Source organism: Pristiophorus japonicus, chromosome 19, assembly GCF_044704955.1.
Source record: "Pristiophorus japonicus isolate sPriJap1 chromosome 19, sPriJap1.hap1, whole genome shotgun sequence".
Lineage (NCBI taxonomy): Eukaryota > Metazoa > Chordata > Chondrichthyes > Pristiophoridae > Pristiophorus > Pristiophorus japonicus.
Window position 1 is genome coordinate 33,866,184 of NC_091995.1, and position 63,170 is coordinate 33,929,353.

Below are 63,170 nucleotides of genomic sequence, written 5' to 3' on the forward strand. Positions count from 1 at the left end.
GAGCGACCGGCTGAGTGTCTCCGGCCTTTCCCAGTTCAATTTTCATAAATATTAAAAAGCAGAGGCGGTTGTAAAAAATACTTCGATGTGCAGCACCAGGATTTACACATATTTTATATATATATATATATATTTATATATATATCTAAATATATATATATTTTTATATCCTTAAATACTCATTTTCTGTAAAAATTGTCAGCGCGATCTGATTCCAAGCCGTGCGGGTTTGAACTGTTGGCGGTCCCACCACTTCACGTCGGTAGCTCTGCGTACGTTTTGAAAGGCCAGCTCACCGCAGATCTCCCGACGACCACACGCGCTCCAGGTTACGCTCGTCGGCAACCCCCACCCCTGGCCTTCGGCACCTGCACCTTTTGCCTTCTTTGGCCGAAAGGCCGGCCCCGGTGGAAGCCTCGTAGCGGCAGGTCAGAGGTCGGCGGGCCCGCTGAGGTCGGACGGCACGTCGAGGTCGGCCAGGGGGAGGGGGAGGGGCACGACGGCGGCGGCGGCAGCGTGGTAGAGCTTGGCGCAGGCGTTGCGGTGCCGGGTGAAGCTGTCGCGCCACATGAACTTCTTGCCGCAGTAGTGGCACTCGTAGGGCTTGTGGCCCGTGTGGATCTTCATGTGGCCCATCAGGTGGTGCTTCATCTTGAACTTCTTGTTGCAGATGGGGCAGCCGAAGGGGCGGACGTTGAGGTGCATGCTCATGTGCCGGTCCCGCTGGCTCTTGTGGGCGAAGCTCTTGCCGCACTGGCAAGGGTAGAGCTTGTAGACCCCGCCGGGAAAGTCCGACGAGCCACCTCCACCTCCGCCGGCGCCCGCCAGGCCTGAGCTGGGGCCCGGCTCCCCCAGCACCCCGTAGGCCCCGTTCTCCTGGATCTCCCCCGGCAGGCCCCCGCCCCCACCCTGCAGGCAGGGCCCGTTGGGGCTGCCCCCGCTCCCTCCCCCGCCCCCCATCCGGTGGTCGAAGTGGAAGTCGTCAGACGAGCCGTAGTAGTCGACCGGCTCGTCGAAGCTGGGGTCCTCGTTGAACTCGTCGTACTCCTCGGCCAGCGAGTGGTCCGGGAAGCGGGAGCCGCCACCGCCGCCATGCTGGTGGGGCTCCGCCGCCCCCTCCTCGTCCTCTGGCTCCCTCTTGCCCGGCAGTTGCGGCCCCAGCAGGAAGCGCCGCCCTTCCTCGCTGCCCGGCGACCGCCTCCCGTCCCCCCCGTCCCCCCCGCCCTCCTCCTCTTCCTCCTTGCCATTCTTGACGAAGACCCAGCGCTTGTGCGGCACGATGCTGGGCTGGCTGTAGGCCGGCGCCGGGTAGGGGCAATCGGGGCTGTCGCCCGGCTCCGCCCCCTCGCCCCGCTCCCGAAACTTCTCCCGCTCGGCCGAGTTGCTGATGACGTTGTCCTGCTCCCTCTCCGGGGAGGCCGGGCCTTTGTGGCCTTCCTCGTCCGCCTCGTCGTCGTCGTCGTCGTCCTCCTCCTCCTCCTCCTCCTCGTCCTCCTCCTGGCGGTGGTGGCCCTCCATCTTGATGTCGTCCTCCTCGGGCTGCTCGAACTTGGCGGCCGCACCGGCCCCCGGCTCCGGCCCATGCCAGGGGCTGAGGTAGTTGCTGCTGCTGGGCGACTGGTTCTGGCTGGCCGAGCGCTGGCTGGGGGCGGGGGCCGGGGGAGACTGGCACTCCTGCAGCAGCTCGGTGCACTTGTCCACCACGTGCCACATCTGCAGGAAGCTGGCCACCGTCAGGTAGCTGACGATCTCCGGCGACAGGATGGTCAGCCGGCCCGTGTAGGAGGAGGCCAGCACGTTCTCGAAGGCCCGGGGGCTCATCACGCCGGGCAGCACGATGCGGCTGGCGTTCTTCAGCAGCACCTGGTCGTGGAAGTAGGGCGAGGAGGCCGCCAACACGGCCCGGTGGGCCCGGAACATCTGGCCCTGCAGGTGGATGGTAATGTCGCACAGCTTGCCCTCCATGCGCTGCTGGTTCAGCTTCCGTAGCAGGTTGTTGCCGAAGTTGGGGAACTCCACCTGGAACATCCCTGGCTCCATGTGGGGGCGCCTCTTCCAGAGTCCGAGCTGTACCTGGGTGGGGGGGGGGGGGAAGGCACAATCGAACACGGGCTAAGTTGAGGTTTGCAGCGAAAGAACACAATACTTTGCTGTAGACCACACTTGGGAACTTCCAGTTTTGGTCCCCTGACCTAAGGAAGGAGGTACCTACCTTTGAGGGAGCGCAACGAAGGTTCACCAGACTGATTCCTGGGATGGGGGGATTGCCCTATGAGGAGAGATTGAGTAGACTAGGCCTATATTCTCTCGAGTTTAGAAGAATGAGAGATGATCTCATTGAAACATACAGAATTCTTACAGGGCTTGACAGGGTGGATTGCAGGGAGGATGTTTCCTCTGGCTGGGGAGTCTAGAACCAGGGGTCACAGTCTCAGAATAAGGGGCCGGACATTTAGGACTGAGATGAGGAGAAATCTCTTCACTCAGAGGGTGGTGAATCTTTGGAATTCTCTACCCCAGAGGGCTATGGGTGATCAGTCATTGAGTACATTCAAGACTGAGATCGATAAATTTTTGGATATTAAGGGAATCAAGGGATATGGAGACAGTGCAGGAAAGTGGAGTTGAGGTACAAGATCAGCCATGATCTCACTGAATGGCAGAGCAGGCCTGAGGGGCCGAATGGCCTACTCCTGCTCCTAATTCTTATGGTCAACTTGTCCAAACATACTTCATGGGGCCTCACCTCCCCCAGTACCTCAGTTGGTAGAGTCTGGTGTCCCATCCCTGCCCAGTTGGACAATGTTGACCGAGATGGAATTCAGTCCCTGTTCCTTCTCCTGGGCACAAAGGAACAGGAGGCCATTCAGCCCCTCATTCTACTCCATTCAATTAGATCATGGCTCATATCTTAACTTCAGTTACCCGCCTTGGTTCCATATCCCTGGTTACCCTTACCCAACAAAAATCAATCTCACTCTTGAAATTTCCAATTGACCCCCAGCCTCAACAGGAGCGAGTTCCAGATTTCCACTACCCTTTGCATGAAAAAGGGCTGCCTGACATCACCTTTGAACGGTCTAGCTCTAATTTTAAGGTTATGCCCCCTTGTTCTGGACTCCCCCCCACCAGAGGAAAGAGTTTCTCTCTATCTATCCTATTAAATTCTTGAATAATCAATTAGATTAACCTCTAATATTCTATACTCAAATAGAAGCCGAGTCCATGCAACCTATCCTCATAACTTAACCCTTTTAGCATTATTATTGTTCTGGTGAATCTGCACCCCCCCCCTGCCCCGCCCCAAGGCCAATATATCCTCCTGAGGTGCGGTACACAGAACTGAATGCACGACTTAAAGACTTGCATTTCTATAGTGCCTTTCACGACCCCAGGACATCCCATAGCACTTTACGGCCATTTAAGTACTTTTGGAAGAGCTGTCACTGTTGGAACGCAAATTGCGCACAGCAAGCTCCCGCAAGCAGGAACGTGGGAAGACCAGGTGCCTTTTTAGTGGTGTTGGTTGAGGGATAGGTATTGGCCAGGACACCGGGTGGGAACCCCCTGCGAAATGGAGCCACGGGATCTTTTACATCCACCTGAGAAGGCAGACGGAGCCTTGGTTTAATGGCTCATCCGAAAGACGGCACCTCTGACAGTGCAGTGCTCCCTCAGCACTGCACTGGAGTGTCAGCCTGGATTTTTGTGCTCATCAAGCGAAAAGAAATCACTATCTTGCTATGTGTCCACCCGATGGTGTGCTGTGATTTATTTACCTATTAAAAAAACGGAGCTCCTGCTCGGAATTCTAGGCTGACGTGCAATGGGATAATTGTATCCAGGGGCTGTGGGTAGCACCTTGCATCATCATATGGGACGTGGGAGCTCACAAAACTCTCCTGCCGTAGAGGACTAACAACCTCATCGGCTGGTGTTAAGGCTGTCAGACTGTTAGTCAGCCAGCGAATCTTTCCACTACCTCGCACTGTTCTCCAAGATAAGAGTACGATGATATGAAATCAACCTCATCAAAACGCCTCAGAGTTCTGGATATGTCAGTCAGATGTTCTCCGAACCGTCTCTGCTCTCGTGAAAAGAGCCACTGTTTCTTTAGTCGCTCCTCAAAACTACTAAAACCTCTCCTCTCTAGTATCATCTGATTAAATCATAGAAACATAGAAAATAGGAGTAGTAGGCCATTTGGCCCTTCGAGCCTGCACCGCCATTCAATATGATCATGGCTGATCCTCTATCTCAGCACCATATTCTCGCTTTCACCCCATACCCCTTGATGCCTTGTGTCTAGAAATCTATCTATCTCCCTCTTAAATATATTCAGTGACTTGACCTCCACAGCCTTCTGTGGTAGAGAATTCCACAGGTTCACCACCCTCTGAGTGAAGAAATTTCTCCTCATCTCGGTCCTAAATTTCCTACCCCGCATCCTGTGACCCCTTGTTCTAGACTTCCCAGCCAGGGGAAACATCCTCCCTGCATCCAGTCTGTCCAATCCAGTCAGAATTTTATACGTTTCAATGAGATCTCCTCCCATTCTTCTAAACTACAGGCCTAATCGACCCAATCTCTCCTCATAAATCGTTGCTGTACTCTCCATGGCCCTGACATCTTTCCTAAGGTAGGATGTTGAAACCCAGATTCTAACTGCAGCCTAACCAATAGTTTGTCTACATTTAGCATTACCTCTATTTTCATACTGTATGCCTATAGTTAAAGAAACAAAGACTTGCATTTATACAGCGCCTTTCACGACCTCAGGATGTCCCAAAGCCTTTTACAGCCAATTAAGTACTTTTGAAGTGTGGTCACTGTTGTAATGTAGGAAACACGGCCAGCCAAAGTGCGCACAATAAGATCGCACAAACAGCAATTTGTTAAGGACTAGTCCATCTGTTTTAGTGATGTTGATTGAGGGATAAATATTGGCCAGGACACCTGGGATAGCTCCCCTGCTCTTCTTTGAAATAGTGCCGTGGGATCTTTTATGTCCACTTGAGAGACGGGGCCTTGGTTTGTCTCATCCAAAAGACGGCACCTCCGACAGTGCAGCACTCCCGCAGCCTAGATTTTTGTTTAACCCACACCCTTTTGACTCAGAGGCGAGGGTGCTACCCACTGAGCCACAGCTGACACTAGGATCTAGGATCTCATATGCTCTTTGCCAGCTTTTAAAAAATCCATTCTCAGGACGTGCGTGTCGCTGGCAAGGCCGGCATTTATTGCCCATCCCTAATTGCCCCTGAGAAGGTGGTGGTGAGCCCCTTCTTGAACCGCTGTAATCCGTGTAGTGAAGGTGCTCATACAGTGCTGTCAGGGAGGGAGTTCCAGGATGAAGGAACGATGATATATGTCCAAGATAGGATGGTGTGAGAGACGGGGAGGCAATGGTGTCCCCATAAAGCTATTACCCTTGTCTTTCTCAGTGGTGAAGGTGGTGTGTTTGGGAGGTACCGTTGAAGAGGCTTTGGTCACTGCAGATGGTACACACTGCAGCCACGGTCCTCCTTTGATGGAGGGGGTAATTGTTTAGGCTCGTGAATGAGGCATCAAAGAAGCGGACCGCTTTGTGTTGGAATAGTGCACAATTCTGGAGTGTTGTTGCAGCTGCCCCAGGCAAGTGGATTAACAGTTCTCCGTATCTGTTGCCAGCTGTGGCTCAGGGGTAGCACCCTCACCTCAATGTCAGAAGGTCGTGGGTTCAAGTCCCCACTCCAGAGACTTGAGCACAAAAAATCGAGGCTGACATTCCAGTGCAGTGCTGAGGGAGTGCTTTTTATAGCCCTGACCTGTGGAAATGTTCTCTCGCAGGTCGGGGTGGTCGGGGCTATAAAAAGAGCTGGAGCGCCGGGCCCTGGGACATTGTGGGCAACTGCGACCTGCGAGAGGACACCGCCGCAAGTTGGGGCTATAAAAAGAGCTGGAGCATGCCACTGCAGTTCCAGTGCAAGCTGACACAAAAGTGCAACAGCTTCGAGGTGGGCGACTGTAAGACGTCATCAGGACCAAGGTCACCATTTGGAGTGTGTGCAGGAGCATCGGTGGGACCCTGGTACAGCAGAGGAGTGGGAAGGTCGTGGCGGACTTGCGACAAATGATCGGGGCGGAGGAGTGATGAGGGAGTGTGGCTAAGATTTGATAGGTGATCGTGACGGAAGTTCAGCGAATGTTTGGTGCGGAGGTGCAACGAGAGATGGAGTACAAAAGCAGGGAGGTCCTGCTGCAAGTGTACAGGGTATTGGTGAGGTCGCACCTGGAGTACTGCGTGCAGTTTTGGTCACCTTACTTAAGGAAGGATATACTAGCTTTGAAGGGGGTACAGAGACGATTCACTAGGCTGATTCCGGAGATGAGGGGGTTACCTTATGATGATAGATTGAGTAGACTGGGTCTTTGCTCGTTGGAGGTCAGTAGGATGAGGGGGGATCTTATAGAAACATTTAAAATAATAAAAGGGATAGACAAGATTGAGGCAGAGAGGTTGTTTCCACTGGTCAGGGAGACTAGAACTAAGGGGCACAACCTCAAAATACGGAGGAGCCAATTTAAATCCGAGTTTAAGGAAGCAGTTGAGGCTAGCTCATTGAATGTATTCAAGTCACAGATAGATAGATTTTTAACCAATAAGGGAATTAAGGGTTACGGGGAGCGGGCGGGTAAGTGGAGCTGAGTCCACGGCCAGATCAGCCATGATCTTGTTGAATGGCGGAGCAGGCTCGAGGGGCTAGATGGCCTACTCCTGTTCCTAATTCTTATGTTCTTATGAGAGAGCGTGCCGAAGGTGCAGCGAGTATTTTTGTGACGGAGGAATGGTGAGGGATCGTGGCGGAGGTGCGGCGAATGTTTGTGGCGGAGGAGCGACAAGAGATTGTGGCGGAAGTGCGGTGAATGAATGAGGGCACAGGGCCCAGGGACAGCATGTACCCGCCCACACTGCAATATGTGTGAACACTAGGTCCGTGCAGCAGAGCAGGTCTCCAGTCATCCTGATTAACCTTTGCCACTGGATAAAGCCCGAGCTCTGTCAAGCCCGTGTGGTGGCTGGTGTACAACGGTCACTACATGTTAAAACAATCCACGCACAGGCATCTTCCACCCTTCAATTGGAGTTCAGGACTGCTCCTTCATTGAAACATCTGTGAACTAGTGGATGAAAGTCATCCTCGTTCGAGGGAGCGCCTATGATGATGATGATGATGATGATGATGATGATGGAGTGCTGCACTGTTGGAGGTGCCGTCTTTCGGATAAGACATTAAACCAAGGCCCCGTCTGCCCTCTCAGGTGGACGTAAAAGATCCCATGGCACTATTTTGAAGAGGAGCAGGGGCGTTATCCCCGGTGTCCTAGGGCCAATGTTTATCCCTCAATTGACATATGAAAAGCTGATCACCTGGTCATCAGCATATTACTGTTTGTGGGAGCTTGCTGTGCGCAAATTGGCTGCTGCGTTTCCCACATTACAACAGTGACTACACTCCAAAGGTACATCATTGGCTGTAAAGCGCTTTGAGACGTCCAGTGGTGTGAAAGGCGCTATATAAATGCAAGTCTGTCTTTATGTGCGCAGCAGATTGTTGTGGTCTTACCAACATTACAAAGAGTTTTATGATCGTGGGCTCAATGGAAGTCCCTGGATATATCCATCATATTTATATAATATAAATTTTAAATATAATTACTTTAATGTTTTAAATACAAGTACTTTACATTATAGACTGGGAGGCCTGGGGCTGAGAGGGGCTAACTGCCCCGTTTAACCTGGAGTTACAACCAGTGGGAAAGGTTTAAACACCAACAAACCCTCCCTCCCCTCCCCAACACACACTCTCCAAACCGGCCGTCCGGGGGCGCGCCATGCGCGGGCTCCGCAGCTACTCGAGCCCGAGGCTGTCCGGGGAGAGGCCGAGGCCTACCTGCCCGCAGCGCCCGGAGGGCCGAGAGGAAGAAGTAGGCGGACAATAACAGAGCAGCGGTCGCTGTATACCGAAGGGTGGCGGCTCGGTCCGGTTTTAAGGGCAGCTCGAGCCTCGCACTGGCTTCTTCATCGCGGCGGACATGGCGGCTCCCTCCCCCGGGCACTCGGTTCTTTCCGGCCCCTCCCCCCCGGGCACTCGGCTCTTTCCGGAAAAAGGCCCCGCCCCTCCCCCGGGCACTCGGCTCTTTCCGGAACTAGGCCCCGCCCCCTCCCCGGGCACGGCTCTTTCCGGAACTAGGCCCCGCCCCCTCCCCGGGCACTCGGCTCTTTCCGGAACTAGGCCCCGCCCCTTCCCCGGGCACTCAGTTATTTCCGGAACAAGGCCCCGCCCCCTCCCCCGGGCACTCGGCTCTTTCCGGAACGAGGCCCGGCCCCGCCCCTCCCCCGGGCACTCGGCTCTTTCCGGAACTAGGCCCCGCCCCTCCCCCGGGCACTCGGCTCTTTCCGGAACTAGGCCCCGCCCCTTCCCCCGGGCACTCGGCTCTTTCCGGCCCCTCCCCCCGGGCACTCGGCTCTTTCTGGCCCCTCCCCCCGGGCACTCGGCTCTTTCCGGCCCCTCGACCGGGCACTCGGCTCTTTCTGGCCCCTCCCCCCGGGCACTCGGCTCTTTCCGGCCCCTCGACCGGGCACTCGGCTCTTTCCGGCTGTGCTCCGACCCCGGACTGGCTCCACTCGGGAATGTCCGGGACTCGGCTCCACCATTAAAGGGACAAGCACCTCTTTTAGTCTCCGTCACATGAGTCCCGCTGAATTGAAGAAGAAAGATTTGCATTTATATAGCGCCTTTAACGGTCCCTGGACTTCCCAAAGCACTTTACAGCCAATGAAGCAGTTTTTGGCTTGTAGTCACTGTTGTAATGCGGGAAACGCGGCAGCCAGTTTGCGCACAGCAAGCTCCCACAAACAGCAATGTGATAATGACCAGATCATCTGTTTAAATGATGTTGATTGAGGGATAAATATTGGCCAGGAAGGGGTATCAGTGGGAGAGTATTTTAGTGTTAGTGACCATAATTCAGTAAGATTTAAGGTAGTTATGAAAAAGGACAAGGTTAGGCCAGGAATAAAAGTTCTCAATTGGGGAAAAGTCAATTTTGCTAAGCTGAGATTATATTTGGCCATAGTGGACTGGAAACAGTTACTTGTCGATAAATCAGTGTCAGAGCAGTGGGACGCATTCAAGTAGGAGATCCGGAGGGCTCAGGCCAAACATGTGCACTTAAAGATAAAGGGTGGGACTAACAAATCTGGATAGAAACATAGAAATTTACAGCGCAGAAGGAAGCCATTTCAGCCTATCGTGTCCGCGCCGGCCAACAAAGAGCCGCACGGCCCTCGGTCAGCAGCCCTGAAGGTTACATATAAACCTGTGAACAATTTACAATGGTGGACTGGGAAAGAGCACCCAGCCCAACCAGTCCGCCTTACACAACTGCGACACCCCTTACACTGAAACATTCTACACTCCACCCCAACCGGAGCCATGCAATCTCCTGAGAGGAAAAAAAACAGATAAAAACCCAGGCCAATTGGGGAAATAAAATCTGGGAAAACTATGACCCCTCGTAATTGACCCCTCCACCAAGGAAAATAGGCCCTTGCTATCCACTATGTCCAGGCCCCTCAACATTTTGTACACCTCAATGAGGTCTCCTCTCAGCCTCCTCTGTTCCAATGAGAACAAACCCAGCCTATCCAACCTGTCCTCATAACTAAGATTCTCCATTCCAGGCAACATCCTAGTAAATCTCCTCTGCACCCTCTCTCGTGCAATCATGTCCTTCCCATAATACAGCGACCAGAACTGCACGCAGTACTCCAGCTGTGACCTAACCAAAGTTTTATACAATTTAAGCATAACCTCCCTGCTCTTGAATTCTATGCCTCGGCCAATAAAGGCAAGCATTCCGTATGCCTTCTCAACCACCTTATCTATCTGGCCTGCTACTTTCAGGGATCAGAGATGTCTAGGAACATACAGGGTAGGATAAAGAAAAAAAGGGAGGCTTATGACAGATACCAAGGGCTAAATACTGCAGAATCTCTCGAGGAGTATAGAAAGTGCAGGGGTGAAATCAAAAGGGAATTAGGAAAGCAACGAGGGAGCATGAAAAATTCTTGGCAAGAAAAATCAAGGAAAACCCCAAGATGTTTTATAAATATATTAAGAGCAAGAGGATAACTAAAGAAAGGGTAGGGCCTATTAGAGACCATGAGGGTAATCTGTGTGTGGAGACGGAAGATGTGGGTAGGGTTCTTAATGAATACTTTGCGTCTGTTTTCACAAAAGAGAGGAGGCGATGCAGACACTACTTTCAAGGAGAAGAAGTGTGAAATATTAGATTAAATAAACATAGTGGAGAGGAGATATTAAAGGGCTTAACAGCTTTGAAAGTGGATAAATCCCCAGGCCTGGATGAACTATATCCCAGGCTGTTAAGTGAAGCAAAAGAGGAAATAGCAGAGACTTTGACGATCATTTTCCAATCCTCTCTGGCTTCAGGTGTGGTGCCAGAGGACTGGAGGACTGCTAAGAAGGGAGAAAGAGATAAACCGAGTAATTACAGGCCAGTCAGCCTAACCACAGTGGTGGGAAAATTATTGGAAAAATCCTGAAGGACAGGATAAACCTTCACTTAGAAAGACATGGATTATTCAAGGACAGTCAGCACGGATTTGTTAAGGGAAGGTCGTGTCTGACTAACTTGATTTAATTTTTCGAGGAGGTAACCAGGAGGGTCGATGAGGGCAGTGCGTATGATGTAGTTTATATGGATTTTAGCAACGCTTTGGATAAGGTCCCACATGGCAGAAAATAAAAGCCCATTGGATCCAGGGCAAAGTGTCAAGTTGGATCCAAAATTGGCTAAGAGGTAGGAAGCAAAGGGTAATGGTTGATGGGTGCTTTTGCAACTGGAAGGATGTTTCCAGTGGGGTTCCGCAGGGCTCAGTACTAGGTCCCTTGCTTTATGTGATATACATCAATGATCTAGACTTGAATGTCGGGGGTATATGATTAAGAAGTTTGCAGATGATACCAAAATCGGCTGTGTGGTTGATAATGAAGAAGAAAGCTGTGGACTGCAGGAAGATATCAGCCTAATCTCAGTGGCAGAACAGAGGCAAATGGAATTTAATCCAGAGAAGTATGAGGTAATGCATTTTTGGAGGGCTAACAAGTAAAGGGAATACACATTAAATGGTAGGACATTGAGAAGTGTAGAGGAACAAAGGGACCTTGGAGTGCAGGTCCACAGATCCCTGAAAGTAGCAGGCCAGGTAGATAAGGTGGTTAAGAAGGCATATGGAATGCTTGGCTTTATTAACCGAGGCATAGAATACAAGAGCAAGGGGGTTATGCTTGAACTGTGTAAAACACTGGTTAGGCTACAGCTGGAGTACTGCGTGCAGTTCTGATCACTGCATTACAGGAAGGACGTGATTGCACTGGAGAAGGTACAGAGGAGATTTACGAGGATGTTGCCGGGAGTGGAGAATCTAAGCTATGAGGACAGATTAGATAGGCTGGGGTTGTTTTCATTGGAACAGAGGAGGCTAAGGGGAGACCTCATTGAGGTGTATAAAATTATGAGATATAGTGGATAGAAAGGGCCTATTTCCCTTAGCAGAGGGGTCAACAACCAGGGGGCATAAATTTAAAATAATTGGTAGAAGATTTAGAGAGGATTTGAGGGGAAATTTCTTCATGCAGAAGGTTGTAGGGGTCCGGAACTCACTGCCTGAAATGGTGGTAGAGGCAGAAACCCTCACCACATTTAAAAAGTACTTGGATATGCACCTGAAATGCCATAAACTGCAGGGTTACGGACCTAGAGCTGGAAAGTGGGATTAGACTGGATAGCTCTTTGTCGGCCGGCACGGACACGATAGGGCGAAATGGCCTCCTTCCGTGCTGTAAACTTCTATGATTCTATGATTCTATGTTTCAATGACAGAGTTAATGTTTCAGGTCGATGACCAAGGGTCTTCAAACTGGAACGTTAACTCTGTTTCTCTCGCCACAGATGCTGCCTGACCTGCTGAGTGTTTCCAGCATTTTCAGTTTTCATGTTTTCTGTTTCCCACATTACAACAGTGACCACACTCCAAAAGTACATCATTGGCTGTAAAGCGCTTTGAGACGTCCGGTGGTCATGAACAGTGCTATATAAATGCAAGTCTTTCTTTCTTTTATACCGGGGAGAACTCACTGTTCTTCTTCGAAGTATTGCCATGGGATCTTTTATGTTTACCCGAGAGACGGGGCCTTGGTTTGACATCTTATCTAGAAGACAGCACCTCTGACAATGCAGCGCTCCCTCAGCACTGCACCTGAATGTTGCCTAGATTTATGTAGTCAAGCCCCTGGAGTGGGACTTGAACCCACGACCTTCTGACTCAGAGGCGTGAGTGCTGCCCACTCTCATTACCCATGGGAGCTCACTATCTTGTCCTCAGAATATGCCAAGATCAAGGAAAACTTAGATTAATGATTGAAAAGAGCCAGACTGATCTGATGAACCAAGCAATCCACCACTGAAATCAATAGCCAATAAATGTTAAGTTAGAAGTCCTCCTTGTGGGACTGCTCCTGGGCCTGGCCAAGGTGGCCATCAACAGGTCCAGGCAGCAGGCGGTCGAGGGAGCCATTCTGCCCGACTGCCTGCCTCTCTTCCGTGGCTAAGTTCACGCCAGGGTGTCCCTGAAGATGGAGCAAGCGGTATCCACTGGCATGCTAGAGGCCTTCTGCGACTGGTGGGCACCGGAGGGACTGGAGTGCATCGTCACCCCAGGGAATTGAATTCTAATTTAACTTGCCAGCTGTGGTAGCTCTCTCGTCTCGGTGACCTGGAGCTAATACTTATCCCTCAATCAACATAACAAAAACAAATTATCTAGTCATTGTTGTTATATATGTAGACTTGTATTTACTCTGCACAGCCACCAGAGGGCTCATTCCCTGGAGTTCCAAGGGATCCCATAATCCCTTGGGAGCACAGATATTTAAGGAGGCTTCACAGGTTGGAGAGGCACTCTGGAGACCTGCAATAAAAGACTAAGGTCACACTTTACTTTGAGCTCACAGTGTTCAGTCTGACTCTTTCTCCATACACAACAACTGGCGATGAGATGCAGATAGCGAACCCAAAGGTGCAGAGAACAGTGGGCATCCTGGAGAAATTTTCAGAGGGAGATGATGGGGAAACTTTTTGGAGCGACTCGACCAATACTTCGTGGCCAATGAGCTGGATGGGGAAGAGAGCGCTCAGAGTCCACCATCAAGTGTGATGAATGCAAGGCCATTAACACCTTGTTGGCGCTGCGGGGGTGATCATTGTTTCCATTCATGCCGATTCAAAAGATACGTTTGCAAGGGCTGTGGGACAATGGGACACTTCCAACGAGTGTGCAGGCGAGCTGCTAAGCCTGTTAAACCTGCAAACCACCATGTTGCAGAGGAGAACAGATCCACGGAAGATCACTACGAACCAGAGCCTCAGATAGAGGAGGCAGAGGTACATGGAGTGCACACATTCACCATGAATTGTCCCCCGATAATGCTGAATGTTGAACGAAATGGACTCCCGGTGTCAATGGAGCTGGACACGGGTGCGAGCCAGTCCATCATGGGCAAAAAGACTTTCGAAAGGTTATGGTACAACAAGGCCTCAAGGCCAGTCTTAACTCCAGTTCGCACGAGACTAAGAACTTACACTAAAGAACTGATTCCCATAATCGGCAGTGCTACTGTAATGGTCTCCTACGATGGAGCGGTGCACAAGCTACCACTCTGGGTAGTACCGGGCGATGGTCCCACGCTGCTCGGCAGGAGCTGGCTGGGAAAGCTACGCTGGAACTGGGACGACGTCCGAGCACTATCGCCTGCTGACGACACTTCGTGCGCCCAGGCCTTAAACAAATTTCCTTCGCTGTTTGAACCAGGCATCGGGAAATTCTAAAGAGCAAAAGTGCAGATCCACTTAATTCCAGGGGCGCAATCCATCCATCACAAGGCGAGAGCAGTACCGTACCTGATGAGAGAAAGGGTAGAGATCGAGCTAGACCAGCTGCAACGAGAGGGCATCATTTCACCGATCGAGTCCTGTTGTTCCAGTCCTCAAGGGAGACGGCACCATCAGAACCTGTGGCGATTACAAAGTAACTATCAATCGTTTCTCCCTGCAGGACCAATACCCACTACCAAAGGCCGACAACCTCTTTGCAACGCTGGTGGGAGGAAAGACGTTCACGAACCTGGATCTGACTTCAGCCTACATGATGCAGGAACTGGAGGAATCATCAAAGACCCTCACCTGCATCAACACACACAAAGGTCTTTTTGTTTACAACAGATGCCCATTTGGAATCCAATCAGTGGCGGCGACATTCCAGTGAAATATGACGTCAGTCCTTCACACCGTGGTCTTCCAGGATGACATCTTGGTCACAGGTCGGAACATAGTCGCGCACCTGCAGAACCTGGAGGAGGTTCTTAGTCGACTCAACCGCATGGGGCTCAGGTTAAAACGCTCAAAGTGCGTTTTCCTGGTGCCTGAAGTGGAGTTCCTAGGAAGAAGGATTGCGGCGGACGGCATCAGGCCCACTAACACGAAGATGGAGGCAATCGAGAATGCACAGAGGCCACAGAACGTGACGGAGTTGCGGTCATTTCTGGGACTCTTGAACTACTTTGGTAACTTCTTACCGGGTCTCAGCACCCTGCTCGAATCACTACATGTCTTACTACGAAATGGGGTCGAATGGGTTTGGGGCAAAAGCCAAGAAAATGCCTTTGTAAAAGTGAGAAAATTGTTATGCTCAAACAAATTGCTTGTGTTGTATGATCCATGTAAGCGTTTGATACCAGCATGTGATGCATCGTCATATGGTGTCGGGTGTGTATTGCAACAAGCTAATGATTTCGGGAAACTGCAACCGGTTGCTTTTGCATCCAGGAGTCTGTCTAAGGCTGAGAAAGCCTACAGCATAATTGAAAAAGAAGTGTTAGTGTGTGTCTATGGGGTAAAGAAAATGCATCAATATCTGTTTGGGCTAAAATTCGAATTGGAAACTGACCATAAGCCACTTATATCCCTGTTTTCCGAGAGTAAAGGGATAAATACCAACGCATCGGCCCGCATCCAGAGATGGGCGCTCATGTTGTCCGCATACAACTACGCGATCCACCACAGAAAACTGCGCCAATGTTCTCAGTAGGCTGCCATTGCCCACCACAGGGGTGGAAATGGCGCAGCCCGCAGATCTAGCCATGGTTATGGAAGCATTTGAGAGTGAGCAATCACCCGTCACTGCCCAGCAGATCAAAACCTGGACAAGCCATGACCCTTATTATCTCTAGTCAAAAGCTGTGTGCTTCACAGGAGCTGGTCCAGTGTCCCAGTGGAAATGCAGGAAGAGATAAAGCCGTTCCAGCGGCACAAAGATGAAATGTCTATACAGGCAGACTGCCTTCTGTGGGGAAATCGAGTAGTGGTCCCCAAGAAGGGCAGAGACACCTTCGTCAATGACCTCCACAGTACCCACCCAGGCATCGTAATGATGAAAGCAATAGTCAGATCCCACGTGTGGTGGCCTGGTATCGATGCGGACTTAGAGTCCTGCGTTCACAGATGTAATACATGCTCGCAGTTAAGCAATGTACCCAGGAAAGCGCCGCTAAGTTTATGGTCTTGGCCCTCCAAACCGTGGTCTAGAGTACACGCCGACAATGCAGGCCCGTTCTTGGGTAAAATGTTCCTTGTGGTTGTAGACGCGTACTCCAAGTGGATTGAATGTGAGATAATGTCGGCTAGCACGTCCGCTGCCACCACTGAAAGCCTGCGGACCATGTTTGCCACACAAGGGCTTACCCGATGTCCTGGTGAGCGACAACGGGCCATGTTTTACAAGTGCTGAGTTCAAAGAATTCATGACCTGTAACGGTATCAAACATGTCACATCTGTCCCGTTTAAACCAGCGTCCAATGGTCAGGCAGAGAGAGCAAGGCTTGAAGAGGGTAACTGAAGGCTCACTGCAGACTCGCCTATCCCGAGCCCTGCTTAGCTACCGCACGAGACCCCACTCACTCACTGGGATCCCATCTGCTGAATTGCTCATGAAAAGAGCACTTAAGACAAGGCTCTCGTTAGTTCACCCTGATCTACATGAGCATGTAGAGAGCAGACAGCTTCAACAAAGTGCATACCATGATAGCGCAAATGTGTCACGTGAGATTGAAATCAATGATCCTGTATTTGTTTTAAATTATGGACAAGGTCCCAAGTAGCTTCCCGGCACTGTCGTGGCCAAAGAGGGGAGCAAGGTGTTTCGGGTCAAACTTTCAAATAGACTCATTCACCGGAAACGGACTACCCTGAGCAACCCACCTTGGACCCTACCTTTTTTGACCCTCCAACATACACACCAGTGGCAACCGACATCACGGTTGACCACGAAGCAGAACCCATCATCCACAGCAGCCCTACAGGGCCCAACACACCAGGCAGCCCAGCAAGGCCAGCTGCACAGCAGCCCAGCGAGGGCCCAGCGAATGATTCAACAATTCCAGCGTTCACACCGAGACGATCAACCAGGGCAAGAAGGGCCCCAGATCGACTCACATTGTAAATAGTTACACTATTGACTTTGGGAGGGAATGTTGTTCTATATGTGGACTTGTATTTACTCTGTACAGCCACCAGAGGGCTCATTCCCCGGAGTCCCAAGGGATCCCATAATCCCTTGGGAGCACAGGTATTTAAGGAGGCTTCACAGGTTGGAGGGGCACTCTGGAGACCTGCAATAAAAGACTGAGGTCACACTTTACTTTGAGCTCACAGTGTTCTTCTGACTCTTTCTCCATACGCAACAATTATCACATTGCTGTTTGTGGGAGCTTGCTGTGCGCAAAGTGGCTGTCACACTTCCTACATGACAACAGTGACTGCACTTCAAAAAGTACTCAATTGGCTGTAAAACGCTTTGGGATGTCCGATGGCCATGAAAGGCGCTGTAGAAATGCAAGTCTTTTTTGCCGTTTAATTTTGGTTAAGTTACAGTCTTTATTGGTTGTGCCCCTTTAAGAAGGGGACAAATGCTTACCTCTACGTTGGTGATGGCAAGCCATCACCAGTGCAATTAGAAGAGTGAGCCAGTAAATGTTGAACTACCTAGCCAGGATGCATATTCGATTATTTGAGGGGGCTGCTCCTCTATTTCTGGCAGCGCCTCAGTCCTGGTATGGAGAAGAGCGGGCAGGTCGGAGCACATTGTCGTCGGTCTGCACCTGGGCCTGGCAAAGGCAGGCCATCAGCGGGTCCAGGTACAGCATAGTCATTGAGGGCATAGAACGAGTCGGCATGAGTTAGGGGCGATGTTGGGAAACACTTTTTCACACAAAGGCTACTGGAAATCTGGACCTCTCTCCCCCCACCCCCCCCCCCCAAAAAAAATCTGTGGATGCTGGTGGGGCGGGTCAATTGAAAATTTTTTAAAACTGCGACTGATAGATTTTTGTTAGGCGAAGCTATGAAGCGATATGGAACCAAGGAGGCTAGAGGAAGGTGAGATACAGATCAGTCATGATCTCTCGCTGAGTGGACCGAGGGGCCAAATGGCACTCCTCCTGTTCCTATATAGGGCTAGACTTTCCACTTGAGATCGCTGGGCTAGTGCCTATATATTGCCCAAAATGGAAGGCTATTGCCCATTTTGCCTCAAATGTGGAAAGTTGGGCCGGAACATCGCCGGAAAATTGCCGGCCCAACTTTCGGCTCACATCGCCAAGATGATCACTGAGGTGATCGCCCACACGTCGCCCAGCGCAACTTTCGGCACATCACCGGCCCGATCGTTCGCCGAGAACATCGCCAAGGCTGGAACATCGCCCGTTTTTTGAGCGATAGCCAGCAAAGTGGAAAGCCTAGCCCTATATTCCTTCTTATGTTCCATTGAACTGTCAGGAGAGCTCCAATTCAAATGTTATAGGGATTGTGCATTTTATTGAATGCACCCCACCCCACCAAACATCAACACTTACCTTGGTCTTTCTGTTACCCCTTGTAGCCATTGTGTATATTTTAGTACTGCTGTTTGGAGGCAGCCTGGGGGGCATACAGTTTGCAGGGAGCTCACCACGTTTGTGACTTCATGAGCCCTCCTCCTGTGACATCATGAAGGGGTAAAGTAGATGGAGAGCAATGTTCCCCATTCATGACACCATATATAATATAGAGCTCTACCTAGGGGACAACTGTGGTACTGCAGCCATTGCTGTTGACAGGAATAAAAAGGAATGGAACCTTCTTGTGGTCTGTGTGTTTGTGATGTCATAAGAACATAAGAACATAAGAAATAGGTGCAGGAGTAGGCCATACGGCCCCTCGAGCCTGCTCCGCCATTTAATACGATCATGGCTGATCTGATCATGAACTGAGGTCCACTTCCCTGCCCGCTACCCATAACCCCTTATCCCCTTATCGTTTAAGAAACTGTCTATTTCTGTCTTAAATATATTCAATGTCCCAGCTTCTACAGCTCTCTGAGGCAGTGAATTCCACAGATTTACAACCCTCTGAGAGAAGAAATTTCTCCTCATCTCTGTTTTAAATGGGCAGCCCCTTATTCTAAGATCGTGCCCTCTAGTTCTAGTCTCCCCCATCAGTGAAAACATCCTCTCTGCATCCACCTTGTCATAATCTTATACATTTCGATAAGATCACCTCTCATTCTTCTGAATTGCAATGAGTAGAGGCCCAACCTATCCAACCTTTCCTCATAAGTCAACTCCCTCATCTCCGGAATCAACCTAATGAACCTTCTCTGAACTGCCTCCAAAGCAAGTATATCCTTTCGTAAATATGGAAACCAAAACTGCACGCAGTATTCCAGGTGTGGCCTCACCAATACCTTATATAGCTGTAGTAAGACTTCCCTACTTTTATACTCCATCCCCTTTGCAATAAAAACAAGATACCATTGGCCTTCCTGATCACTTGCTGTACCTGCATACTATCCTTTTGTGTTTCATGCACAAGTACTCCCAGGTCCCGCTGTACTGCGGCACTTTGCAATCTTTCTCCATTTAAATAATAACTTGCTCTTTCATTTTTTTCTGCCAAAGTGCATGACCTCACACTTTCCAACATTATACTCCATCTGCCAAATTTTTGCTCACTCACTTAGCCTGTCTATATCCTTTTGCAGATTTTTTGTGTCCTCCTCATACATTGCTTTTCCTTCCCTCTTTTTATCATCAGCAAAGTTGGTTACGTTACACTCAGTCCCTTCTTCCAATTCGTTAATATAGATTGTAAATAGTTGGGGTCCCAGCACTGATCCCTGCGGCACCCTACGAGCCAACCAGAGAATGAATCATTTATCCCGACTCTCTGTTCTCTGTTAGTTAACCAATCCTCTATCCATGCTAATATATTACCCCCGACCCCGTGAACTTTTATCTTGTGCAGTAACCTTTTATGTGGCACCTTGTCAAATGCCTCCTGGATATACCACATCCACTGGTTCCCCTTTATCCACCCTGTTCATTACATCCTTGGAGAGAATATACCACAACATCATGTGGGGGGGGGGGGTCAAGACAGTGCTTCAGCGGGCTATTCAAGCGTGGGGGCAGTCACAGCCGAAGGCAACGTCATCCTCACCTGCAGTCCACACAGGTCTTTGTTCAAGCAAGGACTACTGACCAGTGATCAGGAGCTGGTTTCCATCAGTCCCCTCCAGGGCCAAATGCAGATTGGCTTCCGCTACCCCCTGGCTAAGATCAGCTAGCACAACGCAGACCAAGGGTGAAGTCTGGGCTCTTCCAATTACACAAAGGTCCAGAGAGATGAAAGCCAGTCGTATTCCTGGTCCCAGCACTATGCTGCAGTTCTCACTCTTCTGGCTGCATCGAATTGTACACTGTACTGGTCTTCAAGTCAGCCGTGGCTCAGTGGTTAAAGCACTCAGCTCAGTCAGAAGGTCATGGGTTCAAGTCCCACTCCAGAGACTTGAGCACATAATCTTGGCTGACATCCCTCGATGACTGCTGCACTCCGTTTGTACAGTGTATAGTTAACCATTCCATAAATGTGATTGGGGCCCGGGAGGCGTGAGTTGGGGGCCCAGAAGAGCCGAGGGCCCAGGGGCAGCACAGGCCAGCCCACACTGCGATATGTGTGAGCACTAGGTCCGTGCAGCAGAGCAGGTCTCCAGTCGTCTTGGTTAATCCTTGCCATTGGACCAAGACCTAGCTCTGTCAAGCCCATGTGGTGGCTGGTGTGCAACAGCCACCATACGTTAAAAAAATCCAAGTACAGGCATCTTCCACCCTTCAATATGTAGTTCGGGAATTGGAATATTAGGTCCTTCATTGAAACATCTGTGAACTCATCTCTTTTTGGCATGGAAGCAAGTCATCCTCGCTTCGAGGGACTGCCTATGATGATGATGACCACAACATAGAATTTACAACACAGAAACAGCCCCAGCCTTTCCTGATAGTTATAACCGCTCGGTTCTGGTATCATCCTTGTGAATCCTGTCTCTACCTTCTTCAGTGGGTTACCTACCTTGTAACATCTTCCTTTCCTCTTCGATGGTCCATTGTCCACAAAGCAGCGGGCACAGAACTGCCACCAGTTCATGTTCCTCGGAGGGTGACCCTCCACTTAAGGTTCATAATTACTACCATATTACAATGGGGAGCCTTAACATAACAACATAAGAAATAGGAGCAGGAGTAGGCCATACAGCCTCTCGAGCCTGCTCTGCCATTCAATAAGGTCATGGCTGATCTGATCATGGACTCAGCCCCACTCCCCTTATTCCCTTATCGGTTAAGAAATTGTCTATCTCTGTCTTAAATATATTCAATGACCCAGCCTCCACAGCTCTCTGAGGCAGCGAATTCCACAGATTTACAACCCTCTGAGAGAAGAAATTCCTCCTCATCTCAGATTTAAATGGGCGGCCCCTTATTCTAAGATTATGCCCTCTAGTTCTAGTCTCCCCCATCAGTGGAAACATCCTCTCTGCATCCACCTTGTCAAGCCCCCTCTTAGGGCCTAAGTTTCCACATGATTTGCGCCTGATTTTTAGGAGCAACTGGTGGAGAACGGACTATCTTAGAAATCGCAATTCTCCACATTTTTTTTTCTGCAGTTCTAGTCAGGTAGAACAGTTCTACTTTGGAACAGAATTTTTTCTTCAAAAGGGGGCGTGTCCGGCCACTGACGCCTGATTTGAAAGTTTCCACAGTGAAAATGTACTCCAAACTAAAGTAGAATGGAGCCAGTGAAGATTTTTGTAGAACTGAAAAAACCTGTTCTACACATTAAAAAATCAGGCGCAGGTTACAAATTAGGCGTCCAGAATGAGGTGGGGGGAGGGAAGGGAACTCATTAAATTCGACAATAAATCCTGATTTATACTTCTACAAATATTATACAAATAAATCCAACCTGAATAAACATTTATAAGCCAAGAAAAGATTAAATAAACCATCTTCCTACCTGTGTGAAAGTGCATCAGCCAGGGAGAATTCTGCAGCCGTTCGTGCCGCTGAGCGGGAGGGGGAGAGAGAGAGGGGGAGGGAGGGAGAGAGAGAGAGAGAGAGAGAGAGAGAGAGGGGGAGGGAGGGAGAGAGAGAGAGAGAGAGAGAGAGAGAGAGGGGGAGGGAGGGAGAGAGAGAGAGAGGGGGAGGGAGGGAGAGGGGGAGCGAGAGAGGGGAGGGGGGGGGGAGAGAGAAGTGGGGGGGAGGGAGGGGGAGGTCAGGTCAGATTGGATCCAGTCCTGGAGCGGGAGTCGGGTCCAGTGGGGGGGGGGGGGCGGGAGCGCGGGTCAGGTTGGGTCCAGTCGGGGGGGGGGGGGGGAGCGGGTGTCGGGTCTCGGGTCGGGGCGGGGGGGAGCGGGTGTCGGGTCTGGTCGGGGGCGGGAGGGGGGGAGCAGGAGCTGGCCGTGGGAGGAGCCTTATTCACACAGCCCCAGTGAGGCCATTCGGCCAGGGCTAGGGGCTGCGTGCCTCGGGCCCCTCCCACACAGTTCGGCGCCTGGAGCTACTGCACTTGCGTGCCGACTGTAGCGCACATGTGCAGAGGTCCCGGCACTGTTTTCAGCGCCGGGACCTGGCTCCGCACCCCCCACAGCTCGTGCTGACTGTGCCGAGGGCCAGAGGACCTGTAAGTAGGTGGAGAATACCGAAGATTTTTTTAGGCGCTGTTTTAGGCGCGAGAAACGGGCGCCCAGCTCGGAGGGGCACCCGTTTTCTTTCTTGTGGAAACTTGGGCCCATAATCTTATACGTTTCGATAAGATCACCTCTCATTCTTCTGAACTCCAATGAGTAGAGGCCCAACCTACTCAATCTTTCCTCATAAGTCAACCCACTCATCTCCGGTAAATATTGGCCAGTACACCGGGGATAACTCCCCTGCTCTTCTTTGAAATAGTGCCATGGGATCTTTTACGTCCACCTGAGAGGGTAGACGGGGCCTCAGTTTAACATCTCATCCAAAAGACGTCATCTCCGACAGTGTAGCACTCCTTCAGCACTGCACTGGAGGGTCAGCCTAGATTTATGTGCTCAAGTCCCTGGAGTGGGACTTGAACCCACAACCTTCTGACTCAGAGGCGAGTGTGCTCCCCACTGAGCCAGCCTTCTATAGCTCCTTACGTACTCGGGCTCTCAATTCCTCCCCAAGTGCCAGTTCATCTCGTGGAAAATAAAATAACGAAAGGTGATTCTGTAGTGATTTGGGAGACAGGATTTGACTTGATAGTAACTTGAGAGCATACAGAAATCAAGCGCAGGCAGCAGAAAGAGCGTGCGGCAAACCTGTCCCACCCTCCCCTTCCCTCAACAACTATCTGCTCCACCTGTGACAGGGACTGTGGCTCTCATGTTGGACTGTTCAGCCACCAAAGAACTCACTAAGAGTGGAAGCAAGTCTTCCTCGATTCCGATGCACTGCCTATGATGATGATATAAGAACATAAGAACATAAGAATTAGAACAGGAGTAGGCCATCTAGCCCCGCGAGCCTGCTCCGCCATTCAATAAGATCATGGCTGATCTGGTCGTGGACTCAGCTCCACTTACCCGCCCTCTCCCCGTAACCCTTAATTCCCTTATTGGTTAAAAATCTATCTATCTGTGATTTGAATACATTCAATGAGCTAGCCTCAACTGCTTCCTTGGGCAGAGAATTCCACAGATTCACAACCCTCCGGGAGAAGAAATTCCTTCTCAACTCGGTTTTAAATTGGCTCCCCCGTATTTTGAGGCTGTGCCCCCTAGTTCTAGTCTCCCCGACCAGTGGAAACAACCTCTCTGCCTCTATCTTGTCTATCCCTTTCATTATTTTAAATGTTTCTATAAGATCACCCCTCATCCTTCTGAACTCCAACGAGTAAAGACCCAGTCTACTCAATCTATCATCATAAGATAACTCCCTCATCTCCGGAATCAGCCTCGTGAATCGTCTCTGTACCCCCTCCAAAGCTAGTATATCCTTCCTTAAGTAAGGTGACCAAAACTGCACGCAGTACTCCAGGTGCGGCCTCACCAATACCCTGTACAGTTGCAGCAGGACCTCCCTGCTTTTGTACTCCATCCCTCTCACAATGAAGGCCAACATTCCATTCGCCTTCCTGATTACCTGCTGCACCTGCAAACTAACTTTTTGGGATTCATGCACAAGGACCCCCAGGTCCCTCTGCACCGCAGCATGTTGTAATTTCTCCCCATTCAAATAATATTCCCTTTTACTGTTTTTTTTCCCAAGGTGGATGACCTCACACTTTCCAACATTGTATTCCATCTGCCAAACCTTAGCCCATTCGCTTAACCTATCCAAATCTCCTTGCAGCCTCTCTGAGTCCTCTACACAACCTGCTTTCCCACTAATCTTAATGTCATCTGCAAATTTTGTTGCACTACACTCTGATCCCTCTTCTCGGTCATCTATGTATATTGTAAACAGTTGTGGTCCCAGCACTGATCTCTGTGGCACACCACTAACCACTGATTTCCAACCGGAAATGGACCCATTTATCCCGACTCTCTGCTTTCTGTTTGCCAGCCAATTCTCTATCCATGCTAATACATTTCCACTGACTCCGCGTACCTTTATCTTCTGCAGTAACCTTTTGTGTGGCACCTTATCGAATGCCTTTTGGAAATCTAAATACATCACATCCATTGGTACACTTCTATCCACCATGTTCATTATATCCTCAAAGAATTCCAGTAAATTAGTTAAACATGATTTCCCCTTCATGAATCCATGCTGCGTCTGCTTGATTGCACTATTCCTATCTAGATGTCCCGCTATTTCTTCCTGAATGATAGTTTCAAGCATTTTCCCCACTACAGATGCTAAACTAACCGGCCTATAGTTACCTGCCTTTTGCCTGCCCCCTTTTTTAAACAGAGGCGTTACATTAGCTGCTTTCCAATCCGCTGGTACCTCCCCAGAGTCCAGAGAATTTTGGTAGATTATAACGAATGTATCTGCTATAACTTCCGCCATCTCTTTTAATACCCTGGGATGCATTTCATCAGGACCAGGGGACTTGTCTACCTTCAGTCCCATTAGTCTGTCTAGCACTACCCCCCTAGTGATAGTGATTGTCTCAAGGTCCTCCCTTCCCACATTCCTGTGGCCTGCAAATTTTGGCATTGTTTTTGTGTCTTCCACTGTGAAGACGGAAGCAAAATAATTGTTTAAGGTCTCAGCCATTTCCACATTTCCCATTATTAAATCCCCCTTTTCATCTTCTAAGGGACCAACATTTACTTTAGTCACTCTTTTCCGTTTTATATATCCGTAAAAGCTTTTACTATCTGTTTTTATGTTTTGCGCAAGTTTACCTTCGTAATCTATCTTCCCTTTCTTTATTGCATTTTTAGTCATTCTTTGCTGTTGCTTAAAATTTTCCCAATCCTCTAGTTTCCCACTAACCTTGGCCCCCTTATACGCATTGGTCTTTGATTTGATACTTTCCTTTATTTCCTTGGTTATCTACGGCTGGTTATCCCTTCTCTTGCCGCCCTTCTTTTTCACTGGAATATATTTTTGTTGCGCACTATGAAAGAGCTCCTTAAAAATCCTCCACTGTTCCTCAATTGTGCCACCGTTTAGTCTGTGTTTCCAGTCTACTTTAGCCAACTCTGCCCTCATCCCACTGTAGTCCCCTTTGTTTAAGCATAGTACCCTCGTTTCTGACACAACTTCCTCACCCTCAATCTGTATTACAAATTCAACCATATTGTGATCACTCATTCCGAGAGGATCTTTTACTAGAAGATCGTTTATTTTTCCTGTCTCATTACACAGGACCAGATCTAAGATGGCTTGCTCCCTTGTAGGTTCTGTTACATACTGTTCTAAGAAACAATCCCGTATGCATTCTATGAATTCCTCCTCCAGGCTACCCCGTGCGATTTGATTTGACCAATCGATATGTAGGTTAAAATCCCCCTTGACTACTGCCGTTCCTTTTTCACATGCCTCCATTATTTCCTTGATTATTGCCCACCCCACCATGAAGTTATTATTTGGGGGCCGATAAACTATGCCGACCAGTGACTTTTTCCCCTTACTATCTCTAATCTCCACCCACAATGATTCAACATTTTGTTCATTGGAGCCAATATCATCTCTCACAACTGCCCTGATATCATCTTTTATTAACAGAGCTACCCCACCTCCTTTCCCTTCTTGCCTATCTTTCTGAATCGTCAGATACCCCTGTATGTTTAATTCCCAGTCTTGGCCACCTTGCAACCATGTTTCTGTAATGGCCACCAAATCATACCCATTTGTAATGATTTGTGCCGCCAACTCATTTACTTTATTTCGAATGCTGCGTACATTTAGGTAGAGTGTTTTCATCCTAGTTTTTAAACCATGATTTTTAGTTTTGACCCCTCCTGCAGCCCTTTTATATTCAGTGGCCCTTTTTGTTTCTTGCCTTTGGTTTCTCTGCCCTCCACTTTTACTCATCTCTTTTCTGTCTTTTGTTTTTGTCTCCTTTTTGTTTCCCTCTGTCTCCCTGTATTGGTTCCCATCCCCCTGCCATATTAGTTTAACTCCTCCCCAACAGCACTAGCAAACACTCACCCTAGGACATTGGTTCCGGTGATGATGGGAGACAGGAGTAGGGCGTGTGGTGTTCCAGCGGAGAAACACTTTTAACAGCTCCCCTCCTCCGCACATCGTTGCAGATTGACAAAGTGCTAAAAAAAACAGAAAGACTTGCATTTCTATCGCACCTATCACAACCTCAGGTTTCTTTTTCCAGTTTCTCTCCGATCTCAGCTTGTCCATGAGAACCACTTCCTGCTCCCTCGACCCTATTCCTACTCAACTGCTGATCACCTAACTTCCTTGGCTGGCTTCCATGTTAGCCGACATTGTTACTGGTTCTCTCTCCTCAGGTATTGTCTCCCATTTCTTCAAATCTGTCGTCATCACCCCTCTCCTCAAAAAAAACAATCCTTGACTATGTTAAAGGCGCTATATAAATAAAAGTTATTGTTGTTGTCTTTACAGCCAATTAAGTACTTTTGAAGTGTAATCACTGTTAGAATGTAGGACTGAAGCTGAACCAGACTGTTCGCAACCTTGGTGTCATATTTGACCCTGACATGAGCTTCCGACCACATATCCGCAGCATAACTAAAACTGCCTATTTCCACCTCCGTAACATCGCCCGTCTCTGCCCCTGCCTCAGCTCATCTGTTGCTGAAACCCTCATCCATGCCTTTGTTACCTCTAGACTTGACAATTTTCATGTATGTACATGCTGTTTGTAGCCACCAGATGGTGTCATTGTTGGAGGCCACTGAGCAGCAAGCTCTGGTATAAAAGGCCAGCCATTTTGTGAGTCAGGCACTTTGGACCGTAATAAAGCAGAGCCAAGGTTGTACCTTGTTCAGTTAAACAGTACTCAGTTTGTACCTTTATTGCACACATAACACTATTCCAACACACTCCGAGTTGGCCTCACATCTTCAACCCTCCAAAAATGAACTCATCCAAAACTCGGCTGCCTGTGTCCTAATTCGCACCAAGTCCCGTTCACCCATCATCCCTGTGCTCACTGACCTACATTGGCTCCCGATTAAGCACTGCCTCAATTTTTAAAGTTTTCAAATCCCTCCATGGTTTCGTCCCTCCCTATCTCTGTAATCTCCTCCAGCCCCACAACATCAAGAGATATCTGCGCTCCTCCAATTCTGACCTCTTGTGCATCTCAGATTTTAGTCGCTTCACCATTGGCAGCCGTGCCTTCAGCTGCCTTGGCCTAAGCTTTGCAATTCCATCCCTAAACTCTCCGCCTCTCCTATGTGGCTCGGGTTTTGATAATGCTCCTGTGAAGCACCTTGGGATGTTTAACTACGTTAAAGGCGCTATATAAATGAAAGTTGTTGTTTTTGGACACGTGGCAGCCAATTTGCGCACAGCAAGCTCCCACAAACAACGGCGTGAAAATGACCAGATCATATTCTTAATGATGTTGGTTGAGGGATAAATATTGGCCACGGCACCAGGGCGAACTCCCCTGCTCTTCTTCGAAATAGTGTCCGTGGGATCTTTCACATCCACCTGAGAGGGCAGAGGCAGCCTCAGTTTAACATCTCATCCAAAAGACGGTACCTCCGATAGTGCAGCACTCCCTCAGTACTTCACTGGGAGTGTCAGCCTAGATTATTTACTCAATAGAGCACCTGAGCTCACATATTTGGCTGGATGATACACTGTAATTGTAAACAAGGGAAATAATACCTGTCCAGATATGATGGGATGGCTGGAAAGAAGCAGATGTGTGGAGTCAATGCATCATTCAAAGTGTCAAGTGGACAGTACCGAGATAGCAATCTGTCTTTACACTTCATTCTGCGGTCTCCACACATTGCAGGAGTGTACCGAAATAGTTAAAATTAGGACTATGCACCCAGCATCGGGCTACCAGCTGAGAGGAAAGACGACCTGCATTTATATAGTGCCTTTCACAACCACCGGACGTCTCAAAGCGCTTTACAGCCAATGAAGTACATTTGGAGTGTAGGCACTGTTGTAATGTGGGAAACGCGGCAGCCAATTTGTGCACAGCAAGCTCCCACAAACAGCAATTTGATAATGACCAAATAATCTGTTTTGTTATGTTGATTGAGGGATGAATATTAGCCCCAGTACACTGTGGATAACCCACCTGCTCTTCTTCAAAATAGTGCCGCGGGATCTTTTACGTCCACCTGAGAGCGCAGATGGGGCCTCGGTTTAACGTCTCATCCAAAAGACGGCATCTCCCACAGTGCAGCACACCCTCAGCACTGCACTGTGAGCGCCAGCCGAGATTTATGTGCTCAAGTCTCAAGCTGGAGTGGGGCTTGAACAACAATAACAACAACTTGTATTTGGATAGCGCCTTTAACGCAGTGAAACGTCCCAAGGTGCTTCACAGCAGTAATGAGACAAAAAATTTGACACCAAGCCCCATAAGGAGAAATTAGGGCAGGTGACCAAAAGCTTGGTCAAAGAGGTAGGTTTTAAGGAGAGTCTTGAAGAAGGAAAGAGTGGCAGGGAATTCCAGAGCTTAGGACCTAGGCTCCCATGAAGATTTATGCCAAGATTTATGTGCTCAAGTCTCTTGAGTGGAACTTGAACCCACAATCTTCTGACTCAGAGGCAAGACTGCTACCTACTGAGTCACAGCTGACATGAAGATGTTTCCACTTGTGGGCGAATCTAAAAATAGGGGACAAAGGTATAAGATAGTCACTAATAAATCCAATGAGGAATTCAGGAGAAACGTCCTTACCTAGAGAATGGTAAGAAAGTGAAACTTGCTACCACAGGGAGTAGTTGAGGCGAATAGAATAGGTGCAGTCAAGGGGAAGCTGGATAAACACATGAGGAAGAAAGGAATAGAAGGCTATGCTGATCGGGTGAGATGAAGAGGGGTGGGAGGGGGCTCGTGTGGAGCATAAACACCACCATGGACCTGTTGGACCGAATGACCTGTTTCTGTGCTGCAAAATTCTATGTAATTTAGAGTCTGTGAGCATCCAGGAAATGGATTTGTTGGTGAAATTCAATTTGCAGGATGGAGCATTAAAAAAAGGAATAACACTTTTGTGATCTAAATGAAAACGAGAAGCTACTTTAGGAAGAAAATTAGAGTGCAGTTAAACAATCCTGCAATCAGGAAACAAGAAGAAACAGGGTTGATCAATCATGAGGCCTCACAACTCTGAATCTAACGCCAAGAGTAAGGCAGCTTTACAAGTAACAAACTTCAAAGCAGATGAATAAATACAGACCTAAGGCTTCATTTTGGAACCAACAGAGGTCTAGACTGGGGGCATAATTTCCAAATAGGCTTCATGGAATGTGACACTGAAGGATGAGTCCGGAATTACATGGAGCATAAAGCCCGAAACAGCAGCAACATGAAGTCTTAATGGAACTGGCCTTCAATCCATCTTAAACAAATCCCACAAGTACCATAAAACACTGTTAAGAAATTGGGTTTGATGAAGCGTTGTAAAGCACGTTGAGATGTCTGGTGGTCGTGAAAAGCGCTATATAAATCCAAGTCTTTCTTTCTTTCTTTTAGCACATTGTTTGCAACATCAAAAGACAAACATTTTTCATTGCTGATGCAAACCTTGATATTAGCTGATCTCCCAGAACTGGTTATCTGATACTGTGGGGGAAATGAGTTGACCACTATCAATAATCAGGCCATCAAGTAGAATGGCATCAACTGTGGCTCAGTGCGTAACACTCTCATCTCTAAGTCATGAAGATTGTGGGTTCGAGTTCCCCTGCAGAGACTTGAGCACAAAAATCTAGGCTGACGCTCCCAGTGCAGTGCTGAGGGAGTGCTACATTGTCGGAGTTGCTGTCTTTTGGATGAAATGTTAAACTGAGGCCCCGTCTGCTCTAAGATCCCACAGCACTATTTCCAAGAAGAGCAGGTGTCCTGGAGCCAACATTTATCCCTCAACCAGCATCACTAAAACAGATTATCTAGTCATTATCTCATTGCTGTTTGTGGGAGTTTGCTGTGTGCAAATTGGCTGCCGTGTTTTCCTGCATTACAACAGTGACTACACTTCAAAAAGTAACTTCATTGGCTGTAAAGCACTTTTACACATCCTGAGGTTGTGAAAGGTGCTATAGAAATGCAAGCTTGTTCGTAGAATGATCCCAAACTTACTGGTTGCGAACATGGGTGTTTCCCGCTGAATGGAATTACATAGTATTTACAGCACAGAAACAGGCCTTTTGGCCCAACTGGTCTATGCGGGTTATATTGCTCCACACGACCCTCCTCCCACCCGACTTCATCTGATCCTATCAGCTTATCCTTCTATCCCTTTATCCTTTGTAGGTTGATGTAGCTACCCCTTGAATGCTGTTGGGGAATTGCGAGGGATTTCTCAGCCAAGGACAGGCTAAGAGTCTTATCTTAAATGACTAGTAAAGACGGCCAGCGGAGTCCTCCCCAGTGTCCTGGCCAATATTTATCTCTCAACCGTAACCTAGTAACAGATGATCTGGTCATTATCATATTGTTGTATTGTGGGAGCTTGCTGTGCGCAACTTGGTTGCTGCGTTTCCCACATTACGCCAGTGACTACCCTTCAAAAGTAGTGCGCCCACAAAATTGGCTGAGGGAATTTATCCCCGAATTAGGGCAGGAGACCAGGAGATTCTCCCACCCCTGGGAAATCGAAGCCACAGTCTAACTGTTGCCAATAGACACAGCCTTGTGGTCAATCAGAGGCTAATTGCTATTGTGGAGGGAAGTTTGTATTTAGGTTGGCAGCTGCTTGTAAATCCCTACCTCCTCCCCTTGGGGAGAGAGGCCTGGTTATCAAAAAAAAAACAGCCGAGCTTTTGTTATGTTCAGCATAACTCCACAAGACTGTATTGTAAGCTCAAACCGTCGTGACCTTGGTCTCATTATTTAGAGTCCAGAGTGGAGAAGCAACATGGTGGATCACCTTTTATACCTGCTTGCCCTGGGGTGCACAGGTGAACCTTAGGTCTCCCACAGGTGTGCCCCCTAGTGGCAAGTCTTACATATTGGTGAGGTTTACATACATACATAACAGTTTACCATTCATTTAATTTTTTAAGGTGCAACATGTTCCTTGGTAAGTTTCGTATCTGTCCAGTTGTGATTTATTGTGTTTTCTAAACATGATAGTGTGAGCCAAACAGTAACAAGTGTGATGCAAACCTTGTGCATGACGCTTTGAAGTCTGACACATGTACTGGTTACAAGTACTTGCATGTCTGATGGTTCATGATTCTCCCATGGGATGGCTTACAATAAGGCTGTTTGAAAAAAGCATACAGGATCCTTGACTTTATTAATACAGGCATTGAGTGCAAAAGTAAGAACATAAGAATTAGGAGCAGGAGAAAGCCATTCGGCCCCTCGAGCCTGCTCCGCCATTCAATAAGATCATGGCTGATCTTCTACCTCAACTCCACTTTCCTGCACGATTCCATTAATATTCAAAAATCAAGGAAGTTTTGCTAAACCTTCATAAATCACTGGTTCGCCCTCAGCTGGAGTATTGTGTCCAATTCTGGGCACCACACTTTAGGAGAGGGTGCAGAGGAGATTTACGAGAATGGTACCAGGGTGGAGGGATTTCAGTGATGCGGAGAGACTAGAGAAGCTGGGGTTGCTCTCCCCGGAGCTGAGAAAGCTAAGGGGAGATTTACAACATTTATATAGCATCTTAAATATCCCAAGGTGATTAAAAGAGGTGTTCAAAATGATGAGGGGTTTTGATCGAGTAAATAGGGAAAAACTGCTTCCACTAGCAGGAGGGCCGGTAACCAGAGGACACAGATTTAAGGTAATTGGCAAAAGAACCAGAGGGGAGAGGTGAGGCTATGGGGAAAGAGCACGGGAGTGGAGCTAATCAGAACAGCTCTTTTAAAGAGCCGGCACAGACATGATGGGCTGAATGGCCTCCATCTGTGCTGTATTATTTTATAACGTCAGATGATACACTCTTGTTCTTATAAAGCAGTTGTAATAACAATAACTTGCATTTATATAGCGCCTTTATCGTAGCAAAATATGATGGTGACTCTGCATGTTTTCTGGGTACATTTGAAGTGATCGACAGGAAATGCTATGCCACTTTTAGAGATATACAACATATAGTGTCTTTATATCACTCCAAAAATGTATTAACTATTATTACATGGCATTTCACTTAAGGGAGAAAAAGTCTAGCTATTTTATTTTAAACTATGGAGTTCGGGTCCTCGCCTTATCATCCAATTGACTTGCTCAGTCCTTGTTGTATTCTTCCAATCTGATTCACCCGCGGCAACCAAATAAAGATGGCTACTTTTATCGCCCGTTTCTCCAGGCCCCACTCCTACCTTGGCTTTACCAGCCTTGAGTCACAGGTGTCTCCATCACAGGTCTCAGGTTAACAGTCCCAATCTTCCTGCTCAGCCCCTGTAAGGCCATGGAACCCAACCTGCTCTCGCTCTCTGCTAGACCAGTAATAAAAGTTCTCAATTGGGGAAAAGCTCATTTTGATAAGCTGAGAGGTGATTTAGCCACCTTCTTCTTCGGCAGTCCCCGCAGTCGGGGATGACCTGCTTCTAAACTAAAACGAGTTCTAAGGTGACTGATGAGACCAATGCGGGCCAGGTCCCGAACTTCATTTTAAAGGGTGGAAGATGCCTTTGTGTGAATTCTTTTAACGTGGGGTGGCCGTTGAGCTAGATCTTGGTCCAACGGCAAGGGGATCCAAGATGATTGGAGACCAGGCTCTGCTGTATGGGCCTCACACACACATATTCCTACTAACCCCCTCCCACCCTCAGGTCCTCTCTCTCTGTTTTTCAGCTTGCGCATTTGTCCATAGAATACTGACCCTATACGCAGCACTGGATGGGAGGGGCAGCACTGGATGGTGGGAGCGGCAGTACTGGATGGGGGGAGAGGCAGCACTGGATGGGGGGAGAGGCAGCACTGGATGGGGGGGCAGCACTGGATGGGGGGAGGGGCAGCACGGGATGGGAGGGGCAGCACGGGATGCGGGTGGCAGCACGGGATGGTGGGAGGGGCAGCATGGGATGGGAGGGGCAGCACTGGATGGTGGGAGGGGCAGCACGGGATGGGAGGGGCAGCACGGGATGGGAGGGGCAGCACGGGATGCGGGTGGCAGCACAATGGACTAGAAGCAGCGACTTGAAGGTAAATCAGAGTCAGAGCATTCAAGAAGGAGATCCTGAGGATATAGAGCAAGTATGTTCCCTTAAAGAAAAAGGGTGGAGCTAACAAATCTAGAGCTCCCTGGATATCGAGGGACATACAGTGAAGGTTAAAGAAAAAAGGGAGCCTTATGACAGATACCGAGGGCTCAATACTGCAGGAACCCTAGAGGAGTATAGAAAGTGCAGGGGTGAAATTGAAAAAGCAATTAAAAAAGCAAAGAGAGAGCATGAAAAAATGTTGGCAAGTAAAATCAAGGAAAACTCAAAGATATTTTATAAATACATTATGAGCAAGAGGATAACTAAAGAAAGGGTAGGACTTATTAGAGACCATGAGGGTAATGTGTGTGTGGAGGCGGAAGATGTGGGTATGGTTCTTAATAAATATTTTGCGTTTGTTTTCACAAAGGAGAGGAGGCGATGCAGACACTGCTATCGAGGAGGAGGAGTGTGAAATATTAGATGAAATAGTGAGAGAGGAAGTATTAAGGGGCTGTGAAAGTGGATAAATCCCGAGGCCCGGCTGAAATGTATCCCAGGCTAGGAGAAGCAAAAGAGGAAATAGCAGAGGCTGGGATTATCATTTTTCGTCCTCTCTGCCTACAGATGTGGTGCCGGAGGACTGCTAATGTGGCACCTTTGTTTAAGAAGGGAGAAAGGGATAGACCGAGTAATTACAGACCAGTCAGTCTAACCTCGGTGGTGGGAAAATTATTGGAAAAAATTCTGAGGGATAGGATAAATCTTCATTTCGAAAGACACGGATTAATCAAGGACAGTCAGCATGGATTTGTGAAGGGAAGGCTGTGTCTGACTAACTTGATTGAATTTTTTGAGGAGGTAACCAGGAGGGTTGGTGCGTATGATGTAGTGTATATGGATTTTAGAAAGGCTTTTGATAAGGGCCCACATGGCAGACTGCTCACGAAAGTAAAAGCCCATGGGATCCAGGGCAAAGTGGCAAGTTTAATTCAAAATTGGCTCAGATGCAGGAAGCAAAGGGTAATCGTTGATAGGTGTTTTTGTGACTGGAAGCTGTTTCCAGTGGGTTTCTGCAGGGCTCAGTGCTGGGTCCCTTGCTTTTTGTGGTATATATCAATGATTTAGACTTTAATGTAGGGGGTATATGATTAAGAAGTTTGCAGATGATACTAAAATCGGCTGTGTGGTTGATAATGAAGAAGAAAGCTGCAGACTGCAGGAAGATATTAATGAAGTAGCCAGGTGGTCAGAACAGTGGCAAATGGAACTCAATCCGGAGAAGTGAGAGGTAATGCATTTGGGGAGGGCTAACAAGGAAAGGGAATACACATTAAATGGTAGGACACTGAGAAGTGTAGAGGAACAAAGGGACCTTGGAGTGCATGTCCACAGATCCCTGAAGGTAGCAGGCCAGGTCGATAAGGTGGTTAAGAAGGCATATGGAATACTTGCCTTTATTAGCTGAGGCATAGAATACAAGAGCAGGGAGTTTATGCTTGAACTGTATAAAACACTGGTTAGGTCACAGCTAGAGTACTGCGTGCAGTTCTGGTCACATTACAGGAAAGATGTGATTGCACGAGAGAGGGTACAGAGGAGATTTATGAGAATGTTGCCTGGACTGGAGAATTTTAGCTATGAGGACAGATTGGATAGACTGGGTTTGTTTTCTTTGGAACAGAGGAGGCTGAGGGGAGACCTTATTGAGGTGAATAAAATTATGAGGGGCCTGGATAGAGTGGATAGGACGGACCTATTTCCCTTAGCAGAGGGGTCAATAACCAATGGGCATAGATTCAAAGTAATTGGTAAAAGGTTTAGAGGGGATTTGAGGGGAAATTTCTTCACCCAGAGGGTGGTGGGGGTCTGGAACTCACTGCCTGAAAAGGGTGGTTGAGGCAGAAACCCTCACCACATTTAAAAAGTACTTGGATGTGCACTTGAAGTGCCGTAGCCTACAGGGCTATGGACTACGAGCTGGAAAGTGCGATTAGGCTGGGTAGCTATTTGTTGGCCAGCATGGATATGATGGGCCGAAATGGCCTTTTTCCGTGCTGTAAATTTCTATGATTTACTCTGTCATCCAGTTAACGGCCTCTCAACCCAGGCCTCACCACTGATCCATCCCTGCCCAAACAATTCCAAGCCCTGTCCTCTAGGTCTGCCTGGCCAAGTGTGTCTAAATTGGGCTGAGTGGTCACACTTGAGCAGGCCTGAAACTGCTTGAGCAACTGCAAGGTCAGAAGCTTGAGTGAGAGCTGAACAGACCTGAAACTGTAGGATTGGGCAGATCTAGATGAAAGCTCGGATGTGGGGTGAGGGGAAGACCGGACGGGCACAAGGTTGAAATGGTGGGAGTGGGGAGGTTGAGCGTGTCTTACTCTGGGAGCTTCAGTCCCAATGGTTCAAGGGTTGGGTAGGCCCCAAGCAAGTTCAAGGTTCGAGTAGGCCTGAGGCTGGTTATGGGGTCGAGTAGGCCCGAGGCTGGTTCAAGGGTCGAGCAGGCTCGTGGCTGGCTCAAGGGTCGAGCAGACCCGAGGCTGGCTCAAGGGTCAAGCAGGCCAGAGGCCTCGTGAGCAACACCACAGAGTGCCCACTACAAAATAAGAAGCAAGGAGCGAGAGTTTTTGCAAGACTGAACGTTTTGAGAGCGCATGTGCAATCTTTCAACGCTTGTTCTTCTATCAAGCGCTGCAAACATTTACAATTCTCTTACCAAAAAGAAAAATGTTACACACTTCAAAACATGCTGCTCGGAACAATTTTTTTAATATTTTCATCACAGGCAATAATAACCATAATTAAATTTATTTAAAAAACTTTATACAAATCCAGTTTTAATACTAAGATATTACAACAAAGCTAATATTTAATTTATACGCAGGCAATTACACTGCTAACTAAAAAGGTCCATTTCTAGTTGTCTTACAACCTTTTTTTTTGGGTGTTCCAAATAGGCACTACTTAATGATCATTAAGTTACATATTTCGTGTTAAAGACTGGACAACATGGCTCTTCCCACTCACATCTGACAATACTTTTTATGTTACAATACGACAATACTGTAGGTCATCATGGCAGACTAGAAGATGCAACGCACACACACTCACGCCCACACACATACAAGGCTGGAAATTAAAACAGTGTATACCGATAACGCGACACCGAGGGAACATCAGCCAATACCAGCACAGAGACACGGGGCAATATAGGAGGCAATATAGCCACGGCTAGCACCAAATGGAGATAGTGGACCGACACTGCTAGTGCCGAGTGTCACACGAGGATAGTGGACATTCACTACTATGGGGAGTTGCTATACTGTCACACAGAGTGAGTGGACAGTCACTACCAGCAGAGCCACCAACAAAGCCTTGGTTCTACCACATCGAGGTACCAAGTGCTGGTCTCTTTCATCAAAAAGCCAGCAGCCCTTCCAATCCCTTCACGAGAAAAATCTAATCCTGTGAATTGTCAATTTTTGTGCCTGTCCATTTTGTTGAAAGCGTTCCGTGTGTCCTTCGGATAACTATTCCCCTGCGACCGCTCAGAGAGATTCCCTCACTCGCTTGCTAAACCGCCCTACGATTTTCTCTTGTAGACTTTGATTGTTCACTGACCGACCATCCTCCAGCACTTTGCCCAAGAGGACATTCTTTACAGGTGAAACGAGACAGGGAGTGTTGTCAGGCTATGCGACCTTGGGCGGCAGCACCGCTGAGCTCGATCGCGTCCTCATCTGATGGGGTTAATTGTAACCTAAGCTCACCGGGTGGGAATCCCACGAGATCGGGTGAAACGCCGGTTTTACACCCCGTCTCCAGTGACTTCAATGGAGAGTAAAAGCGGGGCGGGGGTTAAAACCAGCGCTGCTCCCGATCCGGTCAGTTTTCCGACGTGCGGGTTGGGTTACAATTGCCCCCAATGTCGCTACACAAGTACTTTTCAATAGAGATCACCGGATTGTGGTCAGGAGTGGAAACCCCAACTGACCTGTTATCGACCTCAGCCCATCTGTGGCTAGTTATGGCATCTTAGTGCTGATCCAGCTAACATCAGCACTGAGCAGAGATCAGATCTGGGATTTTCCTGGTCCGTGTGGCTCCTACACCCAGTGCTGGAGCCAAAACAATCCCCATAACATGTCTGATATAATTGCTGAAGGGCTTTTCAGTGTATGACTTGGCAAATACACTATTTAAGTTGCATTTGAAAATAGTTTATACATTGATATATATCCATACACAAACATTATATATATATATATATTTATATACACATACACACACAAAACAATATCAGAAATAGGAGCAGAAATAGGCCATTGAGTAAGATCATGGCTGATCTTCGCCCTCAACTCCACCATCCCGAACTATCCCCATATCTCTTAGTGTCCAAAAATCTATCGATCTCTATCTTGATTATAATTTATAAATATATATATATATGCGCAATATATATGTACACCAACACATATATATATGTGTATATTGACACAAATATAGAAAACTTGCAGACTGGCCAGTTAAGTGGCAAATGAACTTTAACACAGATGCACTTTGGTAGGAAAAATAGAAACATCATCTACACCTTAGAAAATAAGAAACTGAATAGGGTAGAAGAACCAAGGGATCTAGGGATACAGGTGAAATCATTAAAAGCTGCATCGCAGGTCAGCAAAGCGATTAAAAATAGCTATCAAAGCACTGGGATTTATTTCTGGGGGTACAGAATTCAAAAGCAGTGAAGTTATGTTAAACCTGTATAGGACCCTGGTCAGGCCTCACACTGAATACTGTGCACAGTTCTGGTTTCCGTACTTTAAAAAAAGATAGAAGCACTGAAGAAAGTGCAAAAAAGATTTACAAGGATGGTAACAGAACTGAGAGCTTACGGCTATAGGGGAAGATTGAACAGGTTGGGGCTTGAAGACTTGGAGGTGACCTGATAGAGGTCTTTAAAATGATGAATGGGTCGGACAGGGTAGATGTGGAGAGGATGCTTCCACTTGCGAGAGAATCCATAACTGGGGGCCATCAATACAAGATATTTACAAATAAATCCAATCGGGTAATGAAGAGGAATGACTTTACTCAGAGGGCACTTGGGATGTAGAACCTACTGCCAAAGTGGATGAGGCAAAAAGCTTAGATGCTTCCAAAAAGGAAACCAGACGAGTACATGAGGGAAAATAAAGATATGCCGAAAGGCTGAGATGAGGTCGATGGAATGAGGAGACTCTCAGAATACAAACACTAGTGTAGACCAGTTGGCTGAATGGCCTGTTTCTGTGCTGTACATTCTAATTAATTCTATGTAATATATACACACACACATATATATATACATATACACATAATAAATATATATGTCCACAATTATCCTGGTGTATACCCTAAAATTAAACTAACAACTTGTATTTATACAGTATCTTTAATGTAGTGAAATGTCTCAAGGTGCTTCAGATGAGTATTAAGAGATAGAAAATTTGACACCGAGCCGCGTAAGTAGAAATTAGCGCAGGTGACCAAAAGCTTGGTCAAAGAGGTAGGTTTTAAGGGGCGTCTTGAAGGAGGAAAGAGTAAGCGTAAGAACACACAGTAAGAACTGCAAAACTCCAACCCTGGCCCCCGTGGTCTGTTAGAAAGCAGGCCCCGGCCACATCAATTGTCCTCAACAACTTCAGGAATTGGTGCTCCCTGAGCACCGGGTTATATATTGCAAGGAATACACAGACTGAGGTATCGGCGTCTCAAAGGTTCAGAGGACATCACCTGAATTCCGAGTCAAGTTACTGCCAATAAAAGCCACCTGTGTGTGGGTGGCCATTGCTCACCAGCCACCACACGGGCTTGACAGAGCTAGGTCTTGGTCTCGTGGCAAGGATTAACCAAGACAATTGGAAACCAGCTCTGCTGCACGGACCTAGAGCGCACACATATCGCAGTGTGTGCTGGCCCATGCTGCCCCTGGGCCCACGCTTCTGGGCCCCGAACTCACGCCACTCCTGGGCCCCAATCACGTCCGCTCTGCAATCTCTCGCCGCTCCTGCTGTACCTACAGGCAGGCAGGCAGATAATTAGCAACCTGGACCTTGGTGATGTCCAATCCAGTCAACTCTTCACTGCCGTCGCCCTCCTATACCAGCTCGCGCTGCTCCCTGGAGTGGTATGCTCCTTTTAAGGCCCCGACCTGCACAGATGTCCCTCGTAGGTCGGGGCCACCACACTGCTCCCGGGACAAGCAACACTCGGGAGATAAATCATAGGGGGCTTTAACAAAAATGTTTTTTTTAATGCAATTGAATACTTTGGTTAATAGTTATAAAGATATCTGAGATGGGAAAAAAGGTTGCTTGACTTAGTCAAAAATCATCCAATGGGATAATGAATAGTCTATACGCTTTTCAATTGGCTGTGGGGTAGGGGCAAGAGTGTGGGGGCGGAGCAGCAGGAGGTCATGTAATGACATCTCCAGGAATGGGTCCAATCAGAATTGGCAACCCAATTGGGGCTGCACGTTATGTGAGAGTCCCGTGAAGCTCATTAATATTAGTCTAGGTGAAACACTATGAAACTTGATGCATGAATTTCACAGGCTCTCCCTGACCCGAGTATTATAAATGACCTCTCGGTCCTGTTAGCAAAGGTCAGGGGCTAGCCACCGATCTCGTGGCATCTCCCATGGGGTAGGTCGGCAGTGATGGCTAGTCCCACATGTTTTTTTGCATGGGTTGTGGAGAGCTTGCAAAGTCAGGGAGCCTCGGCCAGATTTACCAATTTCATCTAAAAATCGGTATCACACAAGGCAGTAGTTGGGTTTTCACACACCGGGTACCATGGTTAGCACCCCCCTCACTGTCCATAGTGTGAGTAATCCCTCCCAAAGAGGGACGCATCCACTCTACTCAACCAACAATATAGTAGCATTGTTCAGGAGTCCATTGTGAATAACTCCAACCCATCTACAGGACTTACACACTCCTCATCCTACCCAATGGAAAAAAAAATTGGGCAGTAGTTAGAATCATACAGCGCAGAAAGAAGCCATTAAACCCATCATGCCTGTGCCGGCCCTTAGAAAGAGGTATCTAATTAGTACCAGTCTTTCCCCATAGCCCTGCAAATCTTTCCTTTTTAAGTGTATATCCAATTCCTTTTGAAAGTTACGATTTCAAGGGCAGATTGTGGGCAACTAGAATTTTAAGGCATTCTATAGTCTATTTACGATACGTTTCACGGGTAAAGAGTCCTGTATTTCCATAATATATTAAGAATCCTATGTGTAGCAAGCACTTCCTGTGTCACGCTAACATCCTGTGCACTTTCCCCCGTCACACCATGCTGATAAGAACATAAGAAATAGGAGCAGGAGTAGGCCATTTGACCCCTCGAGCCCGCTCCACCATTTAATAAGATCATGGCTGATCTGATCATAGACTCAGCTCCACTGCCCTGCCTGCTCCCCATAACCCTGTACTCCCTTATCGCTCAGTTGGCTAAAATAGACTGGGAACACAGTGGCACAATTGAGGAATAGTGGAGGACTTTTAAGGAGCTCTTTCACAGTGCTCAACAAAAATATATTCCAGTGAAAAAGAAGGGCGGTAAGAGAAGGGATAACCAGCCGTGGATAACCAAGGAAATAAAGGAGAGTATCAAATTAAAAACCAATGCGTATAAGGTGGCCAAGGTTAGTGGGAAATGAGAAGATTGGGAAAATTTTAAACGACAGCAAAGAATGACTAAGAAAGCAATAAAGAAAGGAAAGATAGATTACGAAAGTAAACTTGCGCAAAACATAAAAACAGATAGTAAAAGCTTTTACCGATATATAAAACGGAAGAGAGTGACTAAAGTAAATGTTGGTCCCTTAGAAGATGAGAAGGGGGATTTAATAATGGTAAATATGGAAATGGCTGAGACCTTAAACAATTATTTTGCTTCCGTCTTCACAGTGGAAGACACAAAAACAATGCCAAAAATTGCTGGTCACGAGAATGTGGGAAGGGAGGACCTTGAGATAATCACTATCACTAGGGGGGTAGTGCTGGACAGGCTAATGGGACTCAAGGTAGACAAGTCCCCTGGTCCTGATGAAATGCATCCCAGGGTATTAAAAGAGATGGCGAAAGTTATAGCAGATGCATTTGTGAAAATCTACCAAAATTCTCTGGACTCTGGGGAGGTACCAGCGGATTGGAAAGCAGCTAATATAACGCCTCTGTTTAAAAAAGGGGGCAGACAAAAGGCAGGTAACTATAGGCCGGTTAGTTTAACATCTGTAGTGGGGAAAATGCTTGAAGCTATCATTAAGGAAGAAATAGCGGAACATCTGGATAGGAATAGTGCAATCAAGCAAACGCAACATGGATTCATGAAGGGGAAATCGTGTTTAACTAATTTACTGGAATTCTTTGAGGATATAACGAGCATGGTGGACAGAAGTGTACCAATGGATGTGGTGGATTTAGATTTCCAAAAGGCATTCAATAAGGTGCCACACAAAAGGTTACTGCAGAAGATAAAGGTACGCGGAGTCAGAGGAAATGTATTAGCATGGATCGAGAATTGGTTGGCTAACAGAAAACAGAGAGTCGGGATAAATGAGTCCTTTTCGGGTTGGAAACCGGTGGTTAGTGGTGTGCCACAGGGATCGGTGCTGGGACCACAACTGTTTACAATATACATAGATGACCTGGAAGAGGGGACAGAGTGTAGTGTCACAAAATTTGCAGATGACACAAAGATTAGTGGGAAAGCGGGTTGTGCAGAGGACACAGAGAGGCTGCAAAGAGATTTAGATAGGTTAAGCGAATGGGCTAAGGTTTGGCAGATGGAATACAATGTCGGAAAATGTGAGGTCATCCACCTTGGAAAAAAAAACAGTAAAAGGAAATATTATTTGAATGGGGAGAAATTACAACATGCTGCGGTGCAGAGGGACCTGGGGGTCCTTGTGCATGAATCCCAAAAAGTTAGTTTGCAGGTGCAGCAGGTAATCAGGAAGGCGAATGGAATGTTGGCCTTCATTGCGAGAGGGATGGACTACAAAAGCAGGGAGGTCCTGCTGCAACTGTACAGGGTATTGGTGAGGCTGCACCTGGAGTACTGCGTGCAGTTTTGGTCACCTTACTTAAGGAAGGATATATTAGCTTTGGAGGGGGTACAGAGACGATTTACTAGGCTGATTCCGGAGATGAGGGGGTTACCTTATGATGATAGATTGAGTAGACTGGGTCTTTACTCGTTGGAGTTCAGAAGGATGAGGGGTGATCTTATAGAAACATTTAAAATAATGAAAGGGATAGACAAGATAGAGGCAGAGAGATTGTTTCCACTGGTCAGGGGGTCTAGAACTAGGGGGCACAGCCTCAAAATACGGGGGAGCCAATTTAAAACCGAGTTGAGAAGGAATTTCTTCTCCCAGAGGGTTGTGAATCTGTGGAATTTTCGGCCCAAGGAAGCAGTTGAGGCTAGCTCATTGAATGTATTCAAATCACAGATAGATAGATTTTTAACCAATAAGGGAATTAAGGATTATGGGGAGCGGGCGGGTAAGTGGAGCTGAGTCCACGGCCAGATCAGCCATGATCTTTTTGAATGGTTCGAGGGACTAGATGGCCTACTCCAGTTCCTAATTCTTATGTTATGTTCTTATAAAAATCTATATCTGCCTTAAATATATTCAATGATCCAGCCTCCACAGCTCTCTGGGGCAGAGAATTCCATAGATTTACAACTCTGTGAGCAAAGAAATTCCTCCTCATTTCAGTTTTAAATGGGTGGCCCTTTATTCTGAGACTATGTCCCCTATGAGTGGAAAAATCCTTTCTACACCTTGTCGAGCCCCCTCATTATCTTATATGTTTCGATAAGATCACCTCTCATTCTTCTGAACTCCAATGTGTATCGGCCCAACCTACTCAACCTTTCCTCATAAGTCAACCCCCTCATCTCCGGAATCAACCTAGTGAACCTTCTCTGAACAGCCTCCAATGCAAGTATATCCTTCCTTAAATAGGGAGACCAAAACTGTACGCAGTACTCTAGATGTGGCCTGTACAGTTGTAGCAGGACTTCTCTGCTTTTATAATTCATCCCCCTTGCAATAAAGGCCATTTGCCTTCCTGATTACTTGCTGTACCTGCGTACTAACTTTTGTGTTTCATGCACAAGGACCCCCAGGTCCCTCTGTACTGCAACATTTTGCAATTTTTCTCCATTTAAATTGTAATTTGCTTTTCTATTTTTTCTGCCAAAGTGGATAACCTCAAATTTTCCTACATTATACTCCATCTGCCAAATTGTTGCCCACTCACTTCACCTGCCTATATCTCTTTGCAGATTTTTTGTGTCCTCCTCACAACTTGCTTTCCACAATTTTGCTGATCACCTCCCCATTGTTATAAAATTGCGAATCATCTGACTAATTAACCGCGAGTGGTGGTGTGGGAGATCTGCTAGTGTATGTGTGTGTGTGTAAAAAGTCACACTTCCAAGTGTGCAAAGTAAAAAACAAACGCAGGCCGTGAAATTCCGCGAGGGATCTCTCCGTCGCTGTGCCTTTAACTCTGGCAGGAGACCGTCGGAACCCCAGCGAACTAAACGCCCATTATCGGCTGTAGCTACTTTTTCCCCTGGAGGTCCCGCCGGTCTTCTGCCGAAGATACTGTTGGAAAGCTCCCATGGAATTCCTCGGAGGGCTGTCTTTCCATTGCCAGAAATTTACAATCACCAACCTACTAAACAACCCCCCACCTACAGCTATTGCTGTCCCTCCGACCCCAGGGTGAAAGCTATTTACAGCAGTCCAGATGTTGCGATCTGAAAAGGGGATTGACCAGGTCACACACGAATGCGTCCGAGCAGCAAAATAACAATTAACATGCCGTAATGCTCCTGTTCTTGTAAACCAGTGGATCATCTGACTTTTCATAAGCGTGGCCGTGAGTTACACTATATAACTAGGGGGTGAACACAAAACAGGCGGGATTGCTTTCTTCACCTGTTATACCACACCCGAAGTTCTGTCCTATTGAAAAAAACAGAAATGAATATCGGGCGTATAACGGGCGACTGATCCGATTGCGTCCCCATCACTGTCCAATTTTAACATCCAGTATGTACTACACTGGTATGATCATATATTTTACATAACACATGGAGGTATAATGCTCCCGCGCATGTTACACGGCATGCGATGAAACATCCAGACAATTCTATACTTGTACGCTGCACTATCACTAGACCTTAACCGCAATCGCACCAGCCTGAACATTCCTCCGGACTCTCAACAACAACCTGTATTTATATAACGGCTTTGACCTACTGAAACATCCCAAGGCACTTCACAGGAGATTATTTATGCGATAATAATTTGACACCGAGCCACTTAAGTAGAAATGAAGGCAGGTGACCAAAAGCTTGGTCAAAGAGGTAGGTTTTAAGGAACGCTTTTGAAGGAGGAAAGAGAGGTAGAGAGGTGGAGAGGTTTAGGGAGGGAGTTCCAGAGCTTGAGGCCCAGGCATCAGAAGGCACAGCCACCCATGATTGAGTGATTATAATCAGGGATGCTCAAGAGGACAGAATTAGAGGAGCGCAGACATCTTGGGGGGTTGCGTGGCTGGAAGTTACAGAGATAGGGAGGGGCGAGGCCATGGAGGGATTTGTAAACAAGGATGACAATTTTGAAATTCTGATCTCCTGCCATAACTTTGGTTGAAATGCTGGAGAAATGGTGACAACCATCCTCCGGCTTGTTCTACCAGACTTCCCGCCGAAGTTCAGGTTGGAGATCTGGGGAGGATCCCCAGGGGGGTTGGGAATTCCCAGGGCCTCCTTCACAATGGGCAGACCAAAAGGTTACTTGCGCTCGACTGAACATGAAACAGGCGAACGGTACGGCCCTGCCCAGATGTCCAGCAGTGTCCGAACAAGAGGAAAGACGGGTTAATGTTTAATGGATGGGGGGGGGGGGGGGGGGGTGGGTAATGGATGGGGGGGGGGGGGGGGAACTGATGGCTGCGAGTCCTGACAGAATCATCAGCAAACTTGGCTACATTACACTCGTTCCCTTCATCCAAGACATTAATATAGATTGTAAATAGTGGAGGTCCCAGCACTGATCCCTGTGGCATCCCACTAGTTACTGTTTGCCAACCGGAAAATGACCCATTTATCCCGACTCTCTGTTTTCTGTTAGTTAGCCAATCCTCTATCCATGCTAATATATTACTCCCAACCCCTCTTATCCACCCTGCTCGTTACATCCTCAAAGAACTCCAGTAAATTTGTCAAACATGACTTCCCTTTCATGCTGACTCTGTTTGATTGAATCATGCTTTTCCAAATGTCCTGCTACTGCTTCCTTAATAATGGACTCCAGCATTTTCCCAATGACAGCTGTTAGGCTAACTAGTCTGTAGTTTCCTGCTTTTTGTCTGCCTCCTTTTTTTAATCAAAGAGGTCTTACATAGCATTACACAGTATTGCCAGCACAGAAATAGGCCATTCAGCTGAATAGGTTCATTCCACGGGCCTCCTCCCACACTTCATCTTCTAGAAAAGAAAAGGCTGAGGGGATGACCTGATAGAGCTCTTTAAAATTATGAAAGAGTTTGATCGGGTAGACGTAGAGGAGATATTTCCACCTGTGGGGGAGTCCGAAACTAGGAGACATAAATGTAAGATAGTCACTAATAAATCCAAAAGGGAATTCAGCTGAAACTTCTTTACCCAGGGAATGGTTAGAATGTGGAACTCGCTACCACTAATTGAGGCAAATAGCGTAGATGCACTTAAGGGGGAAGCTAGATAAACACATGAAGGAGAAAGGAAGAGGGTGAGATGAAGAGGGGCGAGAGGGGACTTGTATGGAGCATAAACACCGGCATGTACCAGTTGCACATAATGCCCTGATTCTGTGCTGTACATTTTATGTAACTATGTAAACACAGAAGGCGCTTATATAAATGTCCTTAGTGTCGGCAGTGGCTCAGTGGGTAGCACACTCGCCTCTGAGTCAGACGGTTGTGGTTCAAGACCCACTCCAGGGGCTTGAGCAATTAATCTAGGCGGACACTCCAGGGAGTGCTGCACTGTCTTTCGGATGAGACATTAAACCGAGGCCCCATCTGCCCTCTCAGGTGGATGTAAAAGATCCGATGGCATTATTTCGAAGAGCAAGGGAGTTATCCCTGGTGTCCTGGCCATTATTTATCCCTCAATCAACGTAACAAAAACAGATTATCTGGGTCATTATCACATAGCTGTTTGTGGGAGTTTGCTGTGCGCAAATTGGCTGCCTCATTTTCACAGTGACTACACTCCAAAAGTACTTAATTGGCTGTAAAGCGCTTTGAGACGTCCAGTGGTCATATAAATGCAAGTCTTTCTTTTTACCTCATTCAGGAAGTTCCTGCTGGATAATGGAAACTGGTGGATAATTGAAATTTCGCACATTTAGCTCTTCTAGCAATAACCAAGGAATGAACGGTGCCCTGGTTATTGCTGGGGTAGATTCCCTTGGGCACAGCGAACATAGGAAAATGGGGCGGAGAAGAGTCCAAGGGACCCGCCTACTTTCCCATTGATTAATTAGATTCACTCCCCCTCCCTGTATGCACTGCACCCGGGTGATCCAACAAACCCAGGTGCAGCAATAGGGAGATGAGGTTCCATTAGTTTTTTTTTGAAGGTGGGGGTTGTGCGGGGGCTGTGAAATTGATTCATGTGAAGCAGAAGGAGATTGGGGCTTGGTAGGCTGGGCAATGAAACAGTGGTTCGCCCAAGGCCGGACCAAAATATGGGCCGGGAAACTATGGATTTAAGGTAATAATTAGGATTTAGGAATCCCTGCATTTGACCTTCAAATCGTTCCTTTTGGAACAATTTCCAACAGGTGGATTCAAATCTGAGTAACTAAAGAAAAAACTTTCATTTCTATAGCGCCCTTTTACCTCAGGAAGTCCCAAAGTGCTTTAGAGCCAATGAAGTAACTTTTGAATTGTGATCACTGTTGTAATGTAGGAAACGCCGTGGCTAATTTGTGCACAGCAAGCTCCCACAAACAGCAGCAACATGATATGACCAGATTATCTGGGTTTTCTTTAAATGGTATTTGGTTGAAGGATGAATATTGGCCCCAGGACACTGGGGAGAACTCCGCTGCTCTTCTTCAAACAGTGGGCCAGGGATCTCGTACGTCCACCTGAGATTTTTTGATGGGGCAAGGGGGCAGGGGGGAGAGGAGTGCTGCGAAATTGACTGATGTGAAACAGAAGGAGATTAGGGCTTGGTTGGCTGAGCAACTAAGCTGCAGATTGCCCAAGTCCGGACCAAAATATGGGCAGGGAAATCGCGGATTTAGGATAATCAGGATAATAATTAGGAATCCCTGCGTTTGACCTTCAAATCGTTCCTTTTGGAACAATTTCCAACTGGGGATTTCAAAATTGTGCAACTAACGAAAACACTTGAATTTATAGAGCCTTTCATAACCTCAGGACAGTTTAAAGTCTCATCCAAAAGACGGCACCTCCGACAGTGCAGCGCTCCCTCAGCACTGCACTGGGAGTGTCAGCCTGGATTCTTGTGCTCAAGTCTCTGGAGTGGGGTACTTGTGAACCCACGATCTCCTGACTCCGAGACGAGGGGGCTAGTTAGAAAGCAGTCATTTTAAAAAAGAGAGACTGAATTTCTTAACAGGCTCCTGTTACATTTTACATTCCCTTGCTGCGCATTAGTAACCCTGCGAACTTGTACATCCTTATGACAAACGCGCCCGGCAGGTTAGGACAATGAATCGGAAAACCTACCACGAGCACAATGACTTCAGATCGTTGGTGGCTCTCGTTTGCCCCAAGGTTAGCTGCGTCACAACTGGACGTTCGGCAGGAAACCACCTGAACATCATGAGTGGATGGGGGGAGGGAGGGAAGGGCGAATGCAAAGGAATTCTGGGTGCCCAGCAATACTGCACAGCAGGTGGCGGGGGAATTTGCTGCCCATCTCCCCCTCGCCGATTGGCATAATTGCTACAGCCTGGCAGGTTTCCACTGGTCCGGGATCCTGAGGTGCTCCCGCTCTGGGGGAGCGGGGGAGGAGGAGGAGGAGGTGGCGAGGGTAAACTTGCCCCGTAATCGACAGCTTTCCACCGGGGCTTTCCACAGTTTTGAATTCCCTGGGAGGACAGACGCACCAACGTCATTGTCCTCGATCAGGCCAACATCCCCAGCATCGAGGCACTGACCACACTCGACCAGCTCTGCTGGGCGGGCCACATTGTCCGCACACCCGACGCGAGACTCCCAAAGCAAACGCTCGACTCGGAACTCCTACACGGCAAGCGAGCCCCAGGTGGGCAGAGGAAACGTTTCAAGGACACCCCTCAAAGCCTCCTTGATAAAGTGCAACATCCCCACCGACACCTGGGAGTCCCTGGCCAAAGACCACACTCAGTGGAGGAAGAGCATCCGGGAGGGCGCTGAGCACCTCGAGTCTCGTCGCCAAGAGCATGCAGAAACCAGGCGCAGGCAGCGGAAGGAGCGTGCGGCAAACCAGACTCCCCACTCACCCTTTCCTTCAACCACTGTCTGTCCCACTTGTGACAGAGACTGTAATTCCCGTATTGGACTGTTCAGTCACCTGAGAACTCACTTTTAGAGTGGAAGCAAGTTCTCCTCGATTTCGAGGGACTGCCTATGATATATGATATGACCGGGGCATGTGAAAGGTCCCCCCCCCTGCTCCGACCCTCCCTTAGTAGGACAGAGCTGTTGGTCTTATCGTTTTATTTAATTCTCCCCCTGTGGGGAAGTGTCGTTGTGGCACGTTTGAAGTCAGGAGCTCCTTCATAGAATCACGCAGCGCGGAAGGAGGCCACTCGGCCCATCGTGCCTGTGCTGGCTCTTTGAAAGAGCTGTCCGATTCATCCCACTGCTCTTTTCTATTTTTTTTGGGGGGGGGGGGGGGAAACGGGGGACGATTGCGGAAAAAGACCCTCTCACCCCAGCAGTGCAGCCTTCTCGAAAGCAAGACTGGGGGGGGGTTACCATCCTTCAATTAAAAACAAACTGTGGACAACATTGATGTCGGAAGCACTTGATACCGGCCTAACTGTGCTGTCTCAGGTTATCTAGCCTGCACCATATGAAGTTATCGCACCTATTAACTACAGCACGTTTACAATGTAAATACCAAAGTAGCATTTTTCCTCATGGAGTTAGCATTTCGACCACATTAAAACTATGTACTGCCACAGATACATCAGACAGTGGGGTCAGAGAAAAACGACCAGGAGAGTTATTGGACTAAACGTATTTTCACCGTAGAGAGGTTGACGGGAGACGCTTTGGGGGTAATTTTAACCTAATCTACCCGTTGGGGAAACTAACAGAATCTGGAGCAAAGCTGATTTTACCCCCCGCCCCGATGAAACTCTCCACTGAAGTCACTATCGGGCGGGCTGCAAAACCGGCATAACACCCGATCCGGTCAGTTTCCCCGACAGGAGGGGGTTAGCTTAAATATACCCCCCATGGACTCACACAACATAGAAGGCCATTCGGCCCATCGTGTATGTGCTGGCTCTTAGAACTCGCAATCCAATCAGTCCCACTCCCCCACTCTTTCGCCATTGCCCAAATACAGGAAGGTATCGATGAGGTGAAAGTAAAAATGTTACTTATCTTGGACGAGGAACATAGACTAGATGAGCGCAGGTACAAAATTCACAATCCTGGAGCCAGGTGAGAGACCAGAGAACCTCACCTCCCCACCTAGCACGCTCGACGTGCGGAATAAAATCCCGGAAAAAGAACGTATGTTGGGATTAACTGGCAATTTAAAGAGGAACTGGATCGATAGCTGTTGAGAAGGGGGACTGAGGGTTTTGGAGACATTTAACGCTGAAACCCTCACCCAGGCCTTTGTTACTTCTAGACTTGACTATTCCAATGATCTCCTGACCAGCCTCCCACCTTCCGCCTCCGTAAACTTGAGCTCATCCATAGCTCCGCTGCCCATATCCTGACTCGCACCAAGTCCCGCTCACCCATTACCCCTGTGCTCGCTGACCTACATTGGTTCCCAGTCCGGCACCACCTCGACTAAAACATTCTCATCCTTGTTTTTGATCCCCCCAGAGCCTCGCCCCTCCCTATCTCAGCAATCTCCTTCAGCCCTGCAACCCTCAGAGTTCTCTGCGCTCCTCCAATTCTGGCCTTTTGAGCATCCCTCGATTTTATAGCTCCATCATCGGTGACCATGCCTTCAGCTGCCTCACCCCAAGCTCTGGAATTCCCTGCCTAAACCTCTCCACCTCTCTCTTCTCCTTTAAGATACTCCTTAAAACCTAACTCTTTGACCAAGCCCTGTCCCAATATCTCCTAACGTTGCTTGTTGTCAAACTTGTTGATAACGCTCTTGAGCCATGCCTTGGGACGTTTTACTACGTTAAAGGCGCTATATAAATGCAAGTTGTTGTAGTTGAGGTGCAAGTATTAAAGCAATTCTGGAATCCGTGGTGGGGGAACTATTGTGGGGTTTAGTGTACTAGACACGTGGTATGAGTATTGGATTACTAAATGCACCCACCCCACACTGTGCTCCAAGAGGGGAGTGTTAGTGCGCATAGCAACAGAATATCAGTGTACAGAATCAAAGCCTGAAGCAAATGGTGAACACACTCACTCTTTGAGGCCGTACAGCCCCCCTCCCCCAGTGCATATAGTGGGCCCCCTCGTGCCAACACTATCTGCCCACTAAACGTGATGGGCGGTAAAACCCTTTGATTGAAGTCTCCATTTTCCGAGTGCCTCCCGCAATTGTTAACCGTGCAAACGGCCGTCGGGAGACTTGGGGCCTGCCTCAGTCGCCAGAATGCACTGTTAATTAGGAACAATTACGGGAGACGGTCAGAAAGCGGAGGACTTCGGAGAGCTTCAGTCAGCGGATTGCATCGACCCATCCACTTTCCAATTGCCTCCCGCAATCGTCAACAGCGCAAACAGCTGACCGTCTGACGTCCCACCTTAGAGCATAAGAAATAGGAGCAGCTCGGCCATTCGGCCCCTCGAGCCTGCTCCGTCATTCAGTAAGATCATGGCTGATCTGATCTTGGCCTTAATTCCACTTCCCCACCCGCTCCCCATAACCCTTGACTTCCTTATCGTTCCCTTTGCCTGAAAATCAGTGGAGCTTTTAAATCAGCACAAAATGGCCGGCGCACTCAATAGGTTTTAATTGACGCCTGTGGCGATAGAAAATAATTAGCGCTATTTGCCCGATACAGGTGACCGTGAGTGATAAGTGCGGAGTGTGTGTGCTAGCAACTGTATGTGGATTTTATTTGTAAAAAAAGCTCAATGTCCATTTGGTGATATCTACTGTGTTGGGCCAATGGCCCCGAAGTGTGGTGAAAGCAGCCTTGTGGCTATTGATGGTGGCAAGTTTGGGTGTAAGAGGGAGGCACAGGGGTCAGTCATTCACCTACCCTCTGTGCTTACACTAGCTCCTTCTCATATTTCTTTTAGGAGATAGTTGAATTTTGAGGAATAAGAAAAAACCACAAAGGCCAAACAAGCCCATCCCGTTCTGATAGACCACCATCTCGCCCGTCCCGCAAACGACTTGTATCTGGGTAACTCAACAGCCTATTGTGTCCCTCCATAAAACACACGAACAGAAGTAGACTATTCAGCCCCTCAAGCCTATTCCGCCATTCAATGAGATCATGGCTGATCTGATCATGGACTCAGCTCCATTTCCCTGCCTGCTCTCCATAACCCCTTATTCCCTTATCATTTAATAAATTGTCTATTTCTGCCTTAAATTTATTCAGTGTCCCAGCTTCCACAGCTCTCTAAGGCAGCGAATTCCAGATTTACAACCCTCTGAAAGAAATTTCTCATCTGTTTTAAATGGGCGGCCCCTTATTCTCAGATCATGCCCTCTAGTTCTAGTCTCTCCTATCAGTGGAAACATCCTCTCTGCATCCACCTTGTAAGTCCCCTCATAATCTTATACGTTTCGATAAGATCACCTCTCATTTTTCTGAATTCCAATGAGTAGAGGCCCAATCTACTCAATCTTTCCTTATAAGTCAACCCTCTCATCCCTGGAATCAACTGAGTGAACCTTCTCTGAACTGCCTCCAAAGCAAGTATATCCTTTCGTAAATATGGAAACCAAAACTGCACGCAGTATTCCAGGTGTGGCCTCACCAATACCTTGTGTAGCTGTAGCAAGACTTCCCTGCTTTTATACTCCATCCCTTGATGCCTTTGGTTAACAAAAATCTATCAATCTCAGATTGAAAATGAACCCCTGCATCAATTGCCGTTGTGGAAGAGAGTTCCAAACTTCTACCACCCTTTGTGTGTAGAAGTATTTCCTAACTTCACTCCTGAAAGGCCTGGCTCTCATGTTTAGACTGTGCTAGATTCCCCAACCAGCGGAATTAGTCCCACAAACCCCTCTTGTATCGAGGTACCTCAACAGCCTATGACATTCCCCTATCCCGCAAACCTCTCTCTCTCTTGTACCTAATCAACCTATTGTGTTTCCCCCCCACCAAATTTATTTTCCTTTTACCTTCTTCCCGAAACCATTATAATTTGTCCCGATCGCCCACTACAACTTTGGCGGGAACCCCCAGGAAAATGCGACAAATGGCCAGGTCCAATTCTGGAACCAAGGGGTATGGGGATAGTGCGGGAAGGTGGAGTGGAGGTTGACGTTCAGTCATGATTCCAGGCTCGAAGGGCCAAAACCTGCTCCTGTTTCTTATGTCTTCACCGGGATGAACTCCATTTTAGCCGGAGACACTCGATAGCAACTGGGAGCGGGAATCCTCTCCGATTCCCCCCTCCCCTTCCTAGCCCAGCTACGACTGAAGATCAGACTGAGGGCCTCCGTGATAGAAACATAGAACAGTGCGGAAAGAGTCCATTTCGGCCCACCGTGTCCGCGCCGGCCGACAAAGAGCCACACGGCCCTCGGTCAGCAGCCCTGACGGTTACATATAAACCTATCAACAGTGAAGGAAATGGTGATGGGTGTGGCTCAGTTCCAGGCTGATCAACCAGGGAGAGTGGCACTTCAATCACGCGGCAAGAGATTTGTTGGAGAAGCGGCAATGAATCCTTACTGTGCCCACATTTTAATCTTGGAGTTAGTCATTTTTGCTGGCTGAGTTGGATATTAACGGATTGGTGAGGAGTCTGGCGTGTTGGGAAATCGCTGGTGTGTTGGCTGCGATTTCCTGGCAAGCGCAGTTGGCTGGCGAGACTCCCTGCTGGTTGCACAGCCTCCGAAAATTTCCCCACCCCACTCAGTGTTTTATCTTGTCCGTCTGCTGGCCTGAAGAGTCCCTGTGAAATAGGTCTGAGCATTCTCCTGAGAGAGAGATCAGGAAGGCTATTTGTCCTCACAAGAAATAGGAGCAGGAGTAAGCCATTTGACCCCTCGAGCCGGCTCCGCCATTTAATATCATGGCTGATCTGATTATGGACTCAGCTCCACTTCCCCGCCCGCTCCCCATAACCCTTTATTCCCTTATCGCTCAAAAATCTCTGCCTTAAATATACTCAATGACCCAGGCTCCACAGCTCTCTGGGGCAATGAATTCCACACATTTACAACCTTCAGAGAAGAAATTCTTCTTCGTCTCAGTTTTAAATGGGCGGCCACTTAATCTGAGACTATGCCCCCTAGTTTTAGTTTCCCCAGTGAGTAAAAATATACTCTCTGCATCCACCTTGTTCAGTCCTCTCATTATCTTACATGCTTCGATCTTACCTGATCCATCCAGACAAACCTACACAGCTCCCCCCCCTCATCGCAGCATCCCACTATCTATCTCTCAGTTGACCTCAAAGGTCTGTTTTTGCTTCTATCATCCGATCCAGGTCATTCCAAATGCCTGTCACTTTGTGAACTTCCAGAGACGGCTCCCCCGTTTGAACCTGTGCCTCATTGTCCAACTAATACAACAACTTGTATTTATATAGCGCCTTTTAACGTAGTAAAACATTCAACGGTCTGCTTCACAGGAACGTAATCTGATGCCGAACCACATAAGGAGATATTGGAACAGTATCAAAAAGCTTGGTTAGAGAGGTAGGTTTTAAGGAGCGTCTTTAAAGGAGAGGTGGAGAGGTTTAGGGAGAGCATTCCACAGCTTAGGGCCTAGGCAGCTGAAGGCATGTCCGCCAATGGTGGAGCGACGTGAAGCACTGCCCTGGATTTACCCATCCATACACTTACCACTTGGGTATCGCTTAAGGTCACCCCATCAGTTGGCTTCTCCAAAGCTTGCAGAGTCCCCAAGTTTCACCTGCCTTTCCACATAACTCCTGACCTCTGACACTTGCTGATCGATCAGCCTTGCCTGGCCTGCTCTTCTCTGCACCGCCTCCATGGCTTCAACTCCGTCCTCATGTCTTGTGGCCAGAACTCAGCGTGGCGCTTCGAGGTGGGATCTGGCCAGAGCATTATACACTTTCAACAAGTACTTCCTTCTCCGACTTACTGATGTATCCATAAATGTCAGCATTCACCACTGTCCTCAGTCTTGCTCAACTTCACCCGTGCCTATTTCAACACAATTCAAGCCCTGGGTGATTTCGGAGGGCCGAGACTGCCTCATCAGACCCTCCCAACCCCCACCCTTTTCAGCACTTTATGTACTGCGGTCAATACGCACTCAGTTACGGGTTCCAAGGTGCTGGGTACAAATTAGGAACTGTCGGGGGGGCGGGCCCTGTGTCAATACTTCTCCAAGCCCCTACGTCACTGGGCCCACAGCAGGAAGCTGGCGCCCCCGTGGCACCCTGCCTGGGAGGTCTCACGGGACGGATGGTGATGGCAATGGAAAAGTGTCACAGTGGTTGCAAGCAGGGAGGAGGGGAGCGCAGTGTAGAGGGAGCTGCGCGCTGCATTCTAATTGACGTAGCTGACCTGGAGATTTCTTGATGCTAAAAGATGGGAGGGGGTTATTGAAAAAAGCAAAATGTTCTGTTCACCAGCATTGCGGTCCCACACTCTGAATGCAAACGATTTGCTCGGGTGCCTGTCGATTGTCACAGGCTGCCGTGGTGACTGGGTCAAAGCGCTACAGGGGGCCTGGTTGGGCGAGTGGGGCCGGCCACGCGCAAATGGCACCCAAAATCAGCGGGCAAATGATACCCTGTGCCTACTGACGAGCGCAGAAGTGCGGCGGTTGAAGGGAGCCTACAAACCGGCATGGAAGTCCCAACTCTCGGCCACTGGCTTGCCCGATGAAACGGGGAGGGGTTTCCGACGCCTCGCCCGGTGGTTATCGGTGCTGGTATCGGTTGGACCGCCACAACCCAACGGACCGCCCATCGATCCCGGGCGGCTGGCTGGGCTCGGCCAATCCCGACTGATACTCTCTCTCTCTCTCTCTCTCTCGCTCGCTCTCTCTGATGCACAAACACGCACATGAGGTTAGCTTATACAGGAAAATGGTACGGTACCACCCTTAGAAAGAAAATAAACACAGTTAACGGTAGGAGGGGCGGGGGATGATCGAGACCGCCTTGTCCGGCCTGCTCTCCCCCGCCCCCCGCCCCGTTTCTTTTCAGATGATGCCAGGGTTGAGGGCGGTCGCCCGTTGCAGTTTTTCGCAGGCGGCCTTGTGCCGCAGGAAGCTGTCACGCCACATGAACTTCTTGCCGCAGACGTGGCACTCGAAGGGCTTGAGGCCCGTGTGGATCTTCATGTGCTCGACCAGGTGGTGCTTCATCTTGAACTTCTTGTTGCAGATGGTGCAGGCGAAGGGGCGGAGGTTGAGGTGCATGTTGATGTGCCGGTCCCGCTGGCTCTTGTGGGTGAAGCTCTTGCCGCAGTGGCAGGCGAACATTTTGCCCCCACCCGGCCCCCCGCCACCGCCGGGCCCCCCCCCGCCGCCCGCCGAGGGCGAGGCCTGGGCCGCCCCGTGCCGGGCCTCGCCGGGGGGCCGGTAAGCGCCCAGCGGGCCGCCCAGGGCCTGGCGGGAGTAGCCGCCGGGGCTGCCGTCGGGCGCCTCGTAGGCCAGGTCCTCGGAGGAGCCGCAGTAGTCGAGCTGGTCCTCGAAGGCGGGGTCGTCGGGCCCCAGCAGCAGCTCCGGGCCGGCCAGGGTGCAGACGTCGGTGATGCTGAGGGCCTGGGGCTCGAGGCGCAGCAGCCGGCCGCTGGCCGTCTTGACAAAGTGGTGCTCGTCCTCCTCGCAGGTCAGCACCAGGTCGTCCTCCTCCGGCTTCTCCTTCTTGACATAGACCCAGCGCTTGTGCGGCACAATGCTGGGTGGCACGTAGAGCGGCCGGTGGAACAGGCTGTCGGCGAGGCAGCCCCCCTCGGCCACCGTCTCCCCGCCAGACTGCTCCCCCTGGTTGCTCGTGACCTTGTGCTCCGGCTCCTTGTCGTCCTCCTCCTCCTCGTCCTCCTCCTCCTCGTCCTCCTCCTCCTCCTCCTCCTCCTCGTTGAGGTCCGGCTTCGCCGCCGCCGCCGTCGCCTCCCCGCCCTCCGGCTTGACCTCCCCCGCCTCCCGGGGGCTGAAGTAGTTGCTGCTGCTGGGCGACTGGTTGTCGGTGGTGCGGCAGGCCCGCTGGCCGCTGGGGGCCGGCGGGGGAGGGCACGAGGGCAGGGGCGGCAGCGGCTGGCTCTCGCGCAGCAGCTCGGTGCACTTGTCCACCACGTGCCACATCTGCAGGAAGCTGCCCACCGTCAGGTAGCTGACGATGTCGGCCGGCAGCACGGCCAGCCGGCCGGCGTAGCAGGAGGCCAGGATGCTCTCGAAGGCCCGGGAGTCCATCACGCCGGGCAGCACCAGGCGGCTGGCGTTGCGGAACAGCACCTGGTCGTGGAAGTAGGGCGAGGAGGCCGCCAACACGGCCCGGTGGGCCTTGAACACTCGGCCCTGCACGTGGATGGAGATGTCGCAGAACTTGCCCTCCATGCGCTGCCGGTTCAGGTTCTCCAGCAAGCTGCTGCCGAAGTTGGGGAAATCCACGTACACCATGCTGCCCCCGGCGTCCATGGCTTCTTCGCTCCTGCTTGACAAGGGATAAGAACATCAGAAAAATAGACTTGCATTTCTATAGCGCCTTTCACGACCACCGGATATCTCACAGCGCCTTGTAGCCAATTAAATACCTATGGAGTGTAGTCACTGTTGTAAAGTGGGAAACGCGGCGGCCAACTTGCGCACAGCAAGCTCCCACAAAACAGCAATGTGATAATGGCCCAGATAATCTGTTTTCGGCGATGTTTGTTGAGGGATAAATATTGGCCCCAGGACATCGGGGATAACTTCCCTGCTCTTCTTCGAAATAGTGCCATGGGATTTTTTACGTCCACCTGAAAGAGCAGGCGGGGCCTCGGTTTAAGGTCTCATCTGAAAGACGGCACCTTAGACAGCGTGGCATTCCCTAGATTTATGTGCTCAAATCCCTGGAGTGGGACTTGAACCCACAAACTTCTGGCTCATGAGGCGAGAGTGCTACCCACTGAGCCACAGCTGACACTGAACGATGCTGGAAGTGTGTGTGGTGGGTGGGGCGTGAGGACAGTGGGGGTGCTCTGGTGCGATGCTCGGTCCCTCACTGTGGGTCCACACATGGGGACAGTCACCCAAGGTCAGGTCCCGATGGCCAGATGTCCCAGCTGAACATAAGAAATAGGAGCAGGAGGAGGCCATTTGGCCCCTCGAGCCTGCTCCACCATTCAATAAGAACATGGCTGATCTGATCATGGCCTCAACTCCACTTCCCTGCCCACCCCCCATAACCCTTTACTCCCTTATCGCTCAAAAATCTGTCTATCTCCACCTTAAATATATTCAATGACCCAGCCTCCACAGCTCTCTGGGGCAGAGAATTCCACAGATTCACGACCTTCGCAGAGAAGAAATTCCTCCTTATTCAGTTCGAAATGGGCGACCCCTTATTCTAAAACTATGCCCCCTAGTTCTAGATTCCCCCACGAGTGGAAACATTCTCTCTGCATCTACTCTGTAAAGCCCCCTCAGAATCTTATATGTTTCAATAAGATCACCCCTCATTCTTCGAAACTCCAATGAGTATAGGCCCAACCTTTCTTCATATGACAACCCCTTCATCTCAGGAATCAGCCTAATGAACCTTCTCTGAACTGCATCCAATGCAAGTATAACCCTCCTTCAATCAGGAGACCAAAACAGTGTGGGGGGGGGGGGGGGTGTGGAGGGGACAGAACACAGGATAGAAAGATGATGAAAGTTATCAGAAACATATAAGGCAGTGGTGGTGGGAGGGGGCACAATTTTAACCGCTGGTGTTACATCTCGCCCAGTATTCACGTTAACGGAAAGTAAAATTGGGCACGGGGGTAAAACCAGTGTTGCTCCCTATCCCAACGAGCGTGTTAGGTTAAAATTACCACCCTCCTGTCACAGGGACACGAGGAGGCCATTCAGCCCCTCGAGCCATTCTATTAAATCGCGGCGGATCTGTACCTCAACTCCATTTCAAAGACTTTGCCCCTTACCCAACAAAACTCTATCCATCTCGGTCCCAAAAGCCCCAATGGACCCCCCGCCAGCCTCAACAGCTATTTAGGAGAGTGACAGATTCCCACTGCCCTTTGCGTGAAGAAGTGCTTCCTGACATCACCCCTGAATGGCCTGCTCTTAATTTTAAGGTTATGCCCCCTTGTTCTGGACCTCCCCCTGCACCCCCCACCACCAGATGAAATCGTCTCACTCTATCCACCCTATTGAACCATTTTTAATACATCCATTAGCACACGCCTCAATCTTCTATACTCAAGGGAATACAAGACTAGTCTATGCAACCTTTCCTCATAATTCAATCCTTCAAGAAATTTATATTTCTTCATTTAAGAAAACTGAGATTCTAATTGTATAGCAAATGGTCCCAGAACTACAACAACTTGTATTTATATAGCGCCTTTAACATAGTAAAATGTTCCAAGGCGCTTCACGGCCGTGTTACAAGACACACAAAAAGATGTGACACCGAACCACGTAAGAAGATATTACAGCAGATAACCAAAAGTTTGGTCAAAGAGGTTGGTTTTAAGAAGCGTCTTAAAGGAGGAAAGAGGGGCAGAGAGGCGGAGAGGTTTAGGGAGGGAGTTCCAGAGCTTGGGGCCCAGGCAACAGAAGGCACGGCCATCAATGGTGGAGCAATTATAATCAGGAATGCTCAAGAGGGCAGAATTTGAAAAGCGCAGATATATCAGGGGTTTGTGAGGCTGGAGGAGATTACAGAGATAGGGAGGGGCGAGGCCATGGAGGGATTTGTAAACAAGGATGAGAATTTGGAAATGGCGGCGTTGCTTAACCGGGAGCCAATGTCGGTCAGCGCGCACAGGGGTGATGGGTGAACGGGACTTGGTGCGAGTTAGGACACGGGCAGCTGAGTTTTGGATGACCTCAAGTTTACGTAAGGTAGAATGTGGGAGGCCAGCCAAGAGTGCGCTGGAGTAGTCAAGTCTGGAGATAACAAAGGCATGGATGAAGGTTTCAGCAGCAGATGAGCTAAGGCAGGGGCGGAGGCGGGCGATGTTACGGAGGTGGAAATAGGTGGTTTTAGTTATGCCGCGGATATGTGGGTTAAATATGACGCCTAGGTTGCGAACAGTCTGGTTCACCCTCAGACAGATGCTAGTGAAAGGGATGGAGTCAGTGGTTAGGGAACGCAGTTTGTGACAGGGACCAAAGATAATGGTTTTGGTCTTCCCAATATTTAATTGTAGAAAATTTCTGCTCATCCAGGACTGGATAACAGACAAGCAATCTGACAATTTAGAGACCGTGGAGGGGTCGAGTGAAGTGGTGGTGAGGTAGAGCTGAGTGTCGTCAGCGTACATGTGGAAACTGACGCCGTGTTTTCGGATGATGTTGCCAAGGGGCAACATGTAGATGAGAAATAGGAGGGGGCCAAGGCTAGATCCTTGGGGGACACCATAGGTAACGATGTGGGCATGGGAAGAGAAGCCGTTGCAGGTGATTTTCTGGCTACGATTAGAACATGAGACTTTTACAACCGGTACAGAAAGAGTAGAGTTTCTAGAGTAGGCTGGTCAATATTGTTCGACAGGCCAATATTGTAACAGATGCTTCAATTTGGGGGAAAGAACATGCATTTCTATAGCGCCTTTCACCACTTCAGGATGTCCCAAAGCGCTTTACAGCCAAGGAAGTACTTTATGAAGTGCAGTCACTGTTGTAATGTAGGAAACGCGGCAGCAATTCTGTGCACAGCAAGCTCCCACAAAACAGCAATGAGATAATAACCTGATAATTTGTCTTAGCGATGTTGGTTGAGGGATGAATATTGGCTGGGACACCGGGGAGAATGGCCCTGCTCTGAGAAGCCATTCAGTTCCGCAATTGATATCCAATAAGAGACTCGCTCATCACCACCCAACTTGCAATGGTCAGCTTTGCCAGGATTGCTAAGAATAGGAGAGAGCTAATTAACCCAATAGTCTGCGACAAACCACCGTCAACACAAACCCAGACTGCGAGTTCAATAAATCCGTTATTAAAGGTAACACAGACCAGCAAGAAAAAAACGGGGAAGTGGTGTGTTTAAGGCTGCCATCCCCTCATCACATGGATTAAGCTTCAGTCTTACAGCTAATTACATCTGAACTCAATTATTCTTTATATAGACCAACAGGCCCTGCATTTAGATTCCAGTCTGTAACTCACTCCCAGGTATCCATTATTCTATATATAAACCACCTGAACCCCTGGATTAGATTCCAGTCTGTAACTCACTCCCAGGTATCCGTTATTCTATATATAAATCACCTGAACCCCTCGGTTAGATTCCAGCCTGTAACTCACTCCCAGGTATCCGTTATTCTATATATATAAATCACCTGAACCCCTCGGTTAGATTCCAGCCTGTAACTCACTCTCAGGTATCCATTATTCTATATATAAACCACCTGATCCCCTCGATTAGATTCCAGTCTGTAACTCACTCCCAGGTATCCATTATTCTAAATATAAACCACCTGAAACCTTCGATTAGATTCCAGCCTGTAACTCACTCCCAGGTATCCATTATTCTATATGTAGACTACCTGATTAGATTCCGGCCTGTAACTCACTCCTGGTTATTCATTATTCTATATATAAACCACCTGAACCCTTTGATTAGATTCCAGTCTGTAACTCACTCCCAGGTATCCGTTATTCTATATATAAACCACCTGAACCTCTCGATTAGATTCCAGCCTGTAACTCACTCCCAGGTATCCATTATTCTATATATAAACCACCTGAACCCCTCGATTAGATTCCAGCCTGTAACTCACTCCCAGGTATCCATGATTCTATATATAAACCACCTGAACCCCTCGATTAGATTCCAGCCTGTAACTCACTCCAGGTATCCGTTATTCTATATATAAACCTTCGAACCCCTCGATTAGATTCCAGTCGTAACTCACTCCCGGGTATCCATTATTCTATATATAAACCACCTGAACCCCTCGATTAAGTTCCAGTCTGTAACTCACTCTCGGGTATCCGTTATTCTAGATATAAACCATTTGAAATCCTCAATTAGATTCAAGTCTATAATTGGCTCCCATGTTATCCATTATTCTATATATAAACCACCTGAACCCCTTGATTAGATTCCAGTCTATAACTCACTCCCCGGTATCCGTTATTCTATATATAAACCACCTGAACCCCTCGATTAGATTGCAGTCTGTAACTCACTCCCAGGTATCTATTATCCTATATATAAACCACTTGAACCCCTCGATTAGATTCCAGTCTGTAACTCACTCCCAGTATCTATTATCCTATATATAAACCACTTGAACCCCTCGATTAGATTCCAGTCTGTAACTCACTCCCAGGTATACATTATTCTATATATAAACCACCTGAACCCCTCGATTAGAATCCAGTCTGTAACTCACTGCCGTGTACCCATTAGCAAATGAATTAGATCGGATTTTTGAGTCTGTGTTTTGGCAGCTGTGGTCACGGTGCCTCATGTCCTGAAGACCCGGCCACTTGGGATATGTTATCTATAAGTGCGGGCCTGTCACAAAATGTTCGGCATGTGTTCATGAAACTGTGTGCCTAGTTTCATCCTCCAGAACCAGAACACACACAAATTACACACACACACACACACACATATATATATATATAATATTCACTCACATACAGTTGTACTCAGATATATTACACACACACATTTACACACATATATACATACACATACGGATATATACACATACCTACATACACATGTACAGATATACACACATGCACTTATTAACAGATTTATACACACTCAAATATATGCACAAATACGCAGATAGAGATATACACGCATACACACACACATATATATATCGACATATATGCACACACTGGTGCAGAAATACATGCAAAGAAATATATATATACACATACACACACAGTCACACATATATACACACACAAATGAACCTATACACACACACACACATCCATCTACACATACATCTATATGCACATTTATATACATATACAAATATTGACACATGTACTCATATGCATGTATGCATTTGTAGACATAGACATACATATACACACATGTACAATATAGACACTATATATATACACACACACACACGTATACATACATATACACATAAAACACACGTGTATATAAACATACAAATACATAGCCACACACATACATATACATCTATACACACATCCAAAATGCATGTTTATGTGTGTATATATATGTATGTGTAGAAGACACATTTACATATGTACACACACATACATATACACATTTACATATGTACATACAAATACACATTTACATATGTATACACACATACACATGTACATATGCATACACACATACATATTTACA

The 63,170-nt window shown here is 48.2% G+C and overlaps 2 protein-coding genes across 3 annotated transcripts in view; both read right to left on the reverse strand.

The window, feature by feature from the left end:
• The window catches only part of LOC139230425 (zinc finger and BTB domain-containing protein 43-like), an 8,813-nt gene extending 704 nt beyond the window's left edge, over positions 1-8,109 (reverse strand). The window contains exons 1-2 of one of the 2 annotated variants that reach the window (XM_070862261.1): positions 8,006-8,109; positions 1-2,073 (exon numbers count right to left, since the gene is read on the reverse strand). The exon at positions 1-2,073 is cut by the window's left edge and continues 704 nt beyond it. In XM_070862261.1, the coding sequence (XP_070718362.1) occupies positions 430-2,040 (1,611 nt within the window). In that variant the 5' untranslated portion in view covers positions 2,041-2,073; positions 8,006-8,109 and the 3' untranslated portion in view covers positions 1-429. Of the gene's footprint in view, positions 2,074-7,934 lie in introns of both variants that reach the window. The other variant, XM_070862262.1, reaches the window with a different exon arrangement.
• A 37,194-nt stretch (positions 8,110-45,303) lies between these two features.
• LOC139229819 (zinc finger and BTB domain-containing protein 22-like) lies at positions 45,304-60,601 on the reverse strand. Its single transcript, XM_070861409.1, has 2 exons — positions 60,560-60,601; positions 45,304-57,311 (listed from the first exon to the last, which is right to left on the reverse strand). The coding sequence occupies exon 2, from the start codon at positions 57,296-57,298 to the stop codon at positions 55,862-55,864; it is 1,437 nt and encodes a 478-aa protein (XP_070717510.1). The 5' UTR covers positions 57,299-57,311; positions 60,560-60,601; the 3' UTR covers positions 45,304-55,861.
• Positions 60,602-63,170: the final 2,569 nt, after the last annotated feature.

Coding starts and splice junctions, on each gene's coding strand:
- LOC139229819 (XM_070861409.1), bottom strand. CDS start 57,298: ATGGACGCCGGGGGCAGCATGGTGTACGTGGATTTCCCCAACTTCGGC.